This window comes from Leucopleurus acutus, assembly GCF_964270905.1.
Source record: "Leucopleurus acutus genome assembly, chromosome: 14".
NCBI classification, from domain to species: Eukaryota; Metazoa; Chordata; class Mammalia; order Artiodactyla; family Delphinidae; genus Leucopleurus; species Leucopleurus acutus.
Genome location: NC_139156.1, coordinates 80,891,127 through 80,963,215, shown reverse-complemented (window position 1 = coordinate 80,963,215; position 72,089 = coordinate 80,891,127). Strand labels below are relative to the sequence as shown.

At 45.3% G+C, this 72,089-nt stretch overlaps 1 protein-coding gene across 1 annotated transcript; it reads left to right on the top strand.

Annotated features, from left to right (window-relative positions):
* Positions 1-21,978: 21,978 nt before the first annotated feature.
* On the top strand, positions 21,979-71,553 carry KCNK1 (potassium two pore domain channel subfamily K member 1; the record flags this gene model as incomplete). Its single annotated transcript, XM_082854974.1, has 3 exons — positions 21,979-22,333; positions 66,282-66,677; positions 71,205-71,553. 3 exons carry the CDS (start codon positions 21,979-21,981, stop codon positions 71,462-71,464), a joined length of 1,011 nt encoding a protein of 336 aa, XP_082711100.1. The 3' UTR covers positions 71,465-71,553.
* Between the last annotated feature and the right edge of the window lie 536 nt (positions 71,554-72,089).

The window sequence follows — 72,089 nt, the reverse complement described above, 5'->3', positions numbered from 1 at the left end:
TGCATTGGGAGCTCGGAGTCTTATCCACTGTGCTACCAGGGAAGTCCCTACACTTAGTATGAAAACTCGCAAAATTCTGTCTTCTGAAAATGACCTTTAGAAATAAAATTGTAAAACCATGCACACACATAAAAGAGAATCTACTATAGAAAAATTTTCTAAGAGGCTCACTATTGCTTATATTATCTTTCCATTTTATTACACTTTATTGTGTAATATTTAGCATACTAAAGAATTACAACTCTCTGAAATAGATATTTTTCTTTACAAAAAAGATTTACATATAAGTATATTCTTTGGGGCATTATTTAAATCATTGAGAAATGAGGCAACTTCAATAAGAGAATTAATTCCATTTTGGTATATCCACATGACATAATGCTGTGTAGCTATGTACATCTAATTTCCATAAAACATTTCATGGCAAAAATGTTCATGATGAAAAGAGCACGAAGAGGAGAGAGATACTTGAATTTATTAACAATTGCTGTCTCTAGATGGTAGGAGTGATTACGATGTTATTTTTCTCATCTTACATCTCCTTGCAATAAATATGTATTTATCGTTGAAAAACACCCACGTTTTTAGAAAAAACTCTTTATGCAGAGACAGCAACACAAAAGGACTGAACTAGCTGACACCCACAGTACACTCCAGCTGACCTTCTGTCAAATGTAGGATCAGGTGGAGGTCTGGGCAGCCAGGAATAAAAACTCCAGACGGTTGACCTGTCTTTCTTTCATATTCTTAGAGCATTGCTGTGTCAACCATCCATTTGGTCCCAATGCTATCTCGTGTCAAAATAAAAGTTGCAGCAGAAGAGACCTTTGTCGATGACCCGGCACAATCCCAAATGTTGCCGCTGAGATAAGTGAGCCAGAGAGACTAAGTCAGCATTTATTTCTGAATTTGCCTTTTATTAGGATGCAAGGGGGTGGTGAGGTACTTAGGTTACTTCACGGTGGGAGTCCGTGGGTCACCTCAGGGTAAGGACACTTGGGGAGTGAGAATATAGCGGGCACTGGGTCGTTAGGTCATTTAGGAGGCAAGCTGGTGAGAAGGTTATCTTTCCAACCACAGACGGTCTCTACTCACAACTTAATGCTTTATCATTACGGTGACGCAACCACGCTACCGCGTGTAATCATATTCCCCTCCGTCCTTGTCCTTCCCTGCTGATTTCTACTTCTCCTAGTTTCTGATGCTCTTTGCCTTCCGCTGTCTTTCCAGGTATCCCTCAGCATCTGTCTGCACTATGGTTATGTTCTTTCTCTACATCACCTCCTCTTCACCCACCCAACAAAGATCTGATTGATTCAGAAGGTTAACGCAACGTGTGGGTGCCCCTTCTCTTCCTATCCAAGGACGCCAGCACAGGTAAATCCACTTTTCCAGGGTAGTAGGGCATTTGGTATACAGAATCTTGACCAAAGCGTAAGAAATTCCTCAGAAAGGGGCTGAGGCCCACAGGGATCTCCACAGAAGGCAATACAAGGTGCAGATTCCTTGTTTGACCTTTCCAATACTAGAGCCAACTTTTTCCAGCATACACTCAAGGGTATTCCAGACAAGCTGTGGTCCCATTCAATTGTATTGGAAATGCAAAGGCGAGGCGGATGGACAACTCCTCTCTTTTACTGATAAAAGCAATATGCATGCAAACTCTGACAGTTCAACTATTACTGGTGTGGTGGTGAAATTTTTTGTGTCAGCTTGGCTAGACCAAGGTACCCAAATATTTTGGATTAGATGTCTGTGTAGGCATTCTTTTATAAGAGATTAACATTTTTTTCTGATTCTTTTTTTTAATTGAAGTATAATAGATTTACAATGTTGTGTTAGTTTCAGGTGTACAGAAAAGTGATTCCGTTATATATATATATATATGTATATATACACACACACACACATATATGTATACATATATATATATATACACATATTCTTTTTCAGATTCTTTTCCCTTATAGGTTATTACAAAATATTGAGTATAGTTCCCTGTGCTCTACAGTAGGTCCTTGTTGGTTATCTATTTTATATACTGTGGTGTGTGTATGTTAATCCCAAACTCCTAATTTATCCCCCCCTTTTCCCTTTTAGTAACCATGTTTGTTTTCTATGTCTGTGAGTCTATTTCTATTTTGTAAATAAGTTCATGTGTATCTTTTTTTTTTTAGATTCCACATATAATCAATATCATATGGTATTTGTCTTTCTCCGTCTGACTTACTTCACTTAGTATGATAATCTCTAGGTCCATCCATGTTGCTGCAAATGGCATCATTTCATTCTTTTTTATGGCTGAGTAATATTCCATTGTATACATACCACATTAACATTTAAATCAGTAGACTTTTGCTAAAGCAGATTTCCCTCTGTAATGTGTACGGGCCACATTCAATCAGCTGAAGGACTTAAGAGAAAACAGACTGAGGTCTCCCAAAGAAGAGGAAATGCTACCAGAAGACTCCCTCTGGACTCAAGTCACAACAGCAACTGTTCTCCGGGTCTCCAGCCTGCCAGCCTACCCTGCAGATTTTGGACTTGCCCACCAGTGCAATCACGTGAGCAAATTCCCTAAAATAAGTCTCTCTCTCTCTCTCTTTCATTATATATAATTATATACACTCATTATTATATATTATATTGTTACATATAACATATTATATATACTCTTATTACATAGTAGATATACTCTATTTTATATAATATTATGTATTTCTCTGGAGAACCTCTGACTAATATAATCAGTAACAAATTATTTGGAACCCTATTAAAAATAATTTTTTGTCCATGATTATAAATCAGTGAATTAATGATTTTTCCCAAGTCCCCTGGTTTGTGAGTGGCAGAACCAGAAGCCCTTTCTTGTGATGCATCTCATGGCACATCCTCAACGATACAACAGAGGATTTCCAAAATAACACACATCTCATCATGTCCTTCACCTTCTTAAAACCTCTCAAGGGCACTTGCACTCTTCCCAATAAAGGCTCATTTTATACGATGTCCAAGGCCACCTTCTCTACATTGCCTTTCTCTTCTTCTGCCCTGACCTTACATCATCCTTAGCCATGCCCTGTCCCTGTGTCCATCCTTAGCTCCAGCCCCATGGAACTACTTGCAATCCCTCAAAATCACTCTGTGTTTGTACCCCCTGGGCCTTGGCATATGCTGGTACCTCTGCTCGGTGCCTTTCCTGTCCTTTGGATGGAGAACCACCACCTCACTGCAGACCTTTGGTTTTTCAATACACTCGAATGCTCGAGAAAACCACACAACAGATTTGTACGGAAGAGAAAGGGACCATCCCCCACATTCCTGACCCATAAGAACTGAATCCCACATGAGGACTTCCTGGATACAGCAAAATGATGAGGCCCCTTCATCATTCCGGTAAATTCCCGGCAAAGCAGGCATAAGACCAACGACTATGCTTTAGAATATTCTGAACCATGTACCACAGCAGCAGTGGGGTGGGGTGAGGTGGGTGGAGCAGAGGGCTGGGGTAATGTGAGAGGTGTGGAGGGGCTGAGTGCTCTCCCATCCCTTACTTGCAATTCCAAAGCCCCAAATTATATGAAATCTCAAAGTTTTTCACAATTCATCTGGCGACAAAATCTGGCCCGAAATAGCATGAGGCTACTTGTAATCTTTTTTTTTTTTAATAATATCTTTATTACTTGTAATCTTTATTCCACTTAGTGCAAATGCTCGTGCATTTCAGTGAAGGAGAAGTATTCATGTGTCTGATTGCTGGGTTCTGCCTCAGGTCCTGTCGGGGATGTTATATAACATAAAATCCAAAAAAGGACAGACTGAATTGTAGTCCCAAGGGCATTAGCTAAGGGATTGTGGAACTGTTTCATTCCTCAACAATTAATTAAGTTAAAACAAAATTTCATGTCTGTCCTTGAAAGAAGTATATGGACCCCTTTCAAAAGAGCCCAGTGGGAGTACGAAATCAGAAATTAACAGGAGGATTCGGTAGCCACCCTTGACTGTGTGATCTGCAGTCAGTATCCCCCGGGATACCTTTGTCTTTCTCCCCCCAGACTGGGTTTGCCAAACAGAGCAATGCAAACATGTTGAGAGGTGAACCTCATTCCCTGAGATCCTCGGTGTCTCAGTCCCTGGGGGCCAACTGTCAGCTCCAACTCATTCCATCTTTCCTAAGTCCCCACCCCCTGCCTGCTTCTGGTGAAAGATGCTCAGGCATCAGCAGGCAGACATGGGGGGTTGCAACTCACAAAAAGCTTTGCTTACCTTCTGAGACATCACCCACACCCGTAAAGAGGATACACGTCTTTCTATGTAGTCATTTGGTTCCTCTTGCAGGCTCCATTAAATTCATGGAAAAAAGTGGTAACTGTATTAAAGGTAACAATTCTACCTTTAAACAATCAATATCAGTTCTGTACAGGCCATGGAAGCAGAAAATCTTTTTATAGATTTACCCATGTTCAGAAACTTGGTGTATATTTTTCTGAACCTGGCAGTATGTGACGAAAGCAAACCAGATTTTCATACTATTAAGCGATCAGAGGACAGACAGGAGATTAAATCAGAATTGGAATCATATTTCTTCTGGTTTCTATAATTTCCAGACTTAAAAACGGTTTCTAAGAAAACGAGGCATTTTAGGTAATAAATAATGGTGACCACAGTCAGATATTTCCTAACATTTGGTAATAGGTATTCTAATTTTTTATCAAGAGTAGTTATGTCAAAAGCCAGAGAAGACTTTCAACTCTGCATAATACTGGAAGAGTGCCTGGGAAATGAGATGTTCGCCAGACGTAGCCTTGGATTTTTGAAAAAATGTGTTTCTTCTTTCAACATACCTTTACTGAATCTCTACCATGTGTCAGACACAGCGTTAGGTATCGGAAAAATAAAGTGACTGAGACACCATCTCTTCCCTTGAGGTGAGATGGATTTGGGAACCTTGAATGGAAAGAGCAAAAAACGTCTAGGACTTAATGATATAATATCCCAGACTATATTCTAATTTTCTCTTACAGGTAGAGACTGGGTCCTACTTCTGTTCTTTGAATTCCCAGCACAGCTGTGGGCTTACAGAATATAGTTGGACTAATTAATTGAAATGGAAAACTGCAAAGAAATTAATACATTCATCATTAAGTGAACTACAGGGCAAGTCCCTGAAGACATGGAGGTTTTCTCTTTTTATTCTATTTTTTCTAATGCATCGTCTCACTGCAAGCTTGCCCTTACCACAAAGAGCTCTCAAAAAAAGTACTGAGTGAGTGAATAAGCCCGAGTTTTTCTGGTATACTTCCTAGAGCTAGATAGCTAAAACCTATCTTAATGTATAAAGGATGCTGTGGTGGTGCTACATACTATGTTTTCCCCATATGCACTCTTCTGGGCTACTCTTCTTCTGGTGATTATAACATATCACTGCCTTCCAGTTTTTTTTTTTTCTAGTTGCAACATAACTACTGCTGTGTTCCATATGTGCAAAAAGAACTGGGAATACAAAAATAACATTCAAATTTGAGAGCCATTTAAAAACCAAGAAATAACATTTTAAATTGCGATAGCAGGTCCTTATAATGGAACCTTAAACTGTCCTTTTCATCCCCAATGCTAGTTTCCAACTATAGTTTCAAGTACCTAGAAATATATTTAAAATCTAGAAAATAATACAAATTATACCATTGGCAGAAGAAGAAAAACTCTTCTATTGCACCTCCAATCATTAGGTTGATTTTATTTATTTACTTATTTATTTAGTGATTCACATAATTCTTTTTTTATTATTTAATTTTAATTTTTTTCTTTTGGCTGTGTTGGATCTTCACTGCGGTGTGCGGGCTTCTCGTTGCAGTGGCTTCTCTTGTTGCAGAGCACCGGCTCTAGGCGCGAGGGCTTCAGCAGGTGCAGCACGCAGGCTCAGTAGTTGTGGCGCACAGGCTTAGTTGCTCTGTGGCACGTGGGATCTTCCCGGACCAGGGCTCGAACCTAAGTCCCCTGCATTGAAAGGCCGATTCTTAACCACTGCGCCCCCAGGGAAGTCCCCATTAGGTTGATTTTAAAGTCCTAAACTAAAAGCACGTTGGGATCATAGTATGTGAGGAGGAGGGTTTTCTCATAAAGGAGAGCAAATACATTATGTGTTCTGTTTGAATTGTAGCCGGTAGGAAACTAAGATGAAATGAAACGCCTTAATGTAAATACATCCAGATTTGCAAACCTTGGAAAGAAAAGCAACTTCCTCTGTAGTCAAATGTGGCCATGTTTGAAGTAGACTACTCATTTTTCCACAGTTACGAATAAGGAAAATAATGTCAAGCATTATTCTTCAAGTTGTTATTCTTAACAACTTCAAAGTTTAATTTCCTGGTTATAACATCAGACTCACTAAATGTGCTTTCAATATTACCTTTGTAGAGGTCCCTAATTTCCCAGCTTCAATATAGGGAACAATTTAGCACAGATTTAAGAGATTATAATCAAAGAAATGCAAAAGGGGAGATGAGACAGGGGAGGAAAGAGGGAAAATGGGGCACAGAGATGGAGGAGAAGAAATAAAAGAATGAGGAATGAAGGAATTTATAGGTCAAATCACTCAGCTTAATGACTTCCATGAATAGTGAACTTTGATTGATATTTGTTGTTCTGTGGCTTCAACACAACCAGAAATCAAAAAAGTATTTGATATAAATACACTGCTGAAACTCCCTGCAAGCCCTCTTGCCTAGCCTAGGAACAGAGAGCGACGTGATAAATATTTCAGTTCATTGGAGTAGAGATTTTCAAATTGTTCCATTAGATATTACAGTTTCCAGAAATAGTAATAATAATAGCTAGTATTTATATAAGTGTAAGTCCTCCATAAGTACTTTACATATACTGTGTCAGTTAATCCTCAAAAGAATCTTCAAAACAACCCTAATGGTTGTGCCATTTTTGTTCCCATTTTACAGATAAAGCAAAAAAGGCACAGAGAAATGAAGGTCAAGAAGTTCGTAAGGAGCAGAACTGGGGTCTTGCTCCAATATTCTGGCTCTGAACCATTACACAATACTGTCTCTCAAGAAGGCTTGGGCTTCCCTGGTGGCGAAGTGGTTGGGAATCCGCCTGCCAATGCTAGAGGACACCGGTTCGTGCCCCGGTCTGGGAGGATCCCACATGCCGCGGAGCGGCTGGGCCCGTGAGCCATGGTCGCTGAGCCTGCGCGTCCGAAGCCTGTGCTCCGCAACGGGAGAGGCCACAACAGTGAGAGGCCCGCGTACCGCAAAAAAAACAAACTAAGAACAGAAAGTAAAAAGTCCTTTAGATGAACACGATGAATAAGAATATACCGTAGCTTCATACTATAGCCTGTAAAAGAGAAAGATCAGATAGGAAAGAAAGAGGAAAGGAAAAAATATGTTGGAGAAGAATTAAGTTGGAAGTGTTAATGAAAAAGACACTAAGGGAAAAAAATCTATGTATGTGGCTACAAATAGTTCTTAAATGAGCTCATATATATATATATATATATATATGTGAATTAGAAGTAGCAGGAAATAGAAACATATAAAGTCACCAGTTCATAGAAAGACAAATATTTTATATTATAAAATTTCTGCTAAAGACTTAAATCTGTTACATTTTGAAAGAATAAGCATATTTAAAGATTTCTACAATTATAGATATAGAGAATGGGATGAAATTATAGATAAATAGAAGTCATTGTGTTCAATAGCTTGTCTTTTTTTAAATAAATTTATTTATTTATTAAGCAGTATGAGGACTTTTTAAAAATAAATTTATTTATTTTTGGCTGTGTTGGGTCTTCGTTGCTGCGCACGGGCTTTCTCTAGTTGCGGTGAGCGGGGGCTACTCTTCATTGCGGTGCGCGGGCTTCTCATTGCAGTGGCTTCTCTTGTTGCGGAGCACAGGCTCTAGGCACATGGGCTTCAGTAGTTGTGGCTCGTGGGCCTCAGTAGTTTTGGCACATGGGGTCAGTAGCTATAAAGCCTGGGCTTAGTTTCACCGCGGCATGTGGGATCTTCCTGGACCAGGGGTTGAACCCGCGTCCTTGCATTGGCAGGCAGATTCTTAACCACTGCGCCACCAGGGAAGTCCCCAATAACTTGTCTTAATCCCAATTCTGCCAGTGGGAGCTGTTTAACCTCAGGCAAGTTACTTAATTTCCCTAAGTCTCTGTTTCCTCATGCTTATCACAGGGACAACTGCTCCTGCTTGATGGACTTGTTGGAGCTTTAAATGAAATAAAATATAAATCACTTAGCCCAGCGTTTATCTCTATATAAGTAATAGGCATTATTATTATTATTCTTAGTTTATTTTAATCCTGCTAGTTGTCTTGCTGGACAATTAAATTAAGGTTTAGATTTCAGCCAAGAGGCCTAGGTCTCCTCTTGATTTCATAGAATGTACCACATTCTCAAAGCTTACAGTAAATCTAAAACAAATTAGGGACTTCCCTGGTGGTCCAGTGGGTAAGACCCCGTGCTCCCAATGCAGGGGAACTGGGTTTGATCCCTTGTTGAGGAGCTAGATCTCACATGCATGCTGCAACTAAAAGATTCCATGTGCCGCAACTAAGACTCGGCACAGCTTAAATAAATAAATAAAATATTTTTTAAAAAGTTAAAAAAATAAAATTATACTTTGCTTTCATGTCTGTGGTGAATTGAGTACAGCTGGTTACAGTCCAGATACATATTACCTGAGAAGTCTCTGCATTAAAAAAAATTTGCAGGGCTTCCCTGGTGGCGCAGTGGTTGAGAGTCCGCCTGCCGATGCAGGGGACGTGGGTTTGTGCCCCGGTCCGGGAAGATTCCACATGCCGCGGAGCGGCTGGGCCCGTGAGCCATGGCCGCTGAGCCTGCGCGTCCAGAGCCTGTGCTCCGCAACGGGAGAGGCCACGACAGTGAGAGGCCCGAGTACCGCAAAAAAAAAAAAAAAAAAAAAAAAAAAAATTTGCAGAGGCAGAAAGGTTGAGAAACAAAGGGACTTCTCACCTCCTTGATCATTTTTAGGTAATTATAGGGGGACAGCGTAACAAATTTTTCCTTAGTGATAACTAACATCTTTATAGAATTGTTATTTCTTTATTTATTGAAGTATAGTTGACTTACAATATGGTGCTAATTTTAGGTGTACAGCAAAGTGATTCAGTTATATGTTTTTATATATATTCTTTTTCGCATTCTTTTCCATTATAAGTTATTATAAGATATTGAATATAGTTCCCTGTGTTATTCAGTAGGTTCTTGCTGTTTATCTATTTTATATATAGTAGTATGTATCTGTTAACCCCATATTCCTAATTTATCCCTCTGCCCCCCGTTCCCCTTTGGTAACCATAAGTTTTTTTCTATGTCTGTGTGTCTGTTTCTGTTTTGTAAATAAGTTCATTTGCATCTCATTTTTTAGATTCTGCATATAAGCAATATCATATGATATTTGTCTTTCTCTGTCTGACTTACTTAGTATGATGATCTCTATGTCTATCCATGTTGCTTCAAATGGCAATATTTCATTCTCTTTTATGGCTGAATAATACTCCATTGTATATATGTACCACAATAAGAGCTAATATTTATTGAGAACTTACTATGTGCTAAGCACCTTCCCAAACCTTTACATCTATTAATTCACTTAGTCTTCGCAACCAGCCTATGAGGTAGATACTATTTCTTATCATTCCCATTTTACAGTTGAGAAAACTGAGCCACAGAGAAGTAAAGTAACTTGTTGAAGGTCACACAGCCAATAAATGACATAATTTGAAAGACTGAAAGAAAACTGAAAAGGCAATGACTTCCAGGTTAATCTCTCTATTTCCAGGTCAGCTGATTAGTAACCTTAATTCCATCTGCAAAGTCCCTTTACTGCAGCACCTAGATTAGCATTTAATTGAATAGCCAGAGAACAGAACTTGCTGGGGATCTTCTTTAGAACCCCACCTACCACTCTGCTCTATCGTGCTGACGCAACACTGCAAGTGGCCACAGGTCAGTGGGGAGGGACCACTACTGCAGTAGGTTTGCTTTAAAAGCAAGTACAGAACAAGCATAGAAAATACTAGAGCAAAACTCTGAATTCTTTTGGGGACTAAAATGTACCATGTCCATCCTACTAATTTTGCATCTTGTGGGAACAACTCAGATACCACAAGGAAGAAATGAAAAGCCCTTTTTTGTTTGTTTTGTTGTTGTTGTTTTGGCCACCCTGCATGGCTTGTGGGATCTTAGTTCCACAACCAGGGATTGAACCCATGCCCCCTGCAGTGGAAGCTCGGAGTCCTAACCACTGGACTGCCAGGGAAGTCCCCAAAAAGCCTTTTAATTTGGGGTGCCTTAGTGAATTAGGGCCTCCAAAGATAGCTAGTTATGGAATATGTTTTCACCAAAATCCAAAGTGTCTGATGCGGGGCAGAGTTTCGGGAGAAGGTCTGGGCAGGGTGCTGCACAGTGTTTTAGCTCCTCATACTGTCTTCTTAATCTGTGCTGCACACACATGTGCTACAAACTCCCTTCCTATTACTTTGACACATTGATAATTACATATATCCTCATTTCCTGAATAAAATAGATTTACCATCTGCTTTATACTGAAAAGAATAGCTAAACGTTTTCTGTACTTTGGAGAATATAACCATGTTGGATCATTTATTTAAGAAAAAAAGCAGTAACCCATCTATAGCTTTTATTTAGACTTTATTTATTTACACTCTGTCTTCAATTAAATTTTTACTTTAGGATCAATCTGTGACTTGCTAATTCTTGTCTCAAATATTTTCCTTTTTTTTTTTTTTAATACAGGTCCCTATCCACCACCTGCTATTTCAAGTCCTAGTTCAAGGATGACTTCCCTCAGGAAGACGGTGTGGATAACCCGACCAAGTTCACAGCGTGTCTTTTATCTTGCAAATACTTGGGGCTTTTATTAGAGCCCCTGTGTGAAAACTAATTGCACCCCTGCTTTACTATTCAGTAGTGCTCAATTATATATGTATGTAAAAGTGATTTTCCTGGATTCTCACTATTATATAGAGACAGGTGGTGGGTTAATAACATTCCTCTTTGTTCTTTTTTTTGTTAAGCACACAAAGAAAAAGAGGCTTCAGGACGTTAAGCGACTTGCTCAAGCTGCATAGCTAGTAGGAGATGGAGCCCAAGTCTTCCAGAACCCAACCTAGCGCCCTGCTCTTTACCCATGGGTCTTTGTGGCCCTAGGGACCATTTCTCCGCCTGTTTCCTTCGTTTTCTCCATCACTCATCAGGTCCCTGAGGACGTTGGCACATGGCCGATGCTGTTTCTCACACCTCCCATCATCTCCCTGGGAAATAATTAACATCCACGTGGGTGTCCCATCCAGCAACCAACACCCCTGTGTTCTTGAACTTCTTTATTCCAATAATCATATACCTTTACTATACTTCTACCGCAAAGCCAAACGGAGTCATTTCCTAGAGGTGTTCGTATATGAATAGTAAATTAGATAACACCATTTTGATTTCTATCTCTACCAAGAATTCTCTGAGCTCCAAGCTCATATATACAACTGCCCAGTGGGACATGTTCTCTTAGATATCTGAAAAATATCTCAAACTCAGCTTGTCCTAAACTGAAATTGTGAGATTTCCCTGCAAACCTTATACTCCTGCAGTGTTCCCAACTTCAATTAATGACACCACTATCGTCAAAATGGTTAAGAATCCGCCTGCCGATGCAGGGGACACAGGTTCGATCCCTGGTCCGGGAAGATCCCACATGCCGCGGAGCAGCTAAGCCCGTGCGCCACAACTACTGAAGCCCGCATGCCTAGTGCCCGTGCTCCAAAACAAAGAAGCCACTGCAATGAGAAGCCTGCATGCAGCAACGAAGACCCAAAGCAGCCCAAAATATAAAGAAAGAAAACAAACAAACAAACTGGAGCAAGTTTTTCTTAAAAGCCCGAAAAAAAAAATTAAAATAATATTAAAATTAAAAAAAAAAAACAAAAAAACTGATACACAAGCCAGAAACCTGATGCCTTTCTTACCACCTAGACCCACCTACTCTCACTCAGTCCAGCCCTAAATCCTGGAACTTTCTCAACTCTATGCCCTTGTGCACACATTCATTCATTCATTTTCATTCCACAGCCATTTATTGAGCCCCACTATGTGCTAGGTCCAGTAGCTGAGGCTACAACCATGGACAGAGCAGACAGTGATCCTTGCCCTTATCGTATTGCCATGCACTGAAGTAAGCTGCCATCATTCTCCTCCTGGGACACCTCTCCCAACCCAGTGGTTCCGTCAGTATCCACTGCTGCTCTACTCAGACCAATTCTTCACACTGCAAAGAGGCCATTTGGAAATGTAAATTCTTGTGCTGAAAACTCTTCCCTGGATTCCTAGGAAATTCCTAGGACCTTACAATTTCCTGCATGGTCTGACCCCACCTGATTTTCTTTTCTTTTAAAATTTATTTTATTTTATTTATTTTTATTTTTGGCTGCATTGAGTCTTCGTTGCTGTGTGCGGGCTTCCTCTAGTTGCGGCGAGCGGGGACTACTCCTCGTTGCGGTGCGCGGGCTTCTCATTGCGGTGGCTTCTCTTGTTGCCGAGCACGGGCTCTAGGCGCACGGGCTTCAGTAGTTGTGGCGCTCAGGCTCAGTAGTCGTGGCGCACGGGCTTAGTTGCTCCGTGGCATGTGGGATCTTCCCGGACCAGGGCTCGAACCCGTGTCCTCTGCATTGGCAGGTGGATTCTTAACCATTGTGCCACCAGGGAAGTCCCTCCACCTGCTTTTCTAGCCGTTTTTCCCACCAGTTCCAACCCCTCCCTGGGTCCCACCTCCTTTTTTAGTAGTTAATTCCTATCATCTTTCAGCTTGACTCAGTGTGTACTCCGGGAAGCCTTTCTGATCTCCATATTCAGGCAGACTTCCCTGGTCCCTGCCTTAGAGTTCCCTACACCATACTCTTCATATTTAGTTAGTGTTTGACTCTCACTTGAATATGTTGAGCAATCATTTTGCTCACTGTTATATTCTCTGAGCCTAGCACAATTCTTGTCACATGGCAAACATCAATCTCTGTTTGTTAAATGAAGCAATAGATCAATGAGTCAACAGCCTGGCACTCACGTTTCTTCCTTCCTTTGCCTATTGCTTCTGTGCTACTGATCGCAGTCATGCCTACTTCCTCTGGAACCATTCTTCTTCTTCTTCTTCTTCTTCTTTTTTTTTTAAACATTTATTTATTTATTTGGCCACGCTGGGTCTTAGCATTGGGGATCTAGTTCCCTGACCAGGGATCAAAGCCAGGTGCCCTGCACTGGGAGCGTGGCGTCTTAGCCACTGGACCACCAGGGAAGTCCCCTGGAACCACTCTTTATCAATTGTCTTCTCTCTTCTCTTGCTTCTAATTCAACTTCTCCACTGGCTCCTTCCCTGCGATACACAATCACGTTCAAGTCTCTCCCGTCTTAAACACACATGTCCACACACACAACCACACACACACCTTCTATCCTATAGTCCCATTAGTGGGCTTCCTTTCTTTCCATGGAGTAACTTGAATTAACATTCTAGGTTTATGGATTTCACTTCTCTGCCTCTTTCTCCTTAACTGCAACAATTCTTGTCCCCCCTAAAACTCCACAAGGTAAGTTTCTCCACAGCTCCTTTGTTAAAATTTTTTTAATTTTTATTTTTATTGAAGTATAGTTGATTATAATGTTTCAGGTGTACAGCAAAGTGATTCAGTTATATATATATATATACACACACACACACATATATATACACATACATATATGTGTATATATATATTCTTTTTCAGATTCTTTTCCATTAGCATGGTCTTGCTTTTTCTAGAATATGTAAGAGGGTGTTTGGTTTTGTTTTTAAAGGTGATGGGAACAGGGAACTCTACTCAATATTCTGTAATAACCTATACGGGAGAAGAATCTGAAAAAGAATGGATATATGTATAATTGAATCACTTTGCTGTACACCTGAAACTAACACAACATTGTAAGTCAACTATAACCCAATATAAAATTTTAAAATTAAATTAAACTTAAAAAAATAAAGGTGATGGGCAGGGCAGACATTCAAAATTAAAAGTCTATTAGAGAATCTTTGCCTTCCATTGTAAAAAAGCACCTGAAAGGTCTTCTTTATATATGGAAAATCCTAGAATCCAATAGAACAAAATTACCCCCAAATAAATCATTTCCTGTCTAGGGTCCCTTGGGCAGTCCTTGTGCTAAGAACCAGTTCCCTCACATTGAAAGCAATAACAGATATTTATTGCATAAACACAGGGTGGTTGACCATCGTTCTAAAAATATTTCCCACAAAACAATATGCTGCTGCCTGGGGAAAGTGTAATCGTGATTATTTATTAATCAAACAATCTAAGATATTTACTGTACATATGTCATGTGAAAGAATTGTGCTGAGTGCTATCAAGGGTACAAAGAACTGAGAGACACGGGAATTCCTCCGAAGAGCGTACAGCACTGTGGGAGGACAGGGCGTGTACTCATAAAATGAATGATACAAGGAGATGTGTGTTAGGAACCCAGTGATTTGCACAGATAATGTCTGTAGCATGAATTCAGAGAGAGAGAGAGATGAGGTTTTGTGTGTTTTGATAGTTAAAGAAAGAGACCTGAAAGGAAGATTTGAATGGGGTGTTGAAATACAGGAAAGTTTATGTGGAAGTGGCCTGTGATATGGAGGGAATTAAAGATTCTAGGATCTAGGGGAGGTGCTGATACAGCAAACTGAGCCGTGTATGGGGTGAGGGTTTACAGACTTCACTTGGAGTCCTGGCCCTAGAGTTCAGTGGGAGTAGGTAGGGAATCTCAGTGTGCCCAGATCTGAAATTTGTCTCTCTGAGTAGATGGGCTCTTGAAAAGGTAAAAACACGGACCTTCAGCATGAAGCCCGTCTGTGCTGGAAAGCTTCATGGATGCCAGCTGGCACCCGTGTCCCCGCTGCTGACCTGTGTCACATGCAAACAATAGTTTATGAAGGACATTGTCCTAGGCTATCAAGGAGCTTGCAGCTTGCGCCTATCACCTCGGTAGGAGTGGGACACAGCAGCCCTGATGATTGCCAGCAGCCTGGGTTGGACATTCCAGGAGACAAAAGAGATATTGTCCTGCTCTTTTTTTTTTTTTTTTTTTTCCTCTCGCTTTTCTAACATTAGGGCCATAAACCCCACACTGTGTAATGGTCTGAAATCATAGACAAACCAAGCCTGGGGAGAAGCCATTCCAAGCTGCTGAGACATACGACCTGGTTTTGGAAAGAGTGATGAGATGGCCTCAGGCTGCTGCTTTCAACGCACCGGGGCCCGAGGGGAGGGAGGGGCGCTACTGGGGGCGGAGCCACCTTCCCAAGGCGCTTGGCAGCCAGAGCCCTGGATGTCGTTAGACTCTTACAGCTCCTCTAATTTTTTTAAACTTCACCTTCTCCGTTTTTCATTTCTGGTCCTTTCCCTCCTTATCTCTTGTACCCCTGGAGGGAATGTTAAATAACTATTGAATAAGAGGTGAGGGGGATGGATTATGTTTTAACATCCACAGGGAAAGTGAGATTGGGAGGCATGGTTAAGAGACCGAGGTGAGGGCAGGGAAACTACCAGCATCCCTTGCGCCAAGGGTGGACAGTCTCTCACAGGCTTGTGTGGCCACAAGGACCCTAAAGGGAGTCATCTGTCACTTGCTGCCCTCCCAGCGGATGCTGAGCCTGTCTAGAGGCTGAGCCTGATCTGCCCTCCTCCCAGGATGGACCCCTCCCATCACGATAAGGGATGCGGGGAGGCAGCAACAAGCTTTGCCAAAGATGACAGGGAAGTTGGAGGTCTGCTCGGTCGGGGTTCCCTGGCACTGGGCATGACTCCACCTGGGAGTTAGGGGCTCCAGGGCTGGAGCATCTTGGCAGTCTCTGGTTAGACATCCAGCAATTTTCAGAAGCAGCTCAGGGCAACTTTACTTCACTCTTTTCTCCCCATACCCTTGCCCTTATAAATGGTGCAACCGTGACATCTCAGATTCGGAAAGCACCTTAAATGACAAAAGGCTCTCCATTTTGCCTTTCGAATCCGTGATTGTTTGTCTTCTGCTTGAACAGTCATGGCAGGGAGCTTTCTAGAGACAGCTCATTCCATTGAAGTAAAGTCATGTGATAAGAATGTTCTCTCTTGCTGTGGTTTTTAAATCTTATGCCCTATATCTTCCACCCATTAGTCCTAGCTCTGCCCTGTGAAGACTTACAAGATAAACTCACACATTTTTTTTTTTCTGCAGGCAGCTAACAGATCATACTAAATTTTCTTTCGTCAGGGCAAATGCCTGGGAATACTCCTGCCATTTCTCCAAGCTGGGCCTCCAGACCCATCACTAGCCAGGCGTATCTCATCTGGGTGTGTGCCAGGTCACTGAGGCCCCTTGTGCTGTGTCCCACCTGGACTGTCCAACACCCTCAGGAAGTGAAGGATGTCTACTTCTTCAAGGGCCCTCATCATGGATACAGCCTGGAGCTAGCTGGAGGATGGGGAAACTTCAGCCCACTCGTAATGCCTGTATCCTACTGTCAGCTCAAAACGCTGACTTTTAAAAAAATTGTGGTAAAGTACACATAACACAAAACCTAACATCTTAGCCGTTTTTAGTGTACAGTTCAGCGGCATCAAGTACAATGGTATTGTTATGCCACCATCACCACCATCCGTCTCCAGTACTTTTACATCTTGCAACACTGAAACTCTGAACCCATTAAACAATAACTCCCCATCCCCTCCCCCCTCTCCAGCCCTTGGCAACCACAATTCTTTCTACCTTCTGTCTCTGTGAATCTGACTACCCTCGGTACCCCATGTAAGTAGAGTTATACAGTGTTTGTCCTTGAGTGAATGGTTTATTTCACGTAGTGTAGCATCTCCAAAGTTCTTTCAGATGGTAGCATGTGTCAGAATTTCATCCCTTTTTAAGGCTGAAAAAATCCTGTTGTCAGTATATACTACATTCGGTTTATCGTTCATCCGTTGATGGACACTCGTGTTGCTTCCACCCCTTAGCTATTGTGAATAATGCTGCTATGAACACGGGTGTACAAATACCTCTTTGAATTCCTGTTTTCAGTTCTTTGGGGTGTACATCCCCAAATGGAATTACAAACACTAACTTTATTTTTGCTGCAGGTTGACCTGATTTCACCAACCCGGTGTTTGTGAATTTTACTTTTTGATCCCAAGGGAAAGACTTTCCTGTGGAACTCCCATCTCTACGAATTGTTCCATCGTCTCAACCTGTTGAGGTAATTAAACCCATTTACATGAACTGTTTGCCATGCCTAATTATCATACAGCACAACGGCGATGATCGCTTACATCATTCACTTCATGTCAGATTAACTTGCCAGTTCTGTGCCAAGGGCAAGGTTTGTTTCTCACAAAGCTTGGTCACCTGTTTCCAAATTATGTTGATTAACATAATTTAATGTTAATGTAGGATGTAGGAAGCAGCCCCAGCCTGGTGACATACTGTCTCTCCCACTTATTTCAACCCCCTCCCTTCCCACCTTTGCCTAATTCTTGGGAATCTCCGCACTCTTCTCTGAGCTTTCTTCCACATTCTCATTTTTTATGTCTTGAGAAATGCTTGGGATGGCCTCTGGCACACTGGCGTGCGGTAGCTCCAGCTTGTATGGTCCCCAGGAGGAGGCCGGAAGGGAAGTAGCTTCTCAGCAGTGTGGTACGTAGAAACCATGCGGGGTAAAGGTTTTAACAGAAGGAAAAAAATCCTACCAACACTAAGATTGCTAACTGTCCAGCAAAGGGGGCTGGGAAGAGGAAGAAGGCAGCCAGCTTCTATCACGGTGATACCCATCAACTCCAAGAGCCAGAAATACAGGAATTTTGCATCCCTCAGCCCAGCCCCGCCTCCTGGCTCTACTCAACAGATCTCACCCTGCAGGGAAGGACCTGTCAGACCACGCGTATGATAATTTCGTTTCTATCTGTAGTCTGAAGTAACAGGTGATTTTATTTTATTTTGTTTGTTTTGCTTTTTTAAATTTAATTCTTATTTTATTTTAGAGTATAGTTGATTTACAATGTTGTGTAAGTTTCAGGTGTACAGCAAAGTGATTCAGTTTTACATATACATATAGCCATTCTTTTTCAGATTCTTTTCCCATATAGGTCATTACATAATATTGAGTAGAGTTTCCTGTGCTATACAGTAAGTCCTTGTTGTTTATCTATTTTGTATATAGTAGTGTGTATCTGTTAACCCTGAACTCTGGAGAAAACCATAATTCGAAAAGATAGATGCATCCCAATGTTCACTGCAGCATTATTTACAGTAGCCAACACATGGAAGCAACCTAAATGTCCATCGACAGAGGAATGGATAAAGAAGATGTGGTACATATATACAATGGAATATTACTCAGCCATAAAACAGGTGATTTTAAAGTATTTGGTATCCCTGGTCTGGCTGTTATATGGAACTGAGCAGGACCTTCAGCCAGAGAAGTGAAATATGGGAAGGAACAGCAGACACATTGGAAGAAAACATCTAATGATGAGTTTTAAATTTAGGCATAGTCCAGATGCATGCTGTCCTGGGTTCTCTATTTTTTTTTACTTAAAAAGCTCCCCCCAAACTTCATGGCTGAAAACAACACCTACTTTATTAGAGCTCGTGATCCAAGCCAAGTTCAGCCAGGAGATTCTTCTGTTGCAGGGGACATTGACAGAGGTCCCTGGGTGGCGTTCAGCAGGTGGATGGCCGGATCTGGGGGGGTTGAACCTGGCATGTCCTGGGCCTCAGTGGGGATGGTGTGTGTGTGGGGGGCTGGTTCCACCAGAATGGTCACCTGGAACTCCTACACGTGGCCTCTCCAGCATGGCAGTTTACCTTGATGAACCTCAAGGTAATCAGAGATCTTAAGTTATGGCTGGGGGCTCCAAGAGATGGGTGTTCCAGTGAGTGATGTCTGAAGCTGCTGGCCTTCTATGACCCAACCTTGAAATCACCTAGTGTCACCTCTGTTGGTTGAAAGAGTCACAGCCCACAGAGTTTCGGAAGCAGGAAACACAAAACCCTACCTTTTGTTGAGAAAAGGGTCAAAGAATTTGCAACCATGTGTTAAAGCTGCCATATATGTATATTTGAGTGCACGATGATAAAACCACACTGGTGTATGCAGTTGTTAACCACATGTACCCCACAAAATGCAGTGTTCAAAGGGTTCAGTGCTTTGAGAGGAGGAAGGAATCACATCCCCCCGGGGCATCGAGGTGCGGACAAGGTACGGCATTTAAGCAGGCCCTGAAGCACAGGTACACGTGGTACATCACAGACAGAGATTGGGGCAGGTACTGTCTGAAACACATGAGCAGAGACACTGAGGCCGAACAAAACCCAAGAAAACAGTGACACTGGGAGAAAAGGCACCACGAGAGGCGGAAGGACAATGAGAGCGTGCTGCAGGCGGAGGTGACCTCGGGAGCATGGCGGTCCCCCGACCTGTCACACTGGCGAAGATCAAGAAGGATACGGTAGGAGGGGCAAGGGTTACAGAGCACGCGGCAGAGAACGTGCTACAGGATGGTGTAGACGCGAGGTGATTTTTTGAAGCAGAGAGAAAAGAGCTTGCAGAGCAGCAGTATTCAAGTTATAAAAGAGTAGGGGACTGGCTGGGGGGGTCAAGATTCCTGGAGACTGAAGGCTGGGAGTGGTGGCTTAAAGACTTCACCTTGAAAATAAGCAGGAGCTGTTTTCCTCAGGGTAACAGGGAAGGAAAGAAGTAGATTACTGATGAACAGATTTTGAAGTGAAGTAAAGGAGATGGATGACTGCAATCCTCCGAGTAAAGCAGGAGGTAAGTTCATTGACTGAAAGTAAAAAAAAAACACTGATGAGGATGTTAAAGATTTCCATGAAAATTTCTAAATAAATGAACACAAAATGGTTTTCATTTGGTTGGGTTTGTTTTTTTGAATTTCTTAAAGTAGGCAGATAGGAATTGTACTAAATAATTGTACTAAAGAATTCAGTTTTGTTTATTTTTAATATTTCTCTGGAATACAAAAATAGGTCCACTGTAGGGAATTCCCTGGCAGTCCAGTGGTTAGGACTCTGCGCTTTCACTGCTGAGGTCACGGGTTCAATCCCTGGTCAGGGAACTAAGATCCCACAAGCTTCACAGCACTGCCCCCGCCCCCAAAAAGGTCCACTTTAGAAAATTTGAAAAATATAAAAATGTCAAAGAAATAAATGTCCCCTATATACTCTACTATCATCCAAAGACATCTCTTAGGCGCTGGTTTGATTTGCAGTAGATCTATTATGCAGATAGTTCTGTTTTACAATACAAAATGCAAATATTTTACATATTTGAGATTCTATACATAAGACCATATATACTCTATACATGAGATCGTTTAGCTTCAGTAGTCTTTAAACACACCTTTAATATGGTAACCATGCTGTAGAGACACCATAATTTATTTATTTAATTTACAATATTTTATTGAAGTATAGTTGATTTACAATATTGTGTTAGTTTCTGGTGTACAGCAAAGGGGTTCAGTCATACATATATACATTCTTTTTCATATTCTTTTCCATTATGGTTTATCACAGGATTCTGAATATGGTTCCCTGTGCTATACAGTAGGACCTTGTTGTTTATCCATCCTATATGTAATAGTTTGCATCTGCTAGTCCCAAACTCTGAATCCATCCCTCCCTCACACCCCCTCCCGCTTGGCAACCACAAGTCTATTCTCTATGTCTGTGAATCTGTTTCATAGAAGAGTTCATTTGTGTCATATTTTAGATTCCACATAAAAATATCATCTGGTATTTTTCTTTATCTGACCGACTTCACTCAGTATGATAATCTCTAGGTCCATCCACGTTGCTGCAGATGGCATTATTTCATTCTTTTTTAGAGATATCATAATTTATTTAACCATTCCTCTATTTTGGAATAGTTAGATTGTTCCTGACTCTTCATTATTTCGTATATAATATAGATATATATTGTTTATGAACAGCCTTCTCTGTAAGTCTTTGTCTCCCTGATTATTTTTTCTTAGGACACATCACGGTGTCAGAGCACATAAACTCTTTCAAGGCTCTTGAAACCTACCCTCAAATCGCCTTTGCAAAAAGGGTGCACCAACTAGACTCTGGCCCACAGCAAGGTCGTCCCCTTAAAAAGAAATGCCACTCGGGAAAGCTCAGTTGCTTCTGGTAGTTGACATATTGGGACCTTTCTTCACTCTTCACGTTCTAAAGAATTAGGGTTCAGAAATGTGGCTTTTCCGAAACTCTGCCTTCCTCTCCAGGTTCCAGGTGCCTTCCAGCCCTGAGATTCCGGTCTTTTCACCATCATCACTGGCACCAGATTGCTCAACCCGCTCCGCCCAGTAAGAGAAGATGGAAAGTATTCCAGCGCTCTCTTTGTTGTAATAGTGACTTTAAGAAGAAATAGGTGGGAAACGGTGTAGCTGGGACTGGGGTCTTGGAGCGGCAGCGAACAGAAGTGTGTACACACACACACACACACACACACACACGCACGCACACGCACGCAAGCACACACTCCCTCCCACCCCGCCTGCCGGGCGCTCGGGCGGGCTGGGAGGGGGAACCCGGGCGGGGAGCCGGAGGCGCCGCGAGGCGAGGCCGGGGTGGGGGGTGGGGGCGGGGGCCGGGCGGCCCGGGGGGCGGAGTCAAGGGCGGGGGCTCCCCGGCCGCGCGCCCAGCGCCCCGCGCAGCCTGCAAGTTTGCTCGGCGATCTCGGGCGACTCTCGGGCTACCTGAACCGGCCACCACGTCAGCGCCACATCATCTGGGTTTTTTCTATTTGCAAGGAAACAGGAAAAGAAGGGCGAAGAAGCTCTCCGGAGCGGGCGGGCGGCGGGCCGGTCTGCGGCGCGGGCCTCGCGGCCGGGCGGCGGAGAAGATGCTGCAGTCCCTGGCCGGCAGCTCGTGCGTGCGCCTGGTGGAGCGGCACCGCTCGGCCTGGTGCTTCGGCTTCCTGGTGCTCGGCTACCTGCTCTACCTGGTCTTCGGCGCTGTGGTCTTCTCGTCGGTGGAGCTGCCCTACGAGGACCTGCTGCGCCAGGAGCTGCGCAAGCTGAAGCGGCGCTTCCTGGAGGAGCACGAGTGCCTGTCCGAGCCGCAGCTCGAGCAGTTCCTGGGCCGGGTGCTGGAGGCCAGCAACTATGGCGTGTCGGTGCTCAGCAACGCCTCGGGCAACTGGAACTGGGACTTCACCTCCGCGCTCTTCTTCGCCAGCACCGTGCTCTCCACCACAGGTAGGAGGCCCGCCCCGCGCCCCCGGCCCCGATCGGCCCCCTGATCCGCCCCCCGCCCCCGCCTTCCTCCTTCCATCCCCGGGCCCCTCCGGCTCTGATCACTGGGGACCGGCTCCGCGGCGCCGGAAGCCGGCGAGGTGGCCTCGGAGCGCGACTCGGGGGTGGCCTCCCGGAACTCTTAGATCGTGGTCCCTAACCCTTCGGCCTGGGCGGCTGCAGGGGTCCCTCGGGCTGCGGTTATTAGTTCGCGACATCCTACACCTGACCGTCCTCTTGGAGTCGGTACCGTCCTGGCCAGCGCGCGGCGAGGCCGGGGCTGGTGGAAACTCTCCGGTGCTCCGAGGGCGCTCACCTCCCTCCCTCCCTCCCCCATCCCGTCCGGCCGAGGCTGCGGAGCCGAAGTATAACGCGTTAAAGGGTCACCTTCCGGAGGGGGCCTCTCTTCGGATGATGCAGTGGTGTTTTCGGCTCTTTTCTGTCGTGGGGGCCGTTTTAGGGTTAGCCGAGTGACAGCGCTCTGCTCATCGCAGGTGACCTTTGAGCGCACAGGCCGATCCGGTTTCTTTTCGGAGCGGGAGGAGGTTTGAGGGAAGGGAGCATCCGATTGCCCGTGAACCGGCAAAATGGGGGCACCCTGATTCAGCATTTTTTTTTTTCAACTTTCCGTGTGCGAGGCCACCCTTCAACTTTCGCTCGCACCGCTCACCCGGCCACCCGGCAGGACGTTCACGGATGGAGGATGTCCTGGGGGCGGGAGGAGGCCGGCCCCACGCCCCAGGGCGCAGAAACTATGCCAGATTGGACGGAGCAGGCTAAGTTGTCCCAGCAGTGGCCAAGTGAGGCACGTATACACCTGAGGGGCAGGTATTATCCATTGGGCTCTGGACCCTGGCAAGTGGTCTCAGAGAGCATCCGGCGCGCCGTCCCGCCTCTATCCATGAGGTCAGTTCTTAGAACAGCCCATCTTGGCTTCCACAAGGTCACACGCTTCCCGGTTGCCGGTGTCGTCCTGGAACCTGGGCCTCGTGATTTCCCTGCCAGGACGTGCAGTACACCATCCCCCCACCTTTACAGGTGAATCAACTTGTGTTTCTCGGATTCTGCCTTCTCCCCGTCGCCTCCCAGGGATTAGTTCTTTATAATCCCCTTGGGTTAAACCCAGTTCTGCTGATTATTTGGTAATGAGTAATGGTATACTATCCAGGTTTCATGTAATACGGTGACTCAAGTGTGGGGTGAATTACTAAACTGACAGGAGTCTGCCCTGCAATAAACAGAAGTAGAATTCTACTTTGTATTGTGACGTTTTCGAAAGTAGCCTTAAGACAGACCTGTTATCTTACTTTTCAACTTTTCCAACGCTGCTCTTTCGTTTTTGTTCTCCTGACCAGTCCCGCTTTCACTGTGTTTACCTCACTCTGTTCCTTAGATCCTTTAGCACTCACCTTGTCTTTCCTTTGGAGTATGTTTGTGCTAAATCGGGAATCATTTCTTCTCTGCAGAAGTAAGTGGTTTCACTGAGCTGCAGAAGGTCTACAGCTAGGTCACAATGTTGGGTAAATATTATGGAGAATGATGATAAGTTTTAGTACTTTCTAAATAACGGTACTTCAAAGATGGAACAGGAGTAAGAACTGTATTATGAGGAAAAGAACAGGTTTACTGCTCCTGGGTGGGATTTTCCATCACTGATGCAGCTCTTGTATAATCTCAACATCAGATGCACCTAATTAAATGTCAAAAATACTAGTTTACATCTTGAACAGACAGTTCTTTCCCAGATTCCCTCCCTCCCTTTTTGCAACTAGACAAATCTGCAGTTCTTGTTAAAAAAAAAAAAAAGGTGGGGAAAGATGTCTTATTATTGGTATTCGGATTGCATTGTAGTTCCTAAGAAAGTGTGCATTCAGGCAAAAACAAGAGTTCATTTAGGAAATCAGTGCAAGGGAGCACTTAAGGATAAACTAGATGAAAAACATTTGCTTCTTGGTTTGTAAAATTAGCAAATCAGTGAATTCTTGTCATTGATAGAATAGAATTTACTAATTCAAATAGAATGTTAATAAAAATGTAGAATTTTATTCTAAATCATAGATACTCTTTTTTCGGTATTATATTGACCCATCCTGTGACATGTTTGATGTTCCATGTGTTACTGGTTTTGTAGCAGAGGGTCAGGTAATTTTAGGGTCAATCTAGTGTACTTCATTCCTAGAAAAATATTTTCTGGAAAAGTACCAGGCAACTCAAATGAATTGGAATCGTGGTTTATGCTTCTCTTCAGGTAGATATTAGACGCGCTGTGATTTTTTTTCTTTTTGAATTTTATTTATTTTTGTACACAGCAGGTTCTTATTAGTTATCCATTTTATACATATTAGTGTATATATGTCAATCCCAATCTCCCAATTCATCACCCCCCCACCCCCCGCCAGCTGTAATTTTTTAAAAACTCTTCTACCACGGATGATGGCAACTCACTGAGATAACTGTCACCCTGTCAATCAGTGCAGTCAACCCCGGGCTTGGCCAGAATGGTAACAATGGGGGTTACAAAGTTGCGGTTCTTGGTAGTCACCATCGTAACACAGGAACACAAACTCACTGATGGCAGAATCTTCTCCCAGAAAGTACGAGCTTCCATTTCCGGAACGAACTGGGTAAAGTCTTCCTTCATGGTCCGTTTGGAAGAAGGCTTAAGTTGGTAATTCAGCAATGTTCTCTTCATTCTTTGCTCTGCCAAGGACTCTGAATTATTTCCAGCAAATAATTGAACATCTCTTTACTTCTTGATTATAAAAAGATCTAGAGCAACATCTACATGGAAATCGTGAGCATGGAAGAAATTGCAGCCCACTTTTACCTTTTCAGAGGGCAGAGCTGTATAAAACTAAAAGGAGGTTATTATACATGTGGGCATTTCCCACATAACTGTGATTTTTTCAAGGATTAAAGAAATAATATCTAGGTGACCCTTGGAGAGTAAGAAATAATTTTTCTTCAGTAGCCCTATAAAATGGTGAGCTATCTCATTCATTCTTAAGAACAGTTTGTCCAAAAACGGGTATGAATTTCATGTACAATATTCTGAGAAAAAGCCAAATACAGAAAAGTATTAGTCTGTAATTCCACTTATGTGACGTTCTAGAATAAACACAATTCACATCTAGCGAAATATGCAGCGGAAGAGAGGTAAGGACTAGGGGATAATTCTGAATGAGGAACGAGCACAAAAGTAATTTCTGGGGTGATGGAAGTAATCTGCTTATTGGTAGGACTGTAGTTGACACCGGTGTATGAATTTATTCAGATACATTGAATTTTGAACTTCGGATTTGTATATTTGACCATGCGTCAATTTTACCTAAAATCAGGGAACCATAAACAACAACAATATGATATGTGTAAAAATGATTACTACAGGGCTTCCCTGGTGGCGCAGTGGTTGAGAGTCCGTCTGCTGATGCAGGGGGCACACATATGAGACCTTCCAGAATAACACTCTGTCCTGCCATTTTATTAGTAACTACCCTCTAGATGTCTGTAGTAATCTTTTTTTTTTTTTTTTTTTTTTTGCGGTACGCAGGGCTCTCTCTGTTGCAGCCTCTCCCGTTGCGGAGCACAGGCTCCGGACGCACAGGCTCAGCGGCCATGGCTCACGGGCCCAGCCGCTCCGCGGCATGTGGGATCTTCCCGGACCGGGGCACGAACCCGTGTCGCCTGCATCGGCAGGCGGACTCTCAACCACTGGGCCACCAGGGAAGCCCTATGCTAGTTTTTGAAAAAGAAGAACCAAGGGGTATGTTCAACCCAGGCTCCTGATTTGTCCCTCCCCCGTGTCTCCCCTTTGGTAGCCATGGGTTTGTTTTCAGGATCTGTGAGTCTGTTTCTGCTTTGTAAATAAGTTCATTTGTGTCATTTTTTAAATGGGATTCCACATGTAAGTGATACCGAGTGACGTTTGTCTTTGTCTGACTTGCTTCACATAGTATGATGATCTCCAGGTCCATCCGTGTTGCTGCAAATGGCAAGATTTGCTGCTTTTTAATGGCCAACTAATATTCCATTTGTAAGCAAGACTTAAACACAGACTTAGAACTGTAAAACTCCTCAAAAAACATAAGGAAAACTTCTTGGACATTGGTCGTGGCAATATTTTTTGGATTTCACCTGAAAATCACAGGTAGCAAAGCCCAAAATACAAAAGTGGGACTACATCAAACTCAAAAGCTTCTACACAAAGGAAATAATCAACATATATTCTCTTTATCAGGGTGAAATCCTCTTCTATTAAGTGTTTATTGAGCATTTTTACTATGAAAGAGTTTTGCTTGTTGACAAATGCTTTTTCTCTAATGACATAATTTTGTGATTTTTAACTTTCTACCTTTAATATGCTATAATATATTACTTAATTATATTAATTAAACTAATTTTGTATTTCTGGGATTAATAATAATAAAAAAAGAACAGTTTGTCATGTCAGTTTACTGCATATTTGCTTCATATTCATCTCCCTAAGCAAGACTCTATCATGATGGTGGATGGGGAAAATATACAGTCTTTGTATGTATATGTGATTAAAGCTGCCACGAGCTTTGCCGCTTTACGAGTATGGGGTCCACACGATTGCTCAGTCCCCGTTTCCATGCTGCCGTGTCCCTCGTTACGAAGAGCTGTTTTAAGACTCTTATTTAAAGGGCCCAGAAAAGGAACTTAATTTGGCTTGTTTTCTAATGGCCTTTGTGTTAGTCAGGTCGGCAGCATTGGCAGTTTTCAAAAAAAGAGGGTGGGAAAAGGTAATGGGAGGTGCCTGATGGATCCTTAGTTTTCAGATTATTTTCAGAAGGAGAAATGTATTTTCACCAACAACAGATATTTATTGAGCTCTTAGAATAGAATAGGGGTGGGTGAACTATGGCTTCAGGGTCAAATCTGACCCACCACCTATTTTTGTGTGTCCCAAGCTAAGAATGGTTTTTATATCTTCAAATAGCTGAAAAGAAGTCAAAAGGAAAACAGTACTTCCTGACACATTAAAGTTTTTTGGAAATGACATTTCAGCGTCCATGAACGAATTTTATTGCTGTACGGCCGCACACCCATCTGCTTCTGTATCATGGTTGCTTTCCACGTCCAATGGCAGAGCTGAGAGTTGTGACAGAAACTAGAGGCCCATGTGCCCTAAAATATTAACTGTCTGGCCTTTTGTAGAAAAAGTTTGCCAACCCCTCCTTAAAATGATGTTTGGAAGGAACTCTAAGTCAGAGGAGTTCTAAGTGCCTTACTTCCTTTTGGAAAACTTTCTAGAAGACAGTTTAGCTCCCTCAGGTTTCTTTGTGCTGTTTTTTTAAGTGGTTTGCAACATTTAAATTACGCACTGCCACCCATAGCCGCTTCCAGAACAAATGGTTGTTTATTATAGGATGTGTCACTAGTTTTTGGTCAAATCTGTGACGCACTGCTTTTTTTCTTTTTTTTTTAATGGTGACAGAGCTACACTTCATGTTGGGATTACCTTATCTAAAATGTGCAGTAAATACTATATTATATCTGGAGCAGAAATGACAACAAGGAAGGAAATTCCACCAGAAGCAAACAAGCAAACTCTATCAGCCAGAAGAGAGATCTGACATCCCACGTGCAGAAGTTTGCGCTATTTATTCACAGGAGAGCCTTTGGTCTTGATTTTGAGCCTTTACATTTAATTCTAACAAATTCAATGATCTGGTTTTCAAGCCCCTAAAAAATGAAAAAAGGGAAGGCGCAGCTCCAGGCAAACGTTAAGAGAAAGGTCATGAAAAGACACATACCTTAAAAACCAGGGAAATAAAATGATACTGTGTGCCAGGCAGTATTTGCATATATTACCTTCTGTGTATTGCCAGGAAGTGATGAGGTGTAGGTGTCATTATCCTAACTTTACAGAGGCTGGGACGGAAGTTTTGCTTGAGTGACTTCTCTAACTAGGTCACAGAACTAGAAGTGACTGGCCTTGATTTAAATCCAGACGTGTCTGAATTAAGAACTTGAGTTTTACCTAGTGTCTGGGCATAGGGGGTTGTTTTGGGATGACTCCTGTCCCCCAGATTCAGATGTTGAAGTCCTCACCCCAGTACTTCAACATGTGACTATATACTTGGAGGTAGGACCTTTGAAGAGGTGATTAAGTTAAAATGAGGACCCAGTGAGAATGTGGCCATCTGCAAGCCAAGGAGAGAGGCCTCGGAAGAAACCAGCCCTGCAGACACCTTGATCTTGGACTTCCAGCTTCCAGAACTGGGAGAAAATAAATTTCTTTGTTCAAGTCACCCAGTCACTTTGTAATGGCAGCCCCAGCAAACTAATACAGAATTACTCAGGTAATTATTTTTTAGTTGTACAAATAACCCCTCCACCCCTCCCCCAAAAATATAGGAGCACAAACATAATTTTTAAGGTCTTTACTGTTGCAGCCAACAATTTCATTTGCCTGGGTTGGGTTGGACATCCTTGTTTTAGAACACAGTCTAGTAATTGATATAATTGAAATATATTGAAGTGATCATTGAAATACCGAGAACAATACTTCAACATGCTTCTGTTTAAGAAAACACAGATGTGTGTGATAAATTCTAGAAACATTTCCATCCAATAATGATCAAAGAGTAGACATCAGTGTTTAATGTGTAAACCCATACCTGTGTATAGAACATCAGTTCTTTAGTATTTTGAATGTTTTTTTTTTTCCAAGACTGTAAATATGCTGTTATCTGTGCCTGTTTTATGGCACCTGGGACATACTGTACTGTTATAAATGAATGTATCTTGAAAGAAAGTATGTGTTGCTTTTGTGATACAACTGTAAATCTTGTCCAGAATACAATCTCCAATTATCCCAGTAGCGTAGGGGGAAGTCTGGTGCCTTTCAGGACAAGTTTTTACGGCACTGCTGGTCGTTGGGGCAGAGCACCAACGTGGAGGAGTAGAGTGCTGGAAGTTTGGAGCACGTGGAATTGCTAATGCTCAACCCTTGTAACCCATACCGATGTCCAACTCACGTGGGTCAACTTACTACAAGCTGGCTTCAGGCACAGAGACGGTGTCTACACCGTACACTCTCCTTGGCGTAGTTAGAGTGCCCTGTGCTCGATTTTATTCTTAAGAGATGTCATCATTCGATCCCAACTGTGGCCAAATCTATGAACGACTGAGATGCTTTGCTTCTTCGTTAACTGGTGTGTGATCATACCGCCTCTTACCGGCGCGAGACAAAGGCTGTGTCTCTCTTGAAAAGTGGGCAACTTCAGAGGCGTCGTCTTCACCGCCATGATGTTTCTTTCTCCTTCACTCAGTTGGTGCTCTGACTTGCTTTGTTCCTTCTGGGTAGATTCCTTGTCCTCAGAGTTTGTGGCCACTCTCTGTCGGGGCAGGGCTGTGCCCCTGACCAGAGGTCAAAATGAAGAAAGTGGGGTGGGGAGTTGCTGGCTTTCTTATTCCACACTTTCAACAAATAAAAACTATATTCTGTAGTTTTCAAGGAATATGCCGTCCTTTTGCTTGACTCGCATGGGTTTCTCTGCTCTTTTCCAATAAGTTTCTTTGTTTTGATTGTTCATTTTAAATCTGGATGATGGAGGTGTAATTTCGTATGGGAAAATATATCCTTTTTAAGGATACAGCTGTATGAATTTTCCCACCAGCATCATCAAGAGAGAGAATATATCCATCACCCTACAAGGTTTCTTCATGCTCTTTTCTTGTCACTTTCTTCTACCCAAAGTCAGAAACTGACGACTACTTTGCTGTAGCTTTTCTAGAATGTCATATAAATGAAATGATATGGTATGCAAAAAAAAAAAAGAAGTGGGGTTGGAGGTATAGAGGGGCTGTATCTGAAAGGGCTGTGTGATTCTCTCCCTGAGCATGAATCAGACCAGCAGGGGTTGTCTGTTATTTTCTAGCCGTGTTCATGTTTCTCCTCTTGAACTGGTAAAACAGAATCAATTCTTATATTAAAGAGATTAATTGGGTTATGTTAGACATGGGCAGTGTTTTTTTTTTTTTGCGGTACGCGGGCCTCTCACTGTTGTGGCTTCTCGCGTTGCGGAGCACAGGTTCCGGACGCGCAGGCTCAGCGGCCATGGCTCACGGGCCCAGCCGCTCCGCGGCATGTGGGATCTTCCCGGACCGGGGCACGAACCCGTGTTGCCTGCATCGGCAGGCGGACTCCCAACCACTGCGCCACCAGGGAAGCCCCGGGCAGTGTTTTTTAATTGGCTCCCATATGCTCGATCCCAGATCAGAGTCTAACTGTTTGCGTTGGCTCCTCGGGCTCAGGTCGACTTGCTCTGTGAAATCAAAGCCTGCTCTCTGAAGCCTGGGCGGATTGATACCTGGTGATGAGCTTTAGGCAGGAAGCTCCCGGGGAACTCAGAGGCCCCGTTCATGCAGTGTCAGTATAACCCCGGCTAATGGGTGCAGAGCAGAGACAGCAAAAGCACAGAGAATAAAAAACGCTAGTTCTCATTTGCCTTGAATGTGGTCCGTAGATTGCACGTGAGAATAAGAGTTGGCGGCTCTGATGATAATGTCCGGCCCTTGTTGCTGCTTTGGTGGCACCGTGACCCGAGTTAAGCTGTTTAATCAAGTCGATGCCTCAGTCCCCTTTCCACTCAGCTTTATGGAAGCCTCCTGCGGTTTATTCAGACCCTGGTTTTCATTGTTTGGTCTGCAGCACAGTCTGATCAGTGAGCCTTCTGCCTGATGGCTCCCATAAGGCCTGGTGTACTACCTTATGTTGGAACAGTGCATTCTAATGTTACAGCACTTACCACCTTGTACTGACATCATTTGTTTTCCTATCTGACCTCTCCCAAGAGCGGCCCTGAGTCTGAGCACATTCTCAGCCTCCCTTCCCATCCCCAGCACCCAGTAGGTCCTCATTAAGTGCAACTTAAGGCACATATCTTCACACTTGGGAATCTGTTTCCTCTTCTGGAAAATGAGGAAGGTTCTAAAGATGTTCTTCATTTTCAGGAGGCCTTTAGATATAATTCCATTGCCTTGATGAAGAGAAAGAGGCCCAAATTGCTTTAATAACTTTTGAAGTTATTTATATTGTCAACTGAAAACTTTTGCACAACCTAGAAGTTGAGAATTTTGTTTTATTCGGCGGACATTCTGAGGACTTCAAGCTTGGGACACAGCATCTCAGATAACTCTGAGGGACTGCTCTGAAAAGGCATAGGGGGAGCCAGGATAGAGAGGAGTTTTTGCAACAGAGACCAGGTAGTCAAAACATCAAGAGATTACTGTTCATTAAGGAAAACCGGACCTCTCAGGTTAAGGAATTTAGTGCTTTTCTCTGTAGGGGAAGATGCAAGGTCTGGGCTCACTGAATTCATGCCTTTGATACGCACGTCAGCTATGTGAGGCCAGTGTCCTGTGCTTCTATTCCTGAGTCTCGGGATGCGCGATCAGGCGGCTGTAATGTGAAGGCTCGACGGCTGCAGCAGTGTTTACTGATGTATAGCAGGCAATATTTTTTATTCGCAGTATAAAAGCAGTTGTAGCTGAGTGCCTCCTGTCCACTCAGTGCCCAGTGAAGGGTCCTAGGTGATCTCAAGGAAGGACGAAGGGATTCTTAAGCCAGTGTTTATTTATGGGGGCCCTTGGGGATCTTGCCTTCCTGGATGTGTCCATCTAGGAGGGGGAGAGATGCAGGAAACAAGATAACTAAGTTAAGTGCATAGTACGTACCATGGGGATAAATCCTAAGGAGAGTCCTGCAGCGAAGGGAACCAAGGAGCTAGGGAGCAGGTATTAGTGTGTGCTCGGGGCAGGGTGGGGTCCAGGAGGGGGTGGTCTTTGATGAGGAAGCCAAAAGAGGCCTTCCTGAGGAGATGGCATTTGAGTAAAGAGCTGAAGGAGGTGGGAGGCCATTATATAGCCATCTGGGGAACTGTGTTCAAGGACCGGGTCCCCATATTGGAGGGGCAGCTGGAAAGCCACTGTGGCTGGATCGCAGTGAGAGGGGGAGTGAGGGGGCCTGTGGTGGAGGATGTCATAGGCCACTGCAGAGCATCTTGCTGTTGTCTCAGCAAGGTGGAGAGTACTGGGAGATTTTTAGTAAAGGGCGGTGGAAATAGGTGTGAGAGTGGTCAGATTTCAGGTATGTATTGATGATAGAACCCACAGGGTTTGCTGATGGATTGGATGTGACTTGTGAGACAGAGTGGTCAAGAGGGAACCCCCCCCCCCACCTAGGTTTTTGGTCAGAGCCCCTGGCCGTGTGGAGACGGAGGGAAAGCTGGGGAAGGATGGGGTGTTGGGTGGAGCTCAGATGTGGGCCTGCTGAGCTTGAGATCCCTACTGGGTGTCCAGGGGTCTCCACAAAGCATACACTCACCCCAGTGTGGTGGCCTGGGGAGACTGTAACTGCTTCCATTTGTTCAGCGGGCCTTGATTTCAGGTAACATCACCTGCATCATTTATCTGACTGCAGAGGTTAAAGGCTTTTGAGGGGTGATATCTGAACTTGTCCTTGAAGGAGAAAGAGAGTGTCCTTAAATAGAAAAGAGGGAAAGATTGAAAATGTGAATGTACTCAGATTGAAAATGTGAATTCTCTGGGCTGAGTTGCCCTTTGAGGAATGCATTTAACCATAGTTTAAACTCTGTGCTTCAACTTCCAAGCTAAGAAAGAGCATCTAAACTGTCGTATTGTTTTCTACTTTAGTATTATGTAAGGCTGTGTGGGAAACTGGGGGGGAAGGGCAGAAGGGTTTGCTTCATATTTTCTTAAGTTTAACAATCGTATATTTAGCATTTGATACGGTTCAATGTAAAATTTACATTATATTTTGTCCAAAGAAAAACAATAAATAAGTATCTTTGGTATACTTTTTTTAGGAGCAGCTAACATTTAAGTTACCAGGGAATCAATCTAGGTCGCTTCTCTTTTTAGGAAGTAAATAAGAAAAACATGAGTTTTTTGTTTTTCCCACAAGGGATCTAGACATTTTCAAAGTCTGTCAGTTTCAAATAAACACATTTACAGTTTGTAACAAATGGGGAAATTATCATGTGACTCAGAAAACCACCTGAGTAATTTTCATTTCCTCAGAGTATTTTGTTTTATTAAGTTTGCCAAATTGCCACGTGAAATGATCCCATTTGTATAGCTCCCTACTCATGGCTGTCCATGGTCTAAGCGTCCTCTTCTTTTTCTCAAATGTTTTTTTGATGTCGTCTCCGCTTGTGCGTAACAGGAAGGAAAGCAGTGTTTGAAACTAGAATTAAAAGGTTAAAACCTTATTGTAACTAAAATTCTTCAAATGTTTGAACACCGGTTGCCAAGGCGCTCAATTATTTAAAGACTGGTGTTAGGTGGAGTAAGTTAATTAAAGCAGCCGGAGAGGCTGTTCTGCAGCTGCCTGGGTGTCAGATGCCCCACTGAGAAGTTATGAGTGGGGAGAGAAGCCTCCACATCACGACCTACCTGCCACCAGTGCTGGGACTTGAGCCATGGCAGCAAAACAGCCACTGGCCAGTGATGCAGATGCAGTGCCCAGCAGGGGGAGCGGAGCCCCGGCCTCACCCCCGCCAAGGGGACCAGCAATCTTCCACCTTGTGCGCCCTGCCTCCCCGATGCATCTTATATTTAAAGATGGAAAGGACAAACTGAAATTGACAACGACAGCGACAAAAATGCAAACTTCTGTTAGTAGTTTATGGAACACTATCTAAGCCTGCATTCGTTCTCCTAGCAGCTCTGGCTGAACATCTACTATTTAAAAAGATCATCTGGGGCTTCCCTGGTGGCGCAGTGGTTGAGAGTCCGCCTGCCGATGCAGGTGACGCAGGTTCGAGCCCCGGTCCGGGAAGATCCCACATGCCGTGGAGTGGCTGGGCCCGTGAGCCATGGCCGCTGGGCCTGTGCGTCCGGAGCCTGTGCTCCGCAACGGAAGAGGCCACAACAGTGAGAGGCCCGCGTACCGCAAAAAAAAAAAAAAAAAAAATGGCTGAAAGAGATAACCACTGACTTCAAAAAGCCTGCAGTCCAGGGACTTCCCAGGTGGGCCAGTGGTTAAGAGTCCACCATCTAGGACTTCCCTGGTGGCACAATGGTTAGGAATCCGCCTGCTAATGCAGGGGACGCGGGTTCGAGCCCTGTGCCCGTGTGCCACAACTACTGGGCATGCGAGCTACAACTACTGAAGCCCGCGTGCCTAGAGCCCTAGCTCCACAACGAGAGAAGCCACCGCAATGAGACACCTGCGCACCGCAATGAACAGTACCCCCACTCGCCGCACCTAGAGAAAGCCTGCATGCAGCAACGAAGACCCAACACAGCCAAAAATAAAGGAATTTATATATATAAAAAAAGAATCCACCATCTAATTCAGGGGATGCCGTTTCGATCCCTGGTCAGGGAACTAAGATCCCACATGCTGCGGGGCAACTAAGTCTTTGGGCCAAAACTAGAGAAGCTAGCGTGCCGCAACTACTGAGCCCACGTACTCTGGAGCCTGATCGCCACAACCAGAGAAGGCCACGCGCTGCAATGAAGACCCAGCACAGCCAAAAAAAAAAAGAAGGCTGCAGTCCAGCTGCGGAGGGTAAACTAATACATAAACAGCCATACGGAGTATAGATAGATACCCATGTGCTGAATTGTGTGAGGCCCTTGGGGCAGCTGTAGGAGTTTGCAGGGGAGACCAGGGTGGGCTGAGGTGCTCAGAGAAGCCTCACGTATGCTCAGCACTGGTACCCAAAGAGGAATTGAGCCTGGCCTTCGAGAGAGCATGGGATGCCAGCCTCACCCAGCCCAGAGCCACCTGTGGGTGAGCCGCTGAAGAGATGTACATGTCGAGGCGAGGGCCTCGAATGTGGGAAGCAGAGTTTGCGCGTGACTCTGTGGCTAATAGGGTGCCACTGCAGGTTCCCGAGCCTGCGCTGTGATGAACAGTCCGGCCTGCAGACTGGCTTAAGAGGAGGGAAGCTAGAGGTAGGGACCACGGCTCTGAGGCTTTTGCAGTCAGTCAAACACAGGTAGCTTGCACTGAAGAAGAGACAGAAGTGCCCAGAGGACCACCAGAGTATGGAGAGTTGCAGGATGGGGTGGGGAAGGGCCCCAGGAAGAGCTCACACAGAGCTCGTAAGTGGACATAAATGGGGACTTCTAGGCCCTGGGGCAGTGGGATAAGGGAGATCACCGTGGCCTGGCATACCGAGAATTTCATAGCCCACACCCCCATGAGGTTAACGTGGATCACCATGTTGCTCAAGTTCTTGCCGGGTGTGTATGTGGCCGGAAACAACCCCAGGCCTGTTCTCCTTCACCTCCTCACCCTTCTGTGGGCTGCCCAGCCCCCAGACTGTGTTTCTGGGGGACGCAGGGAGGCTATGGCGAGCTGGGTCCCTCCCCGCAAGTTCTCGTGGCTTCAGCCACAGGATGATGAACAAGCTCTCCAGGCTGTGGCAATCAGTGTTTCTTGTAGTTATTAGTATGTCATTTAGTTACAAAGGAGCATTTCTAAATAGTGTTGAAAAATTCAAAGTCGGTAGAATAGCCATTCCCCAGATCATGTGTGTACTTCTACTTGGCTCTAAGTTAGTTCTCTTTGGACAGACTAAAATCTCAACTTCAGCCCCGTTCCTGAGTGACCAAGCTCCTGACTTTAAAAGAAACACGCATATTATACATGTGGTTCTTTGCATTTCATAATCATGCAAGAGGATTCCCTAGTGCGCAGACTCAGCATAAGGATGTCTGGCTTCGCTCTAATCTGCTAGTCTTCATTTTTGCTTCAGGGGCAGCCAGTATTACAAATCCTTTCTTCACAAGGAAGCTGGGATGGCAGAACAGCTGTATGAAAACTCATAAATGCTTTGAGGCAAAGACACCCCTTAGTATATACATCTTTAAATTCACGGTCTTATTCTGTTTCCTTCCTCATCAGATGTGACTTTTATTTTTAACCACACACGTGATCACACTAGCAAAGTCTCCTTTTCCTTCTTGCTACCTCATTGGAAAGCCGTGAACTCAAGAAGTGTGTTCCGTGTTGAACCCACATGTGCACAGTTGTTTTCGTAGCCAAGGTATTTCCACAGCTCCTTGGTGAGTCTGAGAGATTCCCATATTTGGAAATGTTGAAAAGCAAAGCAAAGTTGATCAGGTTTTTAATTCTCTTAAAAATCTGCCCAAGGGACTTCCCTGGTGGTGCAGTGGTTAAGAATCCACCATCTAGGACTTCCCTGGTGGCACAGTGGTTAGGAATCCGCCTGCCAATGCAGGGGACATGGGTACAAGCCCTGGTCCGGGAAGAACCCACATGCCACGGAGCAACTAAGCCCATGAGCCACAACTCCTGAAGCCCGCACATCTAGAGCCCGTGCTCCACAACAAGAGAAGCCACCTCAGTGAGAAGCCCACACGCCGCAACGAAGACCCAATGCAGCCAAAAATAAATAAATAAAATAAATAAAGATCTGCCCAAACAAACTTATGATTGCCAAGGGGGAAAGGGGTCGGGGGAGGGATAAATTGGGAGATTGGGATTGACATATTCACACTACTATATATAAAATAGTTAACTAATAAGGACCTGCCGTATAGCACAGGGAACTCTACTCAATACTCTGTAATGACCTGTATGGGGAAAGCATCTAAAGAAGACTTGGATGTATGTCTGTATAACTGATCCACTTTGCTGTACACCTGAAACACAACGTTGTAAATCAACTATACTGCAATAAAAATTAATTTTAAAAAAAGAATCTGTCATCTAACCTCTGAGAATCCACCCTGGTGAATTTCAGCGTTAGACCCTACCCCCGCCCCAAGGTCTCCTTGGTCAGATGTACTCTCAGGGCAGTAAGAGCCCAGCAGAAAAGTGATACAGAGCTCCCCTGAAGCAGGTGAGAGGCAGGGCTCGGGCATTTCCAAAAGACTAAATTAGAATAGGTTAAATGTTATTCTTATAATAATGTCACCCTTACTTCCATTCTAATAAGCTTTCTTGAATAGGAAAAAAAAAAATGCGTTACCTCTGGCTGGGAGAATTTTGCACCATCCACGGTCTGTTTTATTTCTACCAGTGTTGGGAATTCGTAATTCTAAAAGGCGTGATGGTTACTGATTATCATAGTGTTTCTTTCCCTTTCCAACCAACCGGATACCACACCAGGGTATATGCCCACGAGAGCGTGTCACACGCTGGCTAGCTGATGTCTGTGTAGCTATTGGGTAAGAGGAGGAGAGTCGTTGCTCGAAGACACAAAGTTTAATTAGGCCCACCTCATTATTATGTTTCTCCTTAATGAGTAGGGTTTTAAGCCCAACAGTTATCAGCTCAAAAGCAGAAAAAAATTAGCCTGTGCCCTGGTACATTGAAGAGAGTATGCAGCGCGTTAACTCAGCGTGAATTTAATTGAATTCCTCCTCGCTCATATACATGATGGTTTTGAAAGCCACTCTCCCTTCTATCTAAAAGTGCAAAAAAGCCACTCAATTTCATCCGTCCACTTCGCTTGTTTTAAAAGGTGTGTGCATGCAGGAACCCAGTGAGATGATTCCTTTGCTTCTGAGTTTTTCCAGCCTCCCCTTTTTCCCCCTCACCTGTGCAGTGAGGCTGGGCTAGAATCTTAGCGATATGTTCCCAGAGAAGCACCCTCACACTTCTCACACAGCGTGGTCGTTCCTCTGTGTGCTCTCGTTAAAGGTCGATGGATGGGTTCAGCCTTTTCCCCAGCAGGTAACTCTCCATTTCTCATTAAATGCAGAGGTAGAGAGAGTGTCATCCAGAAGCTTTAGTGACTTAGCCTGTCTTCTGGTTCGATCCCCTCTGATGCGGGCAGAGCCCTATCCTAGTCCCTGGAGAGGGATCATAGCTCAACCTGGCCCTGGACCTGAAAACCAACTCTAACCTCCAGCCCCACAAACCAGACGGTGTCTGCCCAAGATGCCATGACCCTGGTACCCTGGTTCTGTCAATACATGTGTGCTGCTGTGCTCATTGGAAGAGGAAAGCATAGCTTTGTGTCCTAAGTGGGAGCGGGACGTTTGCTGACGGGCTCAGCAGCAGTTAATATGTGCTCTGTCTGCTTACTTCAGGCAATGTTCCATTCATTCCCCTCAAGCCTGCTGCCAAAGTTAATAATTCCTCTCATGTTATGTTCTGCATGAATTCACTTTTACATGGACATGCTTGCCCTGTTTCCTACATTTTTTTCCTAAAAATTTCAGCTCTAACTTGAAACTGATAAGTTGTGATGTGCAAACCACCTGATTATATCAAGGAGAATGTTTTGTTTGTACTATTGACCAGGTAGGATGAGAACGTCAGTTCATGGACGAGAAGCCTCAGGGTCCATTTTTTTCATAGTCTTACAATACTGGAGCTCACGCTTTTTTTAACTGCCTGCAGTCCCTGTCGAGATCCAGTGGAGACACTGCTGCAGGCTCTCCTAGCAATGATTTGTCCTCTGTTTGCTGCTTAGACTTCACCAGGGGATCTGGTTCAGTGGTTCCGGTAATTACTACGGCTTGCTGACCACATCCAGCAGGCCACGTGCAGGATGTGGTCTCTTTGTCTTGCACTTAATTGGGTGCTTCTGCTGCACACACACTAATCTTGGTGGTCTCAGTCACCCTTTCTCATTATCCTGGGTTTGTACCTCTTCCCAGAAGCAATTCACTGTTGCAGTGTCCCAACCTGGCAACTTCTTTCCTTGTCCTCCAGTTTTTCTTCCGTATCAGGTTCCTTTGCAGTTCAGCTCTCAGAACTTAGCTTCTGGAAGCTTCTCATCTTCTGAACAGCCTTTGCCTTTGAAGATATGAGCTGAGTGGTCATATTCTCTATTCTCAGAAATGTTTTGAAACCTGTCTTCCCAGTGTCCAGTGTCTACCTGTAGCTGTGCGTCAGAGCTGCCTCCTTGGCCCACACAAAGGCTAGGTTATTGTTAACTTTGGTTTGATTCCATGTGTCTTTTCAATGAAAATTGTATCCATTGCCAATGAGTGAATTGTATGAAAATAGCTGTGGGATCCTTGAGAAGCATGGGGTGGAGAGGAGGTTCCAAGCAATACAGGTTCATTCTGTGACCCTTAGAAATCTACCGTACAGTAGATGGACTTATCATTTGCACCTGTGCGGTCAGGTATGAAACAGTAAAAGTATGTAACAAAAATTAACATTTTAAGAGGAAAACTCCATTAAAGTATGTATTTTAGGGCTCTTCCCCAGGGCATTCTCATGTAGGTCAGTACATTTTAAAAAGCCGGATTAACATAATATACTTGGAAAATGTTAATGGCTCATTAAACCTAATATTTGATTTTCTGAGGAATTAAGAAATATCCTTGAATCTGAGAATATGTACTTTCCTGCATTCCTTAAACTGCTAATTTTGTAAGATAGAATTTGGAGGCCCATTTGATCCTTCTCTGTAGAAGAACAAAACTGTGGTGCTGATTTATCTAAAATCTTGAATAATACCCTGTAAAAGATTAAATTTACTTAGTGTTTAAGGTCAATCTGAAAAGGAGACACATTTTGATAGTTTCCAGTGTCTAAAATTCCATGTTTTGTTTTTTGGGGGATATATTTTTTGTTTGTTTTTGTTGAGGGTGGGGAAACAATTTGAAATGAGGTGATGCTAGAAGCATATGATTTACGAAGAAAACACCCAACCTCATTAATGGTAGGGAAAACCAGTTCGCTTTTAATGAACTAATTAATGGGAAAACCAGTTTAGCTTTTAGTACTGTGAAGGGGGAGTTAGAATAGACCAGTACACAACAAAATGATAGTTCCATTCATTCATGTACTGCGTATTTGCTTGGGTACAAGAAATTGTAAAGACCAGTGTTCAGCAGTGACAATGAATGAGATCAGGATACAATAGGAAATATAAGCACTCAGTAAGAATATTATTACATTTTGAATAATAAGAAGTAAGAATAATATTACATTTTGATATTGCTTTTTCAGTTCAAACTGCTCTCCCTAATGTTGCTTCCTTCGATCATCAAACTGTGGATAGCAGGGCGGCCCTTAGTTTCCCCTATAGCCTTAAAGATGTGAATGTAAATGTCCTGTTTAACCGGAAGCAGTTGGGAGCGGAGTGTGGGACTCAAACTCCAGTGCTCTGACAGTCCCGATTTTTTTTTTTTTTTTTTTTTGCGGTACGCGGGCCTCTCACTGTTGTGGCCTCTCCCGTTGCAGAGCACAGGCTCCGGACGCGCAGGCCCAGAGGACATGGCTCACGGGCCCAGGGACATCAGGGAACAACGTAGACCAAAATTCCTGCCATGGGATATACATTCAAGAAAGGACAAATGATAATAATATAAGTAACTTACAAATTTATAAAATACTTTACATAAACTAAGTGCTAAGGAAAAATAAAGTAAAACAGGGAAGGGTGATACAAGGTTTGCACTGAGGAGAGCGTTGATGTTTTATATAAGGGGGTTTGCTGAGGCTTCTCTGAGTAGGCCACTTTTGAATAAAGACCTGAAGTGGGTGAGTAAGCCAGGCAAATGGATATTGAGGAAAGACCATTCCAGGCAGCAGGGACAGCACATGCAAAGGCCCTGAGTCAGGACTGAGCCTGTCATGGAGCTAGGAGGCTGGTGTGACTAGAGCTGAGTAAAAGCAGGGTGTGGTAGCAGATGAAATTAGAGAGATATGGGGGCCACATCAGGTAGGGCCATATGGGCCATAATAAGGACTTGGGTTTTATTGTGAGAGAATGAGGCAGAGCACCACTGGAGGATTTGAAGCAGAGGAGAAACACCATCTGACTTGTTTTCGCAGGGTCACTGTGCTACTGTTTGGAGAGTAGAGCGTATGAGTCTGGGCAGATCAGGGAGACCAGTTGGAGGACCATTACTGTGATCGGCAGGGAGATTTTGGTGGCTTGGACCACAGTAGTAGAGCGGGGGATGGTGAGAATTGGTCCAATACGGACGTTCTTTAATGGCAGAACCATTTGTAGGGTTTGCTGATGGATTGGATGTGGGTGAAAGGGACCAAGAAGAGATGAGCATGACTGTAGAGCTTTTGGCTTCGGTCACAGTGAGGTGGAGGTGCAGGTGCCACTAGCTGAGGGGATAAACCCAGGTAGAAGCAGGTTGGGAGCTCAGCTATGGACGTGTTAAGTTTAGATGCCTGTGTGATGGCCAAGTGGAGATACCGAGTAGCTGTTGGGACGTGTGAGTCTGGGCTGTCCCACATTAGAGGTCAGAAAGAGGAGGAAACAGATGAGAGAGCCTCAGAGGTGATCAGTGATGTCATAGGAAAAGCAGGTGACCTCCGTGGCCTGGAGGTCAGGTGATCATTGCTAGCGCTGTTGCAAGGAGGCATGAGTAGGTGAAGGCTGAGACTGGCCACTGGATTTAGCAAGGGCAAGGTCAGCGAGTTGGTGAGGGTAAAAACCCAACCTGAGGAAGATTCAGAAGACAGTGAGAGAGTGTCCTTCAGTGGGTAAATGGGTAAATAAACTGTGAAACCTCCAGACAATGGAACATTATTCAGCACTAAAAAGAAATGAGCTATCAAGCCATGAAAACATATGGAAGAAACTTAAATACATATTGCTAAGTGAAAGAAGCCAATCTGAAAAGGCTACATGCTGTATGATTCCAACTGTAGGACATTCTGGAAAAGACAAAACTATAGAGACAGCCAAAAGTAGCGTCCAGGGGATGGGGGGAAAGGTGAATAGGTGGAACACAGGATTTTTAGGGCAAGGAGAAACTATTCTGTATGGTACTATAATAATGGATACATGTCATTATATATTTGTCAAAACCCATAGAATGTACAACACCGAGAGTGAACCTTAAGGTAAACTCTGGACTTTGGGCCGTAATGATGTGTCAGTGTAGGTCCATCCGTTGTAACAAATGGACCACTCTGATGGGGGATGCTGGTTACGGGGCAGGCTGTGGCTGTGTAGAGCCAGGGAGTTTATGGGACTCTCTGTACCTTCTACTCAATGTTGCTGTGAACCGTTCTGCTCTAAAAAGTAAAGTCTATTGAAAAGAGAGAGGAGGGCTTCCCTGGTGGCTCAGTGGTTGAGAGTCCGCCTGCCGGTGCAGGGGACGCGGGTTCGTGCCCCGGTCCGGGAGGATCCCGCGTGCTGCGGAGTGGCTGGGCCCGTGGGCCATGGCCGCTGAGCCTGTGCTTCCGGAGCCTGTGCTCCGCAACGGGAGAGGCCACAACAGTGAGAGGCCCGCGTACCGCCAAAAAAAAAGAGAGAGGAGAGGAATTAGAGGTAAAAGGTGGATAATCGTTTACAGTTTTGCTACACAGAGGAGCAGGAAAATGGTCCGTAGCTGGCAGGGAAGTGGAGGGTCAGGAGAAGGGTTAGCTTCTTCGTTTAAGACAGAAGAGTCACATTGCTTGTGGAAAGAAGGTAGACCTGCAGGGCTGAGTATTTGGTAGGTGAGTGGGGCTGGGACCTCCTGGCCGGGTGGAAAGCTGGCCCCAGGAACAGAAGAGAAAGGCTGGTGGTAATTTTCACGGGTGGGGAGATGTGCTGCTGGATTCTTGTGGGAAGTCTTTTCTGTTGGCTTCTGTTTGCTCAGTGGGATGAAAATGTAAGGAGAATTTGAAACAAAAGGGCTTAAAAACTCACCGATACACTTAACCAGTTTTTCTGCCCATCTCTCAGTTTTCACCATCATCTCTTTCAAGCTAGCCCCTCAGCTCACTCATATTAAAATTTCCATTTGCCAGTGCTTGTTTATCTTTTCATAAACACAGAATTACCAAGCTTTCAGTGGAATCTTTCTGATTGTTGTGTATTTCCCAGGGCTGACCAGTGATGAGATTTCACCTGTACAAAACCTGTACAATGGAAAGTCTGCTTTTTTGGTACAGTGGAATGGTTAGAATGTAATATTGTTTGGGGAAACTCTGGATTAAAAGTAAATACAGTTTGGTCATTTGAGGAGCAGGAAGCTCATTTTACATTTTATTTTATTTATTTATCTATTTATGTACATATGTATGTATTTGGCTGTGTCGGGGCTTAGTTGCGGCACACGGGATCTTCATTGCGGCATGTGGGAACTTTCGCTGTGCTGCGCAGGCTTCTCTCTAGTTGTGGCGCGGGCTCTCTAGTTGCAGCACGCGGGCTCTAGGGTGTGCGGGCTCAGTAGTTGCGGTATGTGGGCTTAGTTGCCTTGCGGCATGTGGCCTCTTAGTTCCCTGGCCAGGGATCAAACCTGCATCCCCTGCACTGGAAGGCAGGTTCTTAATCACTGGACCACCAGGTAAGTCCCTCATTTTATATTTTAAATGGTTCTCTTTATTGGACTGATTAGAAACAGCAATTAAGGCCTTTCAGAGCAGAGATTCTCAATGGCTATGTGGGGAGAGGGATATGTAGTTTGAATACTAAGTATTATATTTTATATTTATTATTTACCATGCTGTTACTGAGTCCAAGCTCAGACTGCTCGCTGCACGAAAGGCCAATATATTGAGAGACTAGTTGCCGGGGCAATGAATAGCCACTTTATTGGAATCTCCAGCAGATGGATAAGAAGGTGGACTAATGTCCCAAAGAACCATCTTACCTGAATTAGAATTCAGGCTTCTTTTATACTAAAGGGGGGAGGGGGTGTGGCTGGTTGTTGCAGACTCCTTGGTGTTGGAATCCTTTGTTATTGCATCTGTCCACGTAGGTCAGGCCATGGTGTTCCTATAAACCTCCAACAAGACAAATGTTATTCTCTGTTCTGCAACTTTTTATCTCTATATGAATGGAAAAGTGCTATACCTTTAAAGGTCACAGCCTTGAGAATGGGCTATATTTCAGGCTACAGGCAACATTCTTAACTTGTAGCAAAAGCAATAGAATACAAAGGTTAAAGTAAAAGAAACAGATCCAATATGGGGTCAGATTTGTTCTTCTCTATTACAGTGCCAATTACAGAAATTAACATTTGAGAGAATGTTCTGGGCTGTGGAAAAACATAAAGGGTTATCCCTCCCCTCCCCAGCCAGTGAGAAGCGGGACCCCACCCCATGATGGATTTCTTGTCCTTGTTTCATTTATCCAAAAGGAGCGTTGACTTTTAAAGTTAATAAAACGCTGGTTTGGATATTCACTCTTTCTGTCTTAAACGGTAAAACAAAGCCAAGTTAGTGTCCGATCTGAGATGCTTAAAAGTGGGAGGGACCCCATGTGCCTCTACTTCCCCTGACTCTACAATGTGCCCTCCCTAAACAGGGGGCTCACTGCTTCTCTTTAATGATGTCATACAAAGACGTGGGTTAGGAAAAGAAGAAACAGTGACTGTTTTCTCTTTTTGTGTTTTTATTTAATGATGTTTCCAAAAAAGAAATCCGCTCAGGAAATGATGGTTTTGTAGAAGTGAGAATGTTTCCTAAGACAGATGGACTGAAGCACTGCAGAAGGAGCTCTGCTGTGCAGCGTTGTGAAGTGGTGACAGATCCTGGAGGCTGCAGTGCAGTAGGGCGTGGAGACCGCCAGCTTCCCAGCCTCTTCTCTGGGACACACTGAGCTCTTTGTGGCTGAGCCGCCCTACCGCGCAGGTGCGAGCTCTGGGGACCCAGCTGGTGGGAAGCAGGACGTGCTGAATATCCCAGCTCTGCATCGCTGGGCTGTGTGATAAGTTGAGCCACACTCGGGAAAGTGTTTTATGCCAGAAAGTAGTATTTTTAGAAAGGGAAGAATTCATGTGGTTCTACCAAGCAGCTTGTCCTTCCTACGTCTGGCTCTGTGGGGTAGCACGTGGGTCACAGAAGTGGCAGATACGTTTTCCTGCTCCCTAAGAGTGATTGCCCACAAAACAAATGATACCAGTCACTTTTGGGGGAAAACAAAACATAAGCCCAGTGATGATTAGTTTCCACTGACCAAAGTCTTCAAACAAAAGTCTTCATGTTTTTGCACCCATGTGTATATTCACCCACGACTGTTGGCTTGCGATTAGGCTTCCGTCCGGAAGCACCAAAAGAAGAGGTGAATGTATAGGATTTGAGTTTTTCATCCGTGTGACCCTAAATCAGGACCCAGATCAAAGAAAGGGCTGACACTGCCTTCACATCGTGCTTGCCCACCTCTTTTTTTATATAGAGCATTTCTAACCAGGCACTTAGCCCCTAATAATACACTGTTCTGCCTTTTCAAGAATGTTCTCTTTTTGTTTCCACAACTATATTTTTCATAAGACAAGAGGAGCATGGAGCTGGTTCTATGTTTCTTTGAAGAACCTGCAGCATCTCTAAGTGTTTGATCCATAATAGGTGTGTCATATAGACCCGAACATCACAACCAAAGCACATTCCTGATTTTTTGAGCTATCAACATTTATGAGAGGGGTTGATTTTCCAACTTTTCTGTTGCCTGGTTGAATCTCTCTCTCTCCCATAAGAGATACCGCCCTTTTCACCACCAAGCTTCCTTCCCGTTTATTTGCCTAGGATATTTAAAACAGAAGAATCTGACAAAGCATTGAACATCCCCTGTGTGTTTGTGTCAAATTCTTGATGCTTTCCCCATTAATATCCTGGGGGCGGAATCAGTGCTCTTTAGGCTGTCCGGTGTTTATAAAAACAACCTGGAGGCAATCAGTCATCTCATGAACTTGGCATTGTGGTTTCATTACTGAGGAGGGTTCTTGGCCTTCCTTCCTTAATCAATAGAAATTGATAAGAAGCCAGACAAGAAATTCAGGCAAGGCTTTATTGGGGCCCTTGCTGCAGCAGCTGGGGAGTGAAAACAAGTAACAGTTTCTCTTGCTTACTTCCCTCAGGGTGGGGGACCTTGTCCCTTGTATGGGGTGAGGGTAGGGGCAGGTCCAAAGGTCGGCCGGAGGGGTAGCTTAGGTGGTTTGCCCTCTGCTTAGGTGGTGTTGTGTGCATGGTGCATGAACAGTACCCCGCTTTTGCCCCTGACCCCCTTGCTTTTGCTCCCGGCTCTTCAGAAGTGGCAGTTGGGTTTTTGGTCTTTTTGTATCTTGTTGTCCATAATTTGTCCCCATTGCTTGTGCATGCAGTTATTTTTAGTCCCTTAAAGTTTCTTTGTATTCTGTTGCTGGAGGAGAGACCTTTAGCCAGCTACAAGCGCTGCAGCAAAGGGCGCCAGGTCCCAGGTCCCAGCCTGTCTCAGTTTGTTCACGTGTGTACTTGGCTGTGGTTTGGGTTTTAGTTTTGTACTCCTGACTTTTATCGAAAACTCCTTCCTCAAAAGTACTGAATGCTTGTTCCTTTCTCCAGGTCACACTCACCCGATGAGATCCTCTGGGGCTCTCCCCCTGCCTCATTCTGGCTCTCTGCATCTGCTAACCCCGGGGCTTTGGGGTGAACAGGAAAGAAACTGATTAGCAATTGAGGCGGTGTGGGTAGGGAGTAGGTCCTGCGATGACTTCACTATTCTCATTTTTTCAATGAGGATTTGCAAAGGGGACTATAAACTTTATATCCAAAAAGAGATCTGAGATGAGAATTCTCTTGTCCAAATAGAAAGACATACCCCAGGTGCATAGGAAGCAACAGGGAGAAGAAAATATATGATACTGGTTTAAAGAGTTAAACATTTTTGGTAACATTTGAATACATTGGAAGTGTACTCCTCTGATAAAAAAGAACTTTTTTGGCACCATGAGTAGTTTTGAAAAGGCAAGGAAACATAAGAAATAGTCATTGTGCGATATTGCTGTCAGTGTGGGCTTAACTCTGAGCCTGATTTACTGCAGGTAGGCAGGTGAGTAATAAAGGGGCAGTTGGAATTCTCAGTGCTGAACTCTCAGGAACTGTCTGGAAGCCCAGCCTGGCTTTTGACCCTAGTGATGAGCTTGAATTCAGCAGACTCATTATATTTCTCATTTCATCTCCGTTGAAAAACAAAACAGACTTGAAGGTAATTAATTACAGTTGGGTGTCAATGGTAAAATAAATTGGCTTCAAAAGTTGTTTTCTTATCAAGTGAACTAATATCCCTGTGGTGGAAATCTGGCAACAGTTTACATTTGTGGTTTTTTTTTTAAATTTACTTTATTGAAGTGTAGTTGATTTACAAAGTTGTGTTAATTTCTGCTGTGCGGCAAAGTGATTCAGTTATACATATATATGTATACATTCTTTTTCAGATTCTTTTCCATTACGGTTTATCACAGGATATTGAATCGTTCCCTGTGCTCTACAGTAGGACCTTGTTTATCCAGCCTATGTATAATAGTTTGCCTCTGCTAATCCCAGACTCCCATTCCATCCCTCGCCCATCCACCTTCCACCTCGGCGATCACAAGTCTGTTCTCTACATATGTATTTTCAGTCTCTTAAAGTGCCCTTGTAAATTGTTCCAAAAGAGGTGGTTTTCTGGGAAGATGTGGAGCATACATGTCAGGTACGTCTCGTGTCTGCCTGGACAGCCTCTTAGGGCTGCTTTCCTCACAGGCAACACTTTCTGGGTTTTGTTTTGTTTTTTTGACAGTACGCAGGCCTCTCACCGTTGTGGCCTCTCCCGTTGCGGAGCACAGGCTCCGGACGCGCAGGCCCAGCGGCCGTGGCTCACGGGCCCAGCCGCTCCGCGGCATGTGGGATCTTCCCGGACCGGGGCACGAACCCGCGTCCCCTACATCGGCAGGCGGACTCTCAACCACTGCGCCACCAGGGAAGCCCCCACTTTCTGGGTTTTATAGCCTTCATCAGCTCGCCATATGCAAGGCCCTGTGCTAGGGTTTCAGAGTTAGAAGAATCAAACGTATCGTAGAGAAGCTAAATTATCATGTAAATGATCACCATAATACTAGTGACTGTACCAACGAACATCGCTTTCAGCTGCGGTAAAGAAAAATCCCAATTTATAGTGGCTTAAACTGGTGCGTGGGGGTGATTCTTCTCCCGTTATATCGTCCGCTGGGGAGCGGTTGCAGGCGTTGGTCTAGCTGGCAGCTGTGTTGTGCAGCGTCCCGCCTGCCGCCCCCTCCCCTCGGGCCAGGCCCTCAGCAACGCAGGATGACCCCTCTGCTCCCCGCATGCTGTTGGTGATAAAGTGGGAAGAAACAAAGGTTCCCCAGACCAGCTCCCCTCCAGGCCATTTCCAGGGACAGCTGATTATCCCGCGCCATGCACGTGTGGTCACTCCTGGCTTGCGGGGTGACAAGGGCAGGAACCGGGTGGCTGTGCCCGCCTCTGGTAGCGACAGGCGAGGGGGAAGGGGGCTACGTGCCTTGGGGGCTGTCACGGCGATGCTGCGGGGGCTCGGGGACAGGACGGAAAGACGAAAGGGAGCAGTGCGTGTGAAACCGTGTAAGCGTGAAGGGCAGGGTGTGTTCTTCCGGCAGCATCTCCTGGTTCTCTTTGATCAGCCCTGAGCAGGCCGTGAGGCCGACCCGACGGGCACTAAGCGTTCACCTGGGGGTCTGAATCTTAACCTTTTGCAGTGAGAAATGGTGGCGCGGGGGATGGGCAGAGTGGGAGAAGAGCGGGTAGCTCCTCTGGGTACAGAGGAGCGATGATAACACCCTCAACCGTAACAGCGCAGCGATGACAGAGAAAAAGGAGGCGGCAGGGGCGATTCTACCGCAGTCAGGGGCTCGCGGTGCGCCCTTGCACGGTGGTGGTGAGGCAGAGCGAGTCGGGGATCCTTCCCAGGCAGCGGGCGGGTGGACAGGGGAGCCAGTGTCCGATCTGGTTTGAGGGGTGAGCTTTCGGTTTCCTTCGTAGATTTGCTGGGTTAGAGCTGGTTACGGTACATTCGCCTCTAGGTGGTTGGGAACGGAGGACGGGATTTGATGGGAGAACTGGGCGGTTAGGGTATATATAAATTAGGGGATTCTTGGGGGAGCATGTAGGTACCAGTTGAAATAAAATGTCTGGGTGGAGTCCAGGGTAAGAGGGTGGCCCACTCTAACTCACTGCATGGTGATGGAATTCATGGCAACTTAGGGCTTTATAGTTTGACATTTCCTTCTAGAGGATAAGATTTTCTCTGATGAGCTATCAGTAGACACTTGCCCCAGAGTGAGTCCCCTTCAGCTACTGCACTTCCGCCCTTGCTGTGGTTCTCTTTCCTTATCGAGTCCTCGGACTGTGATACCCTGTCATTCCCTGTTTACAGAGGTCAGAGGAGGAGGTGTGGAGACCTGAACTTCTCAGCTGGGTGTGGGCTGTCCATGGGGCCTTTGGCCGCTTCTGCTTGTCCCCACGTCACCCCCCTTATGGCATGGCGTGATGTGGCTGAATCCGTATACACCACAGCTCACACCATCTCCGGACCCGGCGTCATCTGAGTTCACCTCTCCCCCGTGCCACGCTCAGTGTAGACCATTTGGACTCTGGAGGGAAAGTGTAAATAAGACAGAATCAGCCGTGCTGCCACAATCCCAAAGGAGTTTTCAAAGTTCACGTGTCTTGACAATAAAACTGCTGCCCATCTCAGGGGCGTTCACGGTGCTTCTTAAACAGATACCCTACTAATCCATATAGTCCACAAGCAGTTATTCAGTGCACCCTACTGACCAGGCGGCTCTTCTGGGCACTTGGGCATGGAACAGTCAACAAGACATCTTAGTATGTAACTAAGTAAGGCGGTGTTTGGTGCGAGACAGGAAACGGAGATGGGGTAGTGGCTTCAGAGTGATGGAGGGGATGGGACCACTTTCGAGAGGGTGCCCTGGAGCCCTCTCTCAGGCAGTGATATTGTTCTGAGACCTGAATGAAGAAAAGGAGCCACTCCTGTGACGGAGCTCAAACTTTTGGAAGAAGAGACAAGAGGCCGGTGTTTTCCAGAGAGTAGTATATGAGGGGGGTAGTAGTAGGAAGTTTGGGCAGAGAAGTAGCCAGGGGCCAGATCTTCAGAGTCCAATAAGCTATAGCAAGGAATTAAAGATTGTGTTCTATTTCCAGTACTTGCAGTGAAAAGTCATTAGAGGATTCTAATCCAAGGGGTGATGTGATACGATTTTCATTATTCAAACATGACGTTAGGGACTCCCCTGGTGGCGCAGTGGTTAAGAATCTGCCTGCCATAGAGAGCAAATATGTGGCCACCAAGGGGGGAAAGTGGCGGGGTGGGATAAATTGGGAGATTGGGGTTGACATATATACACCAATATGTATAAAATAGGTAACTAATAAGAACCTGCTGGGTAAAAAATAAAATTCAAAAAAAATTAAATTCATATTAAAAAAAAGAGAATTCACCTGCCAATGCAGGGGACACGGGTTCGAGCCCCGGTCCAGGAAGATCCCACATGCCACAGAGCAACTAAACCCGTGCGCCACAACTACTGAGCCTGCACTCTAGAGCCCGTGAGCCACAACTACTGAGCCTGTGTGCCACAACTACTGAAGCCCGTGCGCCTAGAGGCCGTGCTCCGCAACAAGAGAAGCTACTGCAATGAGAAGCCCGCGCACCACAACGAAGAGTAGCCTCCACTCACCTCACTAGAGAAAGCCCGCACGCAGCAATGGAGACCCAACGCAGCCAAAAGCATAAATTAATTTATTAATTAATTAAAAAAAGAAAAACAAAAAGGAAGTGCTCCCTGTAATATGTCAGCCTTCTGTACCGCTGTTGGGTTTAGCAGAGCTGTCTGAGAAGTAGTTTTGTTTTTTTAAAAAAAGCAGGGCTTCCCTGGTGGCGCAGTGGTTGAGAGTCCGCCTACCGATGCAGGGGACACGGGTTCGTGCCCCGGTCCGGGAAGATCCCACATGCCGCGGAGTGGCTGGGCCCATGAGCCATGGCCGCTGAGCCTGCGTGTCCGGAGCGTGTGCTCCACAACGGGAGAGGCCACAACAGTGAGAGGCCACGTACCACAAAAAAAAAAAAAAAAAAAAGCTAACCTTATAGTATTGAAGTGGGTGGAATGGTGCCCCCCGCACGCCCCCAGTTTATGTTCAGGTCCTAACCCTGGATCCTGTGATGTTATTTGTAAAGAGGGTCCTTGCAGATGTAGCTGAGTTAAAGATCTCGAGGTGAGGTCGTCCGTATGGGCCCTGAATGCTGTAACAGATGTCGTGATACGAGACAGAAAAGGAGACGATGCAGAGGGAAGGCCAGGTGGAGGTGGAGTTAGACATGGAGTGATGCGGCCATAAGCCAAGGAAACCACCTTCCTGGAGGCCTGGAGCCCCCAGAAGCTGGGAGAGCACGGAGGATCCTCCCCCAGAGCCTTTGCAGGCAGTGCGGCCCTGCCAACATCTTGATTTCAGACCCCTGGCCCCCAGAACTGGGAGAAGATACACTTAAGCCGCCAAGTCGGCTTCTCAAGGCAGCTACAGGGCGCTAACGCAAGTGTCTTATAGCTTTGGCACACATCAGCGCTTGGGGGAGTGGAATCGTGAGGGGCAGTGGGAGACTGATAAAGGGATGCAGGAGAAAAACCATGGGCCATGGATCCAGCAGCAGGGAGAAAGATGAAAAGTGATCTGCTTTAGAACATATTTGGGAAGTGAAACCAATAGGATTTGCTGATCGATCAGAGGTTGCGGAGAAGGGAAAGAAGAATTTTTTAAAAATCGCCTTGGTGTTTGGCCTGAAGAATGCACCAGATGCCAGTACTGTTTCCTGAAACGAGGAGGACTAGGCTAGGGAAGGGGCAGATTTGGGCTGAGGCTTTCCGGGTGAGGGGTGATGATGAGGGCAGAGGTGGTCCCCTAAGTATGTCATAATCGAGACATCTTTTGTGGACACATTAATTTTGAGATGCCTGTATCACATCGAAGACAGGATTTTGAATAGGATGTTAGGCATAAATTGAAAGCTCAGAAAACAAGACAAGTAAATTTGGGAGCCATCACTGTAGTATATAGATCAGTGGTCCTCAATCCTAGCTGTATGTTGGAGTCTCTTGGGGAGCTTAAAAATATATACCAGGGCTTCCCTGGTGGCGCAGTGGTTGAGAGTCCGCCTGCCGATGCAGGGGACACGGGTTCGAGCCCTAGTCTGGGAGGATCCCACATGCCGCGAAGCAACTAGGCCCATGAGCGACAACTACTGAGCCTGCGCGTCCGGAGCCTGTGCTCCGCAACAAGAGAGGCCGCGATAGTGAGAGGCCCGTGCGCCGCGATGAAGAGTGGCCCCCACTTGCCGCAACTAGAGAAAGCCCTCGCACAGAAACAAAGACCCAACACAGCTAAAATAAATTAATTAATTAATAAACTCCTATCCCCAACATCTTCTTTTATATATATATGTATATATATACCAGCATCTGCACTTCATCCCACACCAGTTGAAGTGACATCTCTAAGGTGTTTAAGAGACCCCAGGTGAAGCTAATATGCAGCCAGGTTGAAGAACCACAGGCGTAAAATGGTACTTAAAGCCTCGAGTCTGGATGCGATCATCCAGGGCAGAGCTGCCTCAAAGATGTGATGCTGCTGTTGGGTCACAAGCAGGCTCGACTCTGATCCCCCTCTGCTTCCAGGTGGCTGTCGTCTGCGGTTGGCAGTGAGTGTAGACAGAGTATGAGGGGTGAGTCCTGGAGGGCTCGAGTCTGTTACGCTCACCACGGAGGAAGGACCAGTGAAGGACCCTGAGAAGGGCCTGTGAGCCGGGAGACAGCGAATGAGAGGGAGAAGCCAAAGGAAGAAACTGTTTCAAGGGGGCCGTCAGCTTGGTCAAATGGCGCTTAGAAGTTGAGAAACGTGAGAATAGAACTATTGGGGGGATTTCACGAGATGGAAGCCATCGGTGACCTGGAGGAGACAGACCTGTTTCAACACAGTGGTTTAGATGGAGGTCATATTGAGCCAGTAGAAGGAAGTGCGTCTGGGTCCACAGATCTTCCCAGCAAACCTGGACCAGTGAGGGAGGCCTCTGACGGACCTGTTCCTTCTCCTTTCCCCCGCTTAAAATCCGGTATATCTGTGAGCTAGAAAATTCTATTCAAAGTGACTCTTTTGAGCCCAGTGTTTCATCTTTGGGAATGAGGTACCCGAATCCCCTTATTAAGGTGTCAGCTTTATAAGTGGGTGTGTCATCTGCGCCTCTGTTTCCATTCACGTAAATATTTTTCTTTTCAGTCTGCCTTTGCTACAGAGGGATCCTCTCCCCAGGCTGGGGGATCAGTGAGTTTTATGTGGTTTCTCTTGAGCAAGGTGGTTCTAGTTGAATGACTTCGTACCTGAATGTAAATGAGGTTGTCAAACCCCGCTGCCTGGAACACATTCAGGGCTCAGCAGACATCAGTTGGAACTTAGGGCTGAAATCACCTTAAGGCAGACACAGCTTCCCCCCGGGGAGAGCCAGGTCCACATCTGGGGGGTCCCTTGGGAGGAGGGCACCTGAGCCACCGGGGTGGCTGGGAGAGCTTGGCCCTTTACACGCCCCCCGCAGTCCCGCCACCCGGACCGCCCTCACCGCCCTGCCTCTGCCCTGCTCTGTCCTCAGGGCTCCCCCTCCCCGGATGCCGAGCCGGGAGGGCTGCCTTGCCTTTGGGTTCCGGCTGCAAATCCTCTGTTCCACTCTAGTGCTTGCCCCCCGCCCCCGCCCCAAGAATCCTGTCCCCCTGCCCTGGGAGTTTCACAGGAGAATGAAGTCAGGCCCAGCATTTGTGGGGAGCCGTGTTGGAGCCGATTGCACTTCCTTCAGCCTTAGAGAAATAGCATTTTCTGGAACGCTGCTCATCAGTGATGGGTTGCCAGGACAGGAGGTGCTCCCTGGGCCGCACCGCTGCAACTCCCCCCCCCCACCACCCCAAGGCTGGCAGATGGACCTGAGAACTGTGTCCCCCATCTAGGAGCAGACAGCAGGTGTGCATGGGCCCCCTGGCAGTTCTCCTGAGGAAGCTGCAGAATTGACATCCCCCCATCCATCCGGCCCACACACGTCTGAGCTGCCTACAGCCTGGGAGTTTGTGCTCTCAAAGCACAACAGGAGGTGTTAAGCCATCTGTTCAAGGAGATTATGGAATTGTTACAGACTTGTAACAATTTATTTTTTTAAATATATAATTCCAGCACCGTTATTTATTCATTCATTAATTCATTCGTTTATTTATTTGGCTGCACTGGGTCTTAGTTGTGGCACGCAGGATCTTTAGTTGCAGCATGTGGACTCTTAGTTGTGGCATGCATGTGGGATCTAGTTCCCTGATCAGGGATCGAACCCGGGCCCCCTGCATTGGGAGCGCAGAGTCTTAGCCACTGGGCCACCAGGGAAGTCCCTGTAACAGTTTAAAAAGCACATTTGTATCTTCATGTCTCTGAGTGCCACACCTCTGTGTCCTAACTGATCTTCTGTTCATGTGCTAACTTCCAGCACTGCCCTGTACCAAAGCAGGATTTCAAGGAGTAAAGAAAAATCTAGAATGTCCTCCTCGCTGTTACGTAGATGGAAAACTGTTCTTACATCCACACATCAAAGCCTTAACTTTTAAGTCTGTCCTTCTAGGTTATTTTCAAATATAGACAGAATTAGAGAGAGTTGCATAACGGATCCTCCGTGTACCCACAAGCCAGCTGTCAACACACTGAATCTTCCCATTCTTATCTCCTCCATCCCACACACCTCCCCCACCCGCTTTTGAGTTTTCCCTGGCATATTGGGTTAGTAAGTTTCGGCTAAGCGATGCTGCGGTGACGTGGCCCTGACCTCAGTGGCTTCCAGTAACCAAGGCACGTGTCCTTGACAGATGCATGTGGCTTTGCCCTGGGACCAAGGCAGCAAGGCGAGCCTCACCCTGTGGAAGACCCACTCACGGGTGTTCCTGAAGGAGGTCCTGTGCCGACTGGGCCATGACCCAGAGCCGAGAGAAGTGAGATTTGCTAGAAGGAAGTCAGTCACGTCAGGCCCTGAGAGGAGTACAGAGGTGTTGTGTGTTCCCATATCGATGGTGTGATGGCGTTCCTATCAATTAGTCTGTAGTCCAGAGGCAGGGAGTTAGCATGTGAAGTTCCCTGATTAGGAACATGTACTCCAGGGGAAGTTAGTTAGCATTTGAGAGACCGTAACTAGGAATCCACTCTCCCGAGGTCTCAGCAAGGCCTAAGTATAGACTAGAGTCCATGAATTAGCATAAGGATTACTACAAGTATTTTCATGGGTAACGTGGATGGATTTTCATTCAAGTTACGTAGGTTGACTAGAGGTGTTTTTCATCTCCTCTTGCACGAGGAGGTATAAAACCTTTAGAACCGAGCAAATGGATATCCTTCACCATGGCATTCTGGCTCGAGGACTCAGCCGTCTTCAATGCTCTGCCACTTCACCAAGCATCCTGAGGATTCTGTCACCTGATTGGACCAGAAGGTGATAGAAATCTGGCTTCCAGAGAGTGTGGTATCCGCCTCCGCCCAGCCTTTCAAGTAACTGCTTGTGGCAGTACCTAAAGGAGAGAGAACTTGAACTTCCCTGTGCTAACAGTAGGTTGTGTGGCTATGTAGTGCCTCTTTTCTTTGTAGAACATACCACCTAGTAGAGAAACTTTGTGGGAGGGGTCTCACCTACCTTTAATCATTGGAATTTCCTGAGGTCTACCCATAGGAACGTGGTTGTGGTGAATGGGGCCTTACTGGGCCGTTTACAGTGAAGGGAGTGAGAAGTTGAGAGGGAGCCTTTGGATTTTTCTGTTGGAACGGGGGTCGTTAGTGTTGTCCCCAGCTACAGAGAGGCCACAAAGTCCTGTGTGTCAGATTGTCCCTGAGTGCTGTTGTTAGGTGTTTCGCTGTCACCAGGGCCTGCTTTACCCATCAGTGTGGTGGAGGAGTGTTGAAGGATGGAGGGAAAATGAAAATGTGAGCGGAGGATAGGAGAGAATACGGACGTCTTCTCACTAGCACGCCTCGTGGCCAGTCTGGAAGAGCGGACATATTGTCGAGAGAGTTCAGGTAGTGTTTTCAGCATCCACAGAAGAGTTTACTTGCTCTGAACTTCCTGGGTACCAGCATCTGTGCATGGATGCTTTGGTGTCATCCTAATCACACCTCCAAGAGGTAGGAGGTATTGTTCATATTTGACAGATGAGGAAATGAAGGCATAAAGTTTTGCAGGGTCACGCAGCTAGTACGAAGCAAAGCCGGGATTCAAATTTAGGATGTCAGATTCCTCGGCCCGTTTCCCTAAGCACCACCTTTGGTTTACACGTGTGGTATTGCAAAGGACTTTTTTTTTTAATTTATTTATTTTTTTGCGGTACGCGGGCCTCTCACTGTTGTGGCCTCTCCCTTTGCGGAGCACAGGCTCCGGACGCGCAGGCTTAGCGGCCACGGCTCACGGGCCCAGCCGCTCCGCGGCATGTGGGATCCTCCTGGACCGGGGCGCGAACCCGCGTCCCCTGCATCGGCAGGCGGACTCTCAACCACTGCGCCACCAGGGAAGCCTGCAAAGGACTTTTTTGTTTGCACTTTTCTCCCTGTTTTCTCAATGTTCAAGAGCATCAGAGTCTTTAAGGTCCAATGGAAGAGAAAGAGAAAGTTTATTCCAGGAACCTCTGCCTTTCAAAGGTATAGAGACTTTTCCACCAAGGTGAAGGAGACACCTGTGTTTTCCTGCCAGAAAACCTTGGGCCGTCACTGCTTTGAGTCTCTGTAAAGCGAGGGGTGGTTTGGTCCAGGAGGCATCCAGGGCCCCTCCACCCCTTTACACCAGACAAGAGTTTAGGACCACTGCTAGCCTGGATTTAGGCTTGGGGCCAGACAGGAGCTATGCTGCTTATCTGCATGGCGGGGCTTGGAAGTTCAGGGTCAAGTGAATGGTGTGTCTTCTTCTGTCCTCCAGCACTTTTTCCTTTACCTTTACCCTGTCTTCCACAGGGCAAGGTGCCTGCTGTTCCTAGGGGAAAAGAAATTGGAATTGTCTGCGCAGCATCCATGCCCCGGGGGAAAATGCCTACCAGCATGAATTTTCAAACCCTGTTCTAAAAGTGCACGACTGGGAAGCCTTTACAGTCTTAGAACTTTAGACCTCAGGGAAGTGGTGGTTGCAGGATAATTATGTCAAACCCAAAGGCGCACCTGAGGGAAGTGGCAGGTGGAGGAAATACGATGAGAAAGGCTTGTTTAAAATACTGGCGCTTTCGGAAGGACTAGACCCTTGTTCTGTTGCTTCCTTCAGTTTTTCTTCTCATTGTTTTCCTTTTGTCAGAAATTTCTAAGACGTGGTCAGGAATGGGTGAGAGAGGGAACGAAAAAGAAATCACAAAAAGACAGACTAGAATCTGACGTGTGATTCCTCAGCCGCGCTGTTTTGCACAACAATCAGGCTCTAGATCAGGATTCCAACTCTTTCGTCAGAGGTCCCGGGGTGGAAGGTAGGTCTGTGTGTGACAGACACACGGGGGGAGCGGGGGCCTGCACAGGTATGCTGACCCCTACACAAGGAGCGGGGACGGGGTGCTGCCACACGCACGGCAGCAGCAGCCGGGGTGAGAATGCCGGGCCCGTGGGTGTAGAGCATCCTCTGTAACAGGCTGTAACGTCTGCAAGAGGTTGGTGTGGAGGGCACTCATCAGGAGGGGGTATGAACCCTCTCATCCCTGTTCTCGTGGAATTGGGACCAGGTAGACCAGGGGTGACCTAAACATTTCTTCTGCATTAGCTCAAAGGGGAACAGAGGTGGAAAGAAATACTGAGAGTAACCCCAAAGCAAAGGCAGCAGTGAACTAGAAACAGGGACTTCCCTGGTGGCACAGTGGATAATAAGACTCTGCGCTCCCAATGCAGGGGCCCGGGTTCTATCCCTGGTCAGGAAACTAGATCCCACATGTGTGCTGCACCTAAGGAGCCCGCGTGCCACACCTAAGGAGCCCGCGTGCCGCACCTAAGGAAGCCCGCGTGCCGCACCTAAGGGGCCCGCGTGCCACACCTAAGGAGCCCGCGTGCCGCACCTAAGACCTGGCACAACCAAATAAATAAATATTTTAAAAACAAAACAAAACAAAAAAACAAAACAAAAAACCCCCAGAAAAACAGTGAATTAGAAACAGACTGGACCAAGCAGAAGTCTCAGGTCCAGGGGAAAATGAGGACAGGCCAGTGTGCTGCCTAGATAGCTGTCGATGAAACAAAATCAATAAACAATCAATAATAAGAATAGAAAAGAGTGTTACCTGAGCCATCTGAGGACTATAGCCCGGGAGCCAGCTTCGCATATGACTCTGAGAAACTGCTCCAGAGAAGCATGGTTTTCGACACAGTTTTATATCTTGTCAGAACAAAGAACGTCAAACAAGTCAGGGATCCATTCCTTCAAGGTTTAAAAGAAACAGACCAGCACATGCACAGCGAGTCAGCACAGCCTTAGCACCTGCGAAGGCAGGCTTGTCATCAAAGGAGTCCCAGCCTTGGTATCCCAGGAAGGGAGGCATTTAATCTTTGTGTTTCGTGTGGACATTCTTTACTTCTGGTCAGTGTGCCCTTTCCTTTAAAAATTAAAGCAGATGTACAATGTAGATTTGACAGGCCACAAACAGGTTGGGTTTTTTTTAAGTTTATTTATTTATTTTATTTTATTTATTTTATTTTTGGCTGCGTTGGGTCTTCGTTGCTGCGCACGGGCTTTCTCCAGTTGCGGCAAGCGGGGGCTACTCTTCGTTGCAGTGCGTGGGCTTCTCATTGCGGTGGCTTCTCTTGTTGCAGAGCACGAGCTCTAGGCTCGCGGGCTTCAGTAGTTGTGGCTCGTGGGCTCTAGAGCGCAGGCTCAGTAGTTGTGGCGCACGAGCTTAGTTGCTCCGCATCATGTGGGCTATTTTTGGATGAGGGCTCCAACCTGTGTCCCCTGCATGGGCAGGCGGATTCTTAACCACTGTGCCACCAGAGAAGCCCAAACAGGCTATTTTTAGTTAGCATAAAATTCAAGTTATCTCTTGTAGTAGCCAGAACGACCTCCCTAAATCTCAATATGTGAACATTTCTTTTATGAGAGCCTAGCTCTCACCCAGGGCCCCGGACCCTCAGGGCAGGGTGAGTTTCTGGGAGCTCCCAGCACAGGCTAGCCATGCCCTGTGGTCATTGCTTTAGGTCTGATCTGTCTCAGAGTATTCCGTGATTTGGGAACACACAGGGATTTCTCCAGCTTTCATCGCCCACGTCGTCAGCCATCATCGCTCCTCTGTGTTTCCCTGTTACCCCTCATCACAGCCCCTATGGCCTGATTTAAAAGATTGGTAAACACACGGTTCAAATCCTGCCTCTGCCACGAGCTTGCTCTTAGAACTTCGGTAAACGGTCTAATCTCAGTGTCTCTTTTTCTGTAAAATAGGGACTTGGCATGCTTATCTCAAAGAGCTGATGTGAAGATTAAAGGAGATGAAACTTACAAAGCAAATGCCTGGGTCATAACGTACCAAATGCTTTACATTCATTTTCTCTTTGGAACACTCTTCCCAGGTCTGCAGGGGAGACCAGAGTTAACAAGGGCCAAATATGAGGGTTTTTTTTTTTTTGGCCGTACCACGCGGCACGTGGGATCTTAGTTCCCCGACCAGGGGTGGAACCCACGTCCCCTGCATTGGAGGTGCGGAGTCGTAACCACTGGACCGCCAGGGAGGTCCCGAGGATACTTTGAAGGTTCTAGGAATTTGAAGTGTCATGAAGTGTCATTGTAATTATGTATTGACCTTATTCCCTGACTTTTTCTAAATGCTCTCAAGCTCATCTCCCCATTCCCGTATCCACTACGCTGGATTCTTCCTGGTTTGGTTGCTAGAATAAGCTCAGGCTTGGCACTGCTTCTGGGCCAGCCCGACGGGCGTGCCTCCCTAGAGGTAGGCTCTGTTTCGCTCTCCTTCTGTATGACGTGTCTCTTCATTGTGATGCTCTGGAATCTTGGGGCCTTGTTGATCCTGCAGGAACTGCCCCTCCCAGGCTTAGCCAATCCCGAGATGGTAAAGGGCCCGCCTGTGGGTGTGCTTTTCCTATCCAAACCAGCCAGTCCGGAGCCCTCACCCCAGCACCTCCTTTATCGGGCTGTCTCTCTGAGATACTCTCCCGCCGCCCTCGTACCAGGGGACTACCCCAGGGCCGGGTACCAGACAACTAGGGCCAGCCCCTGCATGCCAGAGCCCCCTGAAATGACTCCAACTAGGCAGCCCTAAGCCTGTTTACCCTGCCTCGTCTGTTCCCTTCTGGGGGACCACAATACATGGGGCTGCGTGGAATCCTGGGAAAGCTATACTGAAAACCGGAACTAATCTGGTGATGATCTCATATTGGCTATTGGGTCACGTGCTACCCTCTTGCGCCTCTGGTAACCTAACAAGGGGATTAAGTGACAGTGCTCAGTAGGTGGCCACTTGAGCAAGCTGGTGCTGGGGAAGGTACAGAGAGATTAAGAGCTGATTCTCTTTCAGAGGGAACAGGTCTCTACCTGTCTCTACCACTGCGCCACCAGGGAAGCCCAGGTTTCCGCAACTTTTATTTACGCCTCTGATAATTTCGATTGTATGAAGCAGGGCTTCATAAGGTGATCTTGGCTTGTGAGGATAGGGAGAGGCTGGTGGGAGAAGACATTATAGGGATACATGTCTTAAAAATAGATTGAGGGGCTTTCCTGGTGGCGCAGGGGTTGAGAGTCCGCCTGCCGATGCAGGGGACGTGGGTTCGTGCCCCGGTCCGGGAAGATCCCACATGCCGCGGAGCGGCTGGGCCCGTGAGCCATGGCCGCTGAGCCTGCGGGTCCGGAGCCTGTGCTCCGCAACGGGAGAGGCCACGACAGTGAGAGGCCCGCGTACCACAAAAAAAAAATAGATTGAAGAAGGTCTAAAAATACGAAAAAGGAAAAAGGGAAAGATCATTGTAATTTTTTTTTTTTTTGTGGTACACGGGCCTCTCACTGTTGCGGCCTCTCCCATTGCGGAGCACAGGCTCCGGACGCGCAGGCTCAGCGGCCATGGCTCACGGGCCCAGCCGCTCCGCGGCATGTGGGATCTTCCCGGACCGGGGCACGAACCCACGTCCCCTGCATCGACAGGCGGACTCCCAACCACTGCGCCACGAGGGAAGCCCAGATCATTGTAATTTGAACTCTAGAGCTAAAAAACATCATTCAATAGATTAAAAAATTAAACAGTGCGAGGGAAAAGAAAACATATAGAAATGAAACAGTTGGGATCACTTAGCACTAGATAGTATTCATAGGACTAGTGTAAGGGGTAAAATGAATAAACACATATTTTATTTTTTATTTATTTTAAAATTTTATTGGAGTCTAGTTGATTTACAATGTTGTGTTAGTTTCAGGTGTACAACGAAAGTGATTCGTTTATACATATACATATATGCATTCTTTTTCAGATTCATTTCTCACATGGGTTATCACAGAATATTGAGTAGAGTTCCCTGTGCTCTACAGTAGGTCCTTGTTGGTTATCTGTCTTATATACAGTAGTGTATGTATGTTAATCCTAAGCTCCTGATTTATTCCGCCCCCCCCCCCACGTTTCCTCTTTGGTAACCATAAGTTTGTTTTCGATATCCGTAAATAAGTTCATTTCTGTTTTGTAAATAAGTTCATTTGTAAGCACATGGTTTTAGAGTGACAGGAAATGAACCCTGAAAGTTGTTAATGCTTAGCAAAGAAAGCATTCATAATAGGAATCCCAAAGTTGGCCAGGTTGCTCGCTGAAAAATTTAAATTAGAAAATTAAATCTTTTTGATTGGATAATGTAGAACAAATGGTCAATAAGCAGGTAGCAAACGGTGAAAAACTACATGTTGAAGCAGGATCATCAGAAAGAAAACAGTAGCAGAACAGCCATACATGCGGTATACTATTCATGATAGAAACAAACTAAAACTGTGTTTTTCTGGAAATCTATGTATATGGAGCTAAATGCTTTGAAAACTTTCAGGAACTATGGGCTACAGACTCATAACAGTCACCTCTGGAGACCTGGAGTTGAAGAGGAGGTGGGTGGTCAAGGGACCTTTTCATCAGTCTTCTGTGAACATTCCAATGAAAATGTACTTTCCATATTGAAGAATGAATCATTTTTTTACAACATACAGTTTTGATGGAAACTTTCAGCTGATGTTTATGTGAGCCTCTTTGGAATATAACTCATCCTCTGGGCCACAGGGCATCCTATCACATTTGACTGGTGCCTCTGCAGTTGTGTATTTATTTGTAGGCAAGGATTCCAGATGGAGTGTGCATACATTGTACCATGTTATATTAAATAATATGAATAAATGAGAGGTTGGTTTGTTTTTTTTTTTTGGCCATGCCACATGTCTTGTGGGATTTTAGTTCCCCAACCAGGGATTGAACCCGGACCCTCAGCAGTGAGAGCTTGGACTGCTAACCACTGGACTACCAGGGAATTCCCAAGAGTATTTTTTTATATGGGCAGGGTCACCACAAGAGGTAGTGGTGAGCGGCACTTCTCTCAAAAGCATCATGATGTACATGTGAAGAAATTGCACGTTTGTGACTTGCTGTAATGGACGGAATAGGAGCCCATAGAGGTTCTCTTGGATCTCATTCAGGAGGATGAATGCCCGTGTCCAGCATGGCGTGGCTCCAAATTGGATGTTAGCTAGCCTCGTGTCAGGGCTGTTTAGTTAGAGTGACAGATGGGGAAGCCAGATTTCTTGGGAGACTGTCATCGGTGTGATGCGCCCCCTACGCCCTCACCCGCATGATACATGTCCTCCTACCTGCCCTACAGGTGCAGAATCAGAACAGAAAACCCAGCAATCGTGGGATAGGAGGCTACTCTATAAGAACATTTGTACAACCTAGTTTCATCTCTGGATCCTAAGTTTTTGTTTTTTAAATATACATATATATTATATTATTATATTATATTATTTATTTATTTATGTTTGGCTGCGTTGGGTCTTTGTTGCTGTGCGCGGACTTTCTCTAGTTGCAGCGAGCGGGAGCTACTCTTTGTTGTGGTGTGTGGGCTTCTCATTGCGGTGGCTTCTCTTGTTGCGGAGCATGGGCTCTAGGCACGTGGGCTCAGTAGTGTGGCTCGCGGGCTCAGTAGTTGTGGCACGCGGGCTTCAGTAGTTGTGGCATGCAGGCTCAGTAGTTGTGGCTCACGGGCTCTAGAGCGCAGGTTCAGTAGTTGTGGCGCATGGGCTTTGTTGCTCCACGGCATGTGGGATCTTCCTGGACCAGGAATTGAACCCGTGTCCCCTGCATTGGCAGGCGGATTCTTCACCACTGCGCCACCAGGGACGTCCCTGGATCCTAAGTTTTTGAAGTTCGTTTTTCCAGTAGACTTTGCCATGCTCAATCTTTTGGGCCCCAAAATTATATGCATAGCCTTAGAAAAGTTTAAGGAACACCAAATAAGTAAGGTATTAACATTCTGCTAAATCCTTCCTAGTTTGTAAAGGATGTTAATGTGGTTCTGAGATAAAAATATGAGCTTTGCTTTGCGATTTATCTCAGGAGTCAGTTGACTGAACTTGAGTAAATTATTCACTGCTTCATTATAATTCACTAGGACTGAAGGTTTCTGTCTGGTGCATTCAGCTGTCCATTGCAAAAGAATTGCTGTGTACTCAGTAAAGCACTGAAAGTGTACAGACTGCAGATGAGATATAAATTTTACAGTGTACTTTCCACTAACAAAAATTATTTATGCAAACATCAGAAGGAGAAACTGGCTTTCAAGAGGCATCTACACTTTAGTGATTTTTAATCTCTTAGTGGGAACACATTACTGACCGAAAAAAAAAAAAAGCATTACTGCAGACAGCCATCCTAGAGTCTTGTAATGATTATCTCTATGGCTTGGAGATAACATTTTAGTAAATGGAAGTTTAGTTAAGATTCTAATAAAAAGAGCTATTATCATTGGAGAGTAAAAACTGTAGCCTAAAGTATTTTAAAACTAGAAATTAATTTTTTTTCTACTAGTACTGAAATCGTGTAGTTTATTGGAACAGATGCTACAGAAGAGGTGGGCTATGTGAAATAGGTGTGTTACACTTTTAGTGAAGATACTTCATAGCAATGCTACCAAACAGTAATAAAATCATGGCTTCAAGACTTCTACGTAGTCTAACAAATTCAGCTAATCTTATGTCTTCTCTACACAATTCCTGCCAAAGTCAATCCATCCCTTACAGTCTCTGCTCGCTCCCCTGTTGTCTCCTGATACTTCTGGTCAGAGGCTCATTACCAAATTTGTAAATCACTTTCCAGTCGGCTTTGTTTTGTTAAATAAGATTCCATTATCAGATTCTGTTTCCAGATCTCTGACCATTAAAAACTCCTTCCTCCTTAATGCCTGGCATGGCTCCGATTGGCCCCTGTCTTCTGTGATATGGGCTGCTTTACTTAGAAAGTCTGATTCCTCTGTAATGTGTTTTTCCTCAAAAGTGAAGCGTTCACATTTCTGCTGCTTCCTTTTTTTGCATGAACAGAATTCGACAAGCTTTCTCCATCCTTCATGTTACCCTCTGGAAACCCTAACTGACTCATCTCCCTCTTTAACCATGCCCGGAATCAGCTGAAGCATTCCAGGAGCAGCCAGGTGTGCGAGGACCAGATGGGTTCAGGACCCGATGCTCAGCACGGTGGTTCTCAATCCTCTGAGCGTCTGAGCTCTGGCATCTCTTTACAGAAAATGCACGGGTGTGGAGATGCGTTCAAGTGGATACAATTTCAGTAGATTGTTGGGACTCCCTATTCGTTCAGAACCTTCTGGGATAAGCCACCTTGACTGTCGTGCTGAGGCCAGGCACAGGAGTAACCGGGGCAGCTTCTTGGTGGCCACATAGACCTGGGCCGCCCCCCGTACCTCCGGAAACTGGTATAAAGCAGAGAATCAGGAGATCCGAAGCTGAAGGTTTTTCAGAGTTATTTCTAAGCAGGATGTATTTTACAAATCAGATTTTGAAGCCACTTTTCAATAATAACCCCATGAGTGAGGGGTTTTTTTCAGAAGCTGATTTCACCCCAGAAAATGCATTTAGTTGGCTTTTTCCTGGACAGACTTGTTCAGACATGGGCATCCTTTCAGGATGAAGGGATTGTGAGATTTATTTTTTATTTTTTTCCGGTATGCGGGCCTCTCACTGTTGTGGCCTCTCCCGTTGCGGAGCACAGGCTCCGGACGCGCAGGCTCAGTGGCCATACCTCGCGGGCCCAGCCGCTCTGCGGCATGTGGGATCTTCCCCGACCGGGGCACGAACCCGTGTCCCCCGCATCGGCAGACGAACTCTCAACCCCCGCGCCACCAGGGAAGCCCCAGGGCTTGTGAAATTTTAAAAACAGTCCGTTGGCTTCTCTCTTGCAGGTGTTTGTCAGATGAAGCCTCTTGACTAGCTTGATTTGGGAATGACTGAAACCTAGTGGAAAATCAGAGACATAGGTTTTGACCACTGACCCTAACGGGTGGGTTTTTTTAATGTCTGTTTTGTGGACTATATGGCATCTTGGAACCTACAGAAATGACAAGGCGGAAAAAATGTTAACAGTTTGTGGATGTGCCGTTTAACCAGATCATCGAACAAAGTATTTGAAAAGGAGCACTCAGCCCTGTGACTCGGTGTGCTTTCATCTTCGTTTATCTTCCTGTTTCTTGATGTCTGTATCCTCACTGAGTCTTCCCCCATCTTCCCACTGTACCATCATCTGCTTGGTTCTAGTGTTTCGGAGCAAGCCTGTACTGGCTTTGGATCCTAATGAGGCTCCTGGGGAGGGTTGGGGGGAGCGGAGTGGGGAGGGGTACACCCTCCTGGCAGAAAGGCATCCTATCATGCATTTTCCCTGATGGCCTAAGACGACGAAGTGTTAGCTCTGCCGCACACAGAGCTTCTGTTTCAGCCTAACAATGACCTCAGCGCCAGGCTTGGATGCGTGGGGAAGAGCCGGGTGGATCTGACCCAGAGGGATGGACTTCCCAAATGTACGGCATCCGCTGCTGAATCTTACTGCAGTAACAGGATACAGCCTTTGAAGGACCAACGTAAATTTCGTCTGGTTCATCTCCTGGGTGGGAGGGGAGGACGGCTGGACGGCAGGCGTGTGTTATTTATAAGGTGTTTTCCGCCTCTTCCCCTTTCAGGTTATGGCCACACTGTGCCCCTGTCCGACGGGGGCAAGGCCTTCTGCATCATCTACTCGGTCATCGGCATCCCTTTCACCCTCCTGTTCCTGACAGCAGTGGTCCAGCGTGTCACCATCCATGTCACCCGCAGGCCAGTCCTCTACTTCCACGTCCGCTGGGGCTTCTCCAAGCAGGCGGTGGCCATCGTCCACGCTGTCCTTCTCGGTGTGATCACTGTGTCCTGCTTCTTCTTCATCCCGGCCGCGGTGTTCTCCCTCCTAGAGGATGACTGGAACTTCCTGGAATCCTTTTACTTCTGCTTCATTTCCCTGAGCACCATTGGCCTCGGGGATTATGTTCCCGGAGAGGGCTATAATCAAAAATTCAGGGAGCTCTACAAGATTGGGATCACGTGTGAGTATTGGGGTTCACGGACTCTGCCGCCGCCGGGGCTCTGTTGGCAGTTCCAAGCTCCACCTCACCCACTCGTGGAGAGCCGCTCATCAGAGCCCTGACTGCTTTCCATGGATAAGTTTTCCATTTTGCCTCCTTCCCATAACTTTCATTTCATCATGATTCCTTTCAAAATGCTTTAAGCAAAAGCCTTATTACTGAGAATTATTTTTTCCCAGGCACCTTAAAAGTACCCATCAATTTCTTACTAGTAATGTAAGAGACACTACAAATGACAGCACAAGAATGCACCACACAGAATAACTTGATAATCAACTTTTTTTTTTTTTTTTTTCTCGGTACGCGGGCCTCTCACTGTTGTGGCCTCTCCCATTGCGGAGCACAGGCTCCGGACGCGCAGGCCCAGCGGCCACGGCTCACGGGACCAGCCGCTCCGCGGCATGTGGGATCTTCCCGGACCGGGACACGAACCCGTGTCCCTCGCATCAGCAGGCGGACTCCCAACCACTGCGCCACCAGGGAAGCCCGAGAATCAACTTTTGATTTAAAAAAATTGCTCTACTTTATTAACTATTTTAAGCTCAAGAAAACCAGGACTAGGATGTAGCCTGTTAACAATCCATCATGTTCTTTCATTTACCTGGAAAATCGTAAACCAGTTGCTTATCTCATTTGTCCATCTGGTTCTTTTTTGAAGAAGTTAGACCATGTTTGCCGCTTTCAGAATTTTATATGTGGAAAATAGGCATAAAATTCAGATGGCCAGTGACTTATAACTTAAACAATATTTTAAAAATTCAATATAATGTCATAGAAAACTTAGAAATCCATTGGCAAGAAACTATTTATTTTTGTGTGTCTGTTTCCTGTCTGTTCACAATGTGTAGAATTACATCATACTGTATGTACAGTTTTGTTTTTGAATTTAATTGAATTTAATGTTTTTATCCAGCAGGTTCTTATTGTTTCTCTATTTTATACATATTAGTGTATATATGTCAATCCCAGTCTCCCAGTTCATCTCACCACCACCATCCCCTGTACGTATAGTTTTCATTTCTGCCTTCTCAGGAATTTTTCAAGACTCAGCTCATGGCGTGTCTTCTAGGAAATCACAGTACATACTCAGGCAGCCAGATGTTCTGGCCTGGCCCTATCCTGTAGTCTTAACATGACAGAATGATTAGTTGAACTGTATGTATTTTCGCTTTTCTATGAAACCATGCTCACTCAGGACAAAGGCTTCACTAATAAACACCCAGTGCTTTCAGCAGTGCCTGGCTACCATACAAGTTCCATAAATATTTACCAAATGGTTACAGGAGTGATTGCACATTTCCTCTAGTTACCATATTTATCTTTAATATCCACATAATATTTTATTGGGTGCCTATACCATCATCTAGTTCTGCTTCGCTCAAATATTTGTTTGTTTATTATTTTTAAAAATAAATTTATTTATTTATTTTTGGCTGTGTTGGGTCTTCGTTGCTGCGCGTGGGCTTCCTCTAGTTGCGGTGAGCGGGGGCTACTCTTCCTTGCGGTGCATGGGCTTCTCATTGCGGTGGCTTCTCTTGTTGCGGAGCACGGGCTCTAGGCACACAGGCTTCAGTAGTTGTGACACACGGGCTCAGTAGTTGTGGCTCACGGGCTCTAGAGCTCAGGCTCAGTAGTTGTGGTGCACCGGCTTAGTTGCTCTGCGGCATGTGGGATCTTCCCGGGCCTGGGCTCGAACCCGTGTCCCTTGCATTGGCAGGCAGATTCTCAACCACTGTGCCACCAGGGAAGCCCTCCATCAAATATTTAGATTGCTTCCAGTTGGGGGGCATTATAAATAATACTGCAGTAAATACTTTTGTATGTTTACATGTTTTTCTACTTTGTTATCTTTCCAGGAAGTGGGCTGGCTGACCCAAAGTGAACATGCCCTTTGGTGACTCATAGATCATGTTGACCCAGTGCTTTCCAAATGGCCTTATGAGTTTACAGTACCACCAGAATTACCTAATGCAAGACTTTCTTGTCTTGCATTAGGGTAAAATGTTTACCTCCTTCTCTGAATTTAATTCGTTTCTGTAATTAATTATGGTGGCTAGCTCTACTTTTCTCTTGTGCTAATTGTTTGCTCATAAATTTTGCCCAACGGTTTAATGTCCTCAATGTTTCATGTAGTACTAAATCCTTACAGAACGTTTTAAGGCTTGTTTCCATGTGAATTGTAGTTTTCTTAGGCTCTCTGAATAGTGCATGTGCCAGGTGGAGCAAATGAACGTTCCAAAGGTATATTAGTTTGTGGATAGGCTAAAGTCCCGCAGCTTTTGTCTGAAACGTCATGGCTATTTTTGTCAGCCCTCAAGAGTTCGACTACATAGTGGATAAAGGAAAAGGAGGAGATTAGCCATTAGTCTACTAACAATGTCATTGCTATTTCTAAAATATGCTATCTTATTACCAAACCCTAATAACCAAATTCTAAAGATACTAGAAAACTGTCACTTTGCATTCTTGACGTAATCAGCCTCCTTGTTCCAGTTATGCTACCGATTCTGACTTCCCTGGTTCATTTACTTTCTGAAAATAGTCCTCAAACGTTTTACCATTTGGGGTCATGAAACTGGGATTTTTGTTACTCTTTGAGTTTTCATTTTCGTGTTTTTGTTACTTTCCCTGATGAAAACCATTTTTTTTTCTGAAAACCGATTTTAAATGCCTTGGAATTGACTTAAAATTACTGTTTTCCTATCACGGATTCCAAGGAATAGCACTTTACCTGAAGCGACAGGTTATCTTTCATTTTGGAGTCAGAAACATAGTATTTGAGGAATGGTCCGTGTGCCCCAGAAATGACTGGTCACATAATGGAAAGCTTAGTCTGCTAGCGGGGCCCCAGTGAAAGTGTAAATAACCACACCCAAAGACCTTGTAAATATCCACATCTGTTCCTTTTTTTTTTTTTTTTAATATTTATTTATTTATTTGGTCACGCTCGGTCTTAGTTGCGGCAAGCGGGCTCCTTAGTTGTGGCATGCGAACTCTTGGTTGCGGCACGTGGGATTTAGTTCCCTCACCAGGGACTGAACCCGGGCCCCCTGCATTGGGAGCGTGGAGTTTTTTTAACCACTGCACCACCAGGGAAGTCCCTCCACGTCCATTCTTAAGGGAATTTTCATCTAGCTTAAACTAATTTCTACTGCTAAAAGCATTGAGTGCTGAAAAGGGTGGCAAGCTTTGTGCCAAGCACTCCTGATAATACGTCAGAAACTCTTCCGAAATGTCACTGGCTTTTTGAGAAGCACTGATTATACAGTGGAGGGGAGGTTGCCCTTGGGCGAGTACAGTGTGTTATCTCTCTTTAACAATGCCTTATCAGCCCCAACTTCTTTTTTTCCCAGAATCACACCATGTGATTCTGAATCATCCAGGGTTGTAGAAGGTTAAGTTATTCTTTTTTTTAATTTATTTATTTTATTGACGTATAGTTGATTTACAATGTTGTGTTAATTTCTGCTGTATAGCAAAGTGAGTCAGCTATACAGATATACATTCTTTTTCATATTCTTTCCCATTATGGTTTAACACAGGATGTTGACTATAGTTTCCTGTGCTCTACAGTAGGACCTTGTTGTTTATCCATCTTATATATAATAGTTTGCATCTGCTAATCCCAAACTCCTAATCCATCCCTCCCCCTTGGCAACCAGAAGTCTCTCCTCTGTGTCTGAGTCTGTCTCTGTTTCATTGATAAGTTTATTTGTGTCATATTTTACATTCCACATATAAGTGACATCATATGGTATTTGCCTTTCTCTTTCTGACTTACTTCACTTAGTTTGATAATCTCTGGGTCTATCCTTGTTGCTGCAAATGGCATTATTTCATTCTTTTTTATAGCTGAGTCATATTCCATTGTATATATGTACCACATCTTTATCCATTCACCTGTCGATGGACACTTAGGTTACTTCCATGTCTTGGCTATTGTAAATAGTTCTGCTATAAACATTGGGGTGCATGCATCTTTTCAAATTAGAGTTTTTTCTGGATATATGCCCAGCAGTGGGATAGCAGGATCGTATGGTAGCTCTATTTTTAGTTTTTTGAGGAACCTCCGTACTGTTTTCCATAGTGGCTGTACCAAATCTACATTCCCACCAACAGTGTAAGAGGGTCCCTTTTCTCCACACCCTCTCCAGCATTTGTTATCTGTAGAGTTTTTAATCCTGGCCATCTGACTGGTGTGAGGTGATACCACACTGTAGTGTTGACTTGCATTTCTCTAATAATTAGCGATATTGAGCATCTTTTCATGTGCCTGTTGGCCATCTGTATGCCTTCTCTGGAGAAACGTCTATTTAGGTCTAGGAGGTTAAATCATTCTCCATTTTTCTCTGGGTCGTCCCTATTTGACCCATGGAATTCAAAACATCCCTAGAAATTATAGAAGTGGCAATGGATTTATTCATCAGCAGATAGGTTGCGTCTTGCGTGGCTCGATCGCACTGAGACGCTGTCATTTCTCTCACACAGGTTACCTGCTTCTGGGTCTTATTGCCATGTTGGTGGTTCTGGAAACCTTCTGTGAGCTCCACGAGCTGAAGAAGTTCAGAAAAATGTTCTATGTGAAGAAAGACAAGGAGGAGGATCAAGTGCACATCATAGAGCACGACCAGATGTCCTTCTCCTCCATCATGGACCAAGCGGCCAGCGTGAAGGAGGACCAGAAGCAGGATGAGCCTTTTGTGCCCCCCCAGTCACCGGCCTTTGCCGACGGTGCCGCGAACCAGTAGGCTTAGGGCTTTGCCGCGCCGTCCCAGAGCGCAGGCTCCGGGCAGTGGGCGGAGGCTTCACTTTGCTCATTTTGAAGAGTATGTAAAAGCCAAGGTGACATTTTAACAAGTATCTACTGTCTGCAGGATTTTTTGTATAATGGAGCAAAGGAAGCTCTTACTCTGGAGGACTGTCTTAAATCCGAGAAAATGGGGTCTGTACCCGTCATTCATATGTGACAAAATTATCTCGACTTTACTAATAGGTGAACAGCACTTGAAGCAGGGTGCCTCTGTGGAGAGAAGCAGATTTTATACTTTTCGTTGGGGACTTTGGGATTTGCATTTAAATCATTTAGCTGATGGTTAAATGGCAACATTTATATTTAAAAGCAAAAAAGAAAAGCATAGAGATGTGTTTTACAAATAAGTTTATGTGTCCTGGTTTGCATGTGCCCATCTGAAATCATTATTTTTGTAGACTCTAAGTTAAACCTACTATTTATAATGACTAGATAACCATTAACTGTGTCCATATAAAGTATAAATATGTTTATATCCTGTACATACGGTGTGGGTCACCGGACCCCAGCACACTTCTTAACCCAAGACTGTAGAGATTTCCCCTTTTGATTTCTCTTTATAC